The 72,089-nt window shown below is 36.0% G+C and overlaps 3 protein-coding genes and 1 non-coding gene across 4 annotated transcripts; 2 read left to right on the forward strand and 2 right to left on the reverse strand.

Annotated features, from left to right (window-relative positions):
- Nucleotides 1-10,201: 10,201 nt before the first annotated feature.
- TRNAF-GAA (transfer RNA phenylalanine (anticodon GAA)) lies at nt 10,202-10,274 on the reverse strand. The gene has a single exon. It is a non-coding gene; the product is annotated as a tRNA-Phe (tRNA).
- A 2,068-nt stretch (nt 10,275-12,342) lies between these two features.
- On the reverse strand, nt 12,343-17,791 carry LOC141657062 (tobamovirus multiplication protein 1-like). Its single transcript, XM_074464175.1, has 11 exons — nt 17,441-17,791; nt 16,234-16,324; nt 16,088-16,140; nt 15,447-15,539; nt 15,029-15,100; nt 14,159-14,231; nt 14,008-14,053; nt 13,859-13,922; nt 13,177-13,230; nt 12,815-12,892; nt 12,343-12,714 (listed from the first exon to the last, which is right to left on the reverse strand). The coding sequence occupies exons 1-11, from the start codon at nt 17,555-17,557 to the stop codon at nt 12,610-12,612; spliced, it is 846 nt and encodes a 281-aa protein (XP_074320276.1). The 5' UTR covers nt 17,558-17,791; the 3' UTR covers nt 12,343-12,609.
- Nucleotides 17,792-19,335: 1,544 nt separating this feature from the next.
- On the forward strand, nt 19,336-37,271 carry LOC141655065 (uncharacterized). Its single transcript, XM_074462164.1, has 8 exons — nt 19,336-19,464; nt 22,504-22,678; nt 22,806-22,929; nt 23,027-23,156; nt 23,250-23,410; nt 23,513-23,629; nt 23,732-24,062; nt 36,811-37,271. The coding sequence occupies exons 2-8, from the start codon at nt 22,509-22,511 to the stop codon at nt 37,269-37,271; spliced, it is 1,494 nt and encodes a 497-aa protein (XP_074318265.1). The 5' UTR covers nt 19,336-19,464; nt 22,504-22,508.
- Nucleotides 37,272-37,334: 63 nt separating this feature from the next.
- On the forward strand, nt 37,335-38,012 carry LOC141655066 (uncharacterized). Its single transcript, XM_074462165.1, has one exon. It carries the CDS (start codon nt 37,335-37,337, stop codon nt 38,010-38,012), a length of 678 nt encoding a protein of 225 aa, XP_074318266.1.
- The last annotated feature ends 34,077 nt before the right edge of the window (nt 38,013-72,089 follow it).

Raw genomic sequence — 72,089 nt, forward strand, 5'->3', positions numbered from 1 at the left:
CTTTGAGAGATTCAATATATTTGGGGTGATACCTAAGTTCGAAGGATAAATCTTATTTATAATCATGGGATCACCTCACCTTATGATAACCTTCTGACGTGGGACAATTCAACTATTTATACATAGTATATATTTATCACATCTACATTATTTTTCAATGTGAGACGAATAACATATTTAAAAGTACACCATATTTTTTGAACCTAATTCGACATCCAACGCGATTTAATAATTAGCAAATACTATATTATCTATTAATATTCATACGTTTGTTTTCTATTTTTTTTATCATAATTAAAATCTATGCAAATGATACTCTAATAATAGAATTTTTTTTAATACAATTCTAATTATATTATTTAAACGTAGTATATTTACCACACCTACATTATTTTTCAATGTGGGACATATAAAACCTATAGGTAGAAAATAATGATATAAACTTTTAAGAGCTCTCCAAGACAATACTTAACAGATCGAGTCAAAAGATTTTGGGTTATAACTTCTATTTATAATCATAAGATCACCCTGCCTTATGGTAATCTTCCGATGTGAGACAATTCTAATATATATACATAGTATATTCACCACACTTACATTACTTTCAATGTAGGACAAATAACATACTAAGTACACCATTTTTTTTCGCACCTACTTTGACATCAACTCGATTTAATAATGAGAAAATACAATAGAATATACACTCTAATGATAGCATTTGTTTGACACCATCTAATTATTTAATTTTCATACGATATTTTTTTGTCAAATGAAATATAAAGTTTTTATATCAAAATTATAAACATCACTTTAATATAATATAGAAAATGTATATATATGAGACAATTCTATTAATTATACATAATATATTCACCACACCTACCTCATTTTTCAATGTGGGATATATTGTAATACTCCGTATTTATGGTCTTGGGGGTACTCTATCGAGTAGCCCTTACTCTGTCGAGTAAGGGTATGTTGCAGAATAAAATAGTTTCTGACCTGTTGGGCACTCGATCGAGTAGCTCGGGCACTCGATCGAGTAGGGGGGTACTCGATCGAGTACCTTGGGTACTCGATCGAGCGCCCGGTTTTACGGGGGAGTTTTCGCGGGTTTTGTTAATTATGCGATTAGGGTATTTAAACCAATTCGTCTTTGTTTTAAAACACTTTTACCAAAACCTAAAACTTGTTTAAGAGAGAAAGCAGCAGTTCTTCTTCCTAATCGCATCCTTAACGATTCCCGGAGTTCAGACGGTCGATTCTCGTTGTTTTTCGTGTTGTTGGATTCCTTGCGTCGAGGGTAAGCTTCTAGCATAATTTTTATAATGTTTTGCTAGTTTTGGTCAAACCCTAATTTAGCAATTGGGGATTTTATGAGTAGGGATTGAATGGCGGTCTTTATGTGTTATGTATGATAGGAGGAGAGTTCGTAGAGGAGCCGTTTTGAGACAAATTGTTTAGATCGTCTGCGTGTTTGCTTTCCAGGTAGGATTTCCTACTCGGTATTAGTCCCATAATGGGATATTGGTGATGTGCTGTAGTTAGCTGTTTGATTGTGATTGTGATTGTGATTGTGTTGGTGATTGGTTGTGATGGTTCTCGAGATGCGTTCTCGGCTGAGTGAGGTCACTTGCGGGAGTGATCTCACGCCCTAGTTTCGCCCTTCGTGGAACCCGCCACGAAAGGGGATGTGCACATTAATGATACAAGGTTATCGCTCGTACGATGAGCGGGGCTTAGGTGGGAACGGCAGGCTGCGGTCCCCCATCGGCGGTGGTCCGGTCCAGTGGACGATCGGTGATTGAGACGGTTGGTTGGTGTGTGCGTGTGTGTGTGGCGTTCAAATTGTCTATTTGTCTTCTTGTTGTTATGTATATTGATTGTGTGATTAGTACGACCGGTGTTGTTTTGTAAAACTGCGGGGATCCATTCGGGATGGTGAGCGATATTGAGCGGTATAGAGATGGTACTGGATAGTCCGGGGATGGCCACGACATGACGATAGAGTCTTCCGCTGTAGTTTAGTCTTTATTTACATTTCGATTGAGAATGACATGTTTGAATAATGTATTGCACTTTCGATTTGGTTTCGAGGATTGTATTCTTTCATTAAACTATTATAATAAATGTTGTTTCTATTTTGTCTATTTGATTATCATACCTCGGGCAACCGAGATGGTGATGTCTCCATACCCGAGTGGTCCTGGTAAGGCACTTGAGTATGGGGTGTTACAAATGGTATCGAGCGACGATCCCGAAACCCGTAACCAATGAACTTAATGAACATAGGGAGTCAATTAAAATGAACCCGGGGTAAAAGTTGTAGGAGCTAGTGCAAAGGCTTGGGAGACGTCCTAAAGTCGCTGGGGTCGCCCTACAAACTTTGAACCGGTCACATGGGGGAAATGTGTGTTGAGTCATGTGTGTGCTTAGTAACTTGTGCAACAAGGTGATGAAGTATGTTGATTGTTTGGTGTTGAAAATAGGAGGTTGAGCATGTGAAAGAAAATGATTATATGTTGAAACATGTTAATGAGATGATAACATGTTGAATGATTTATGATGTGGCTCTAATAACATGATGATTTGATTTTATTGATAAGTAGAATAGATGCGTAGCATATTGATTATGATATCATGCGGTTTTTATAAAGTTAGCAATGCTAGTATGTGACGTAATATGCGGGTAGCCTTTACGTATTAGTGGTACTTGATCGAGTAAGACTGACTCGATCGGATAGGTTTTTGGCGAAATTGAGTCCAGAATCGCGTTTTGGGGCACTCGATCGAGTAACTAGGGGTACTCGATCGAGTAGGGGGTCACTCGATCGAGTAGCCTAGATACTCGATCGAGTGGGTTAGAGATCAGAAGGTCTGTTTGGTTCTGGAGTTTGGGTACTCGATCGAGTACATAGGGGCACTCGATCGAGTAACCCGTCACTCGATCGAGTGGGTTTGGATACTCGATCGAGTAGGTTCTGGGCAGCGAGTTTTCGTGTTTTGAAGTTTAGTACGCATGTTCATGTTTACCCTTTCTTGTATACGTATAGTTTCAAGATGCCGCCCAAGAAAAATGCCTTGTACGCTAGAGCAGAGCTTATGACTATGGATGACATCGTTAAGATGTTAGAGCACCAGGACGCTCTTCATCGAGACCCCAAGAAAGTGAACGAGGACAAGAATAAGGAAAAGGAGAAGGAAGTTGACCATGCTAAAGTCAGCCTTTATATTGCAAGGTTCAACCCAAAAGAGTACAAGGGAGTTGAGGAGCCTAACCTTCTCGATAGTTGGGTGAGGAGATGGAAAACATACTTTGGACTTAGTCCATTGTCCTGGATGAGATGAGAGTGGATCGGGCTGCATTTTATCCGAGGGAGGCAAATGGTGGCAAGTGGTGGGATTCGGTGAAGGTGAGTGCTAAGGAGTTGTATACCAACCAAGGATTACCCGCTATACCTTGGGAGGAGTTTCGTAGGGTCGCGAGGAAGGAGTTCGTACTAGAACATGTGAGGAGTAAGTTGAGGGAGGAGTTCGACAAGTTTAAGATGACTTCGAGATGTCCGTGGTGAGTACTACGAGGCAGTTCAATGAGAAATCTAGATATGCTGAGGACATGGGTTTGAGTGACGAGAATTTGGCTTTGAGGTTTGAGAGTGGACTAACCACGAAGATTATGGATAAGTTACCCGTGGGAGTCCTCACTGATGTGAAGGAGGCATATGAGAGGGCTGGGAGAGCTGAGAGACTAGTGGAGATGGCTCAGGAGAGGTCTGGTGGTGAGAAGAGGAAGTCGGAGAGCGAGGGTGGTGGCCAATCTAATTACAAGAAAGGCAACCACAATCGGTCCTAAGGGGTTTTCTTCTGGATCCGGGTTTAGTCTTTGGAGCTTCCTTTGGGAGAGGTCGTGGGAGTGTGAGCAACAGGGGGAGTGACTCGCTTTAGTTGTGGTGGCGTAGGCCACAAGAGACATGAGTGCACGAGTGCACCGGATCTTTCCAGAGACCTGCGCAGAGCTTTGCGAGCAACAGACCGGCGGGATCATGGCCAAACCGGGGAAGTCAGAGCTACCAGAGTGGAGGCAACCGCAACGGCGGTAATTCTTATCAGAAGACACCGATGAACAACAACAACAACCAAGGGTCGGGTGCTAAGCCGACCGCATCAGCTAGTACTGTCCAGGGAGGTGGGCAGAAGACCAGTGGCAAGTTGTTCATGATGGAGAAGAAGGCAGCTGAGGAGGATGCGCACGTTATCACCCCAGACATTCCTTGTTAATGGTATTCCTACGTTTGTTTTGTTTGATTCGGGGGCTTCTCAATCGTTTGTGTCTTCGAGTCATGTAAAGCAGTTGGGTTTGAGAGCATATGAGTCTGTTAAAGAGCAAGTATTCATACCTTCGGGTGAGTCTGTATCGTGTGGGAGGTTGTTTAGAGATGTATCTTTAATAGTTGGGCAAGCCGATTTCCCTGTAGACTTGCTAGAGTTTCCTTTTAATGGTTTTGAGATGATAGTTGGGATGGATTGGTTAGGAAGGTATAAGGCTAAGATAGACTGTCATCAAAAGAAAGTGTCCCTAAGAGGTCCTAAGGGTGTAAGTGTGTCTTATCGTGGGTTTCTAGTCAAACCCAAAGTTAAGTTGATTGCAGCTGTCACCTTGAAGTCGTATCTGAGGAAGGGATGTCCTCTGATTTTGTGCCATGTGAGAGATGACCGGATAGAGAGCCCTAGCAGTTGACGAGATACCAAAGGTGGTGGGAGAGTTTGCGATGTTTTTCCGAGGAGATTCCGGGTTGCCACCGAAGAGGGAGATAGATTTCACCGTTGAGTTGAAGCCAGGGACGGGGCCAATCTCTAAGGCACCGTACCGTATGGGTCCTAAGGAAATGGAGGAACTTAGGAAGCAGTTGGATGACTTGATAGAAAAGGGGTACATTAGACCGAGTGTATCGCCTTGGGGAGCACCAGTTCTGTTCGTAAAGAAGAAAGATGGGAGTATGAGGCTGTGCATAGATTATCGGGAGTTGAACCGTGTGACGATAAAGAACAAGTATCCTTTGCCAAGGATAGATGACCTGTTTGATCGGTTGAGTGGTGCAACGGTCTTTTCTAAGATCGATTTGAGGTCGGGGTACCATCAGGTGAAGATTAGAGACGTGGACATACCGAAGACAGCTTTCACGTCGAGGTATGGCCATTATGAGTATGTGGTGATGCCGTTTGGGTTGTCTAATGCGCCGGCAGTGTTTATGGACTTGATGAATAGGATCTTGAGACGCTTCTTGGATCGATTCGTAGTGGTGTTTATAGATGATATCTTAGTCTACTCTAAGACTAAGGAGGAGCATGAGGAGCATCTGAGGATCGTGTTGCAGACCTTGAGAGATCATGAGTTGTATGCTAAGCTGTCTAAGTGTGAGTTTTGGTTGGAGAAAGTTGCTTTTCTAGGGCATGTAATTTCTAAAGATGGAGTAGCTGTGGATCCGGCGAAGATTGAGGCAGTGACAAAATGGGAAGCACCAAAGAATGTTGCGGAGGTTAGAAGTTTCTTGGGTTTAGCCGGATACTACAAAGCGGTTCGTGAAAGATTTCTCCAAGATAGCTAGACCGATGACAGCGTTGATGAGGAAAGAGAACAGGTTTCGTTGGGATGAGGGTTGTGAGACGGCGTTCCAAACATTAAAGGAGCGTTTGACCACGCTCTGTCTTAGCATTACTGAAGGAAGCGAGAATTTTGAGGTTTATACAGATGCCTCGAAGAATGGGTTGGGATGTGTGTTGATGCAGAATGGTAAAGTGATTGCCTATGCTTCTAGGCAGTTGAAGCCTTATGAGGAGAACTACCCTACTCATGACCTGGAGTTGGGTGCGGTGGTGTTTGCTCTCAAGATTTGGAGACATTACCTGTATGGGGCAATCTTTAAGGTATTTTCGGATCACAAGAGTCTCAAGTACATCTTCACGCAGAAGGAGTTGAACATGAGACAGAGGAGGTGGATGGAGTTGATTGGCGACTACGACATGGAAATCATCTACCATGAAGGAAAGGCCAATGTTGTTGCTGATGCTTTGAGTAGGAAGAGTGTACATTCCTTGTGTACAGCTCTATCTTTGATGAGGCTGAGGGATGAGGTAGCGAGCTTTGGGATTCATATGATGCAGAAAGGAGATGCTATGGGAGATATGACAGTGCACATGGAGTTTTATGACGATATTCGAGGTAAACAGGCTTTGGATCCTAAGATAGTTGAGTGGAGAGCTGGAGTAGAAAAAGGGACAGTGTCCCGATTTTCCATTCATACAGATGGTAGTTTGAGGTTTGATGGTAGGTGGTGTGTGCCTAATGATGAGGAGTTGAAAAAGACAATCATGTCAGAAGCGCATTGCACACCATATTCAGTTCATCCGGGTGGAGACAAGCTTTACAAGGATTTGAAGAAAACGTTTTGGTGGCCTGGGATGAAGAAAGAGACAGCTGAGTTTGTGTCCCGTTGTTTGACATGCCAAAGGGTTAAAGGGGAACAGAGAAGACCACAAGGTAAGGTTCAGTCTTTGGAGGTGCCTGAGTGGAAGTGGGAATCCATTTCCATGGATTTCATTGTGGGTTTACCTAAGAGTCAACAAGGTAACAATATGATTTGGGTAATAGTGGATCGGTTGACCAAGTCAGCTCACTTTGTTCCAATGAAAGATACATGGACTAAGGCACAATTGGCTATGGCCTATCGAAAGAACGTCTTAAGTTACATGGAGTCCCTAAGGACATAGTGTCCGACAGAGATGCGAGGTTTATATCGAGGTTTTGGAAGGAGTTGCAGGAGTCGTTGGGAACACTTTGAAGATGAGTACAAAGATTTCATCCTGCGACAGATGGGCGACGAGAGAACAATCAAGACTTTGGAGGACATGTTGAGAGCTTGTGTGATGGATTTTGGTGGTAGCCGGGAGCAGAGGTTGGACTTGATAGAGTTTTCTTACAACAACATTATCACACCAAGATAGGTATGGCACCGTTTGAGGCGTTGTATGGGAGGAGATGTAGGAGTCCGATCTGTTGGGACGATAGTGCTTTGAGGCAAAGGTTTTAGGACCAGAGATGGTACATGAGATGGTAGAACAGATTAAGATGATCGAGAACGGATGAGAGCAGCCCAGATCGCCGAAGAGTTATGCAGATCTACATCGTCGGGACATCGAGTTTCAGGTTGGGGACAAGGTTCTTCTGAAAGTGTCTCCTATGCGCGGAGTTATGAGATTTGGGAAGAAAGGCAAGCTAAGTCAGAAGTTTATAGGGCCGTATGAGATCTTAGAGCGAGTTGGAGAGGTTGCTTATCGTCTGGCTTTACCTGCTGCGTTAGAGAGAGTGCATAATGTGTTTCATGTATCGCAGCTGCGGAAGTATGTGAGTGACCCGTCACATGTGTTAGAGGCAGAGAGCTTAGAGCTGGATGAGTCTTTATCATATCTTGAGGTACCTAAGCAGATCCTAGACCGAAAAGTTAGAAAGACTAGGAGTGGTGAGACAGTTTTGCTTAAGATCCTGTGGTCTAACCACGAGACCGAGGAAGCTACATGGGAGGCCGAGGACATAATGAAAGAGCGCTACCCTTTCCTTTTTGATCAGGTATGTATGGTTACGGGGACGTAACCTTGTTTCTTTTAGGGGGGTAGGAGATGATCGCGAGAGTTTTTAGGAGTTCTATACACCTTTTATATGTTGTGTCGGGATGTTTGGCTTGGGTTTGTATCATGCTTTTGTTTGATGGTTGAGTCGGGAATGTTGAGGGAGTACCTTTGTTTTTGTTGTGGTTTGAACTTCGGGGACGAAGTTCCTTTTAAGGAGGGAAGACCGTAATACTCCGTATTTATATGTCTTGGGGTACTCTATCGAGTAGCCCTTACTCTGTCGAGTAAGGGTATGTTGCGAATAAAATAGTTTCGACTGTTGGGCACTCGATCGAGTAGCTCGGGCACTCGATCGAGTAGGGGGGTACTCGATCGAGTACCTTGGGTACTCGATCGAGCGCCCGGTTTTACGGGGGAGTTTTCGCGGGTTTTGTTAATTATGCGATTAGGGTATTTAAACCAATTCGTCTTTGTTTTAAAACACTTTTACCAAAACCTAAAACTTGTTTAAGAGAGAAAGCAGCAGTTCTTCTTCCTAATCGCATCCTTAACGATTCCGAGTTCGACGGTCGATTCTCGTTGTTTTTCGTGTTGTTGGATTCCTTGCGTCGAGGGTAAGCTTCTAGCATAATTTTTATAATGTTTTGCTAGTTTTGGTCAAACCCTAATTTAGCAATTGGGGATTTTATGAGTAGGGATTGAATGGCGGTCTTTATGTGTTATGTATGATAGGAGGAGAGTTCGTAGAGGAGCCGTTTTGAGACAGCTGTTTAGATCGTCTGCGTGTTTGCTTTCCAGGTAGGATTTCCTACTCGGTATTAGTCCCATAATGGGATATTGGTGATGTGCTGTAGTTAGCTGTTTGATTGTGATTGTGATTGTGATTGTGTTGGTGATTGGTTGTGATGGTTCTCGAGATGCGTTCTCGGCTGAGTGAGGTCACTTGCGGGAGTGATCTCACGCCCTAGTTTCGCCCTTCGTGGAACCCGCCACGAAAGGGGATGTGCACATTAATGATACAGGGTTATCGCTCGTACGATGAGCGGGGCTTAGGTGGGAACGGCTGCGGTCCCCCACTGGCGCGGGCTGGTCCAAAGTGGACGATCGGATTGAGACGGTTGGTTGGTGTGTGCGTGTGTGTGTGGCGGTTCGTGGCATGTCTATTTGTCTTCTTTGTTGTTATGTATATTGATTGTGTGATTAGTACGACCCGGTGTTGTTTTGTAAAACTGCGGGGATCCATTCGGGATGGTGAGCGAGATATTGAGCAGGTATAGAGATGGTACTGGATAGCTGGGGATGGCCACGACATGACGATAGAGTCTTCCGCTGTAGTTTAGTCTTTATTTACATTTCAGTTGAGAACAGACAGTTTGAATAATGTATTGCACTTTCAGTTTGGTTTCGAGGATTGTATTCTTTCATTAAACTATTATAATAAATGTTGTTTCTATTTTGTCTATTTGATTATCATACCTCGGGCAACCGAGATGGTGATGTCTCCATACCTGAGTGGTCCTGGTAAGGCACTTGGAGTATGGGGGTGTTACATATATAACATACTAAAAAGTGCATATCTTTTATATATAAATTTTTTGTGTTAATACCTAAGTTTCAAGAATGTCTCCTATTTAAATTTCACCCTACTAAAAAGTACATATCTTTTATATATTATTTTTTCGATGTGAGATACATAATTTAATTATTTAGACGTAGTATGTTCATCATGCCTACATTATTTTTCAATGTGAAAGATATAACATACCAAGAAGTAAAGGTCTCTTCTTAAAAAAATCATTATTGTATACGTATTATTTGTCTCGATCGACGATCATTAGATAAAGATATCTATACCGTACATATAACGACACATTAACGCTCTATTAGTGCATTCAAGAGACAGCCATTAGTAAAATCTTTAGTTTTGTATTGTGTTAGGAGACAACCATTAGTAAAACTCTTTGTTTTGTATTGCGCTTTAACTTTGTGTATGTTGTAATGTTATTCATTATAGGTTGCCTATGTGACACCAATATTAAGTGATTTTTGCTTCTCTTGTTCATGTTCTTAACTCTTTCCCGAGTAGTTATCATCAATCTCCACTTTAATTTTTATATCATATCGTAGAGATAATAATAGAAAATCTTAAGAGAGCTCTTTAAAACAATATTTATGAGACTCATTAAAATTTGGGTTGATACATAAATTCCAAATATGTCTCCTATTTATAATCATAGGATCACACTACCTTATACTAATCTTTCGATGTGGGACAATTCTACTATTTATATGTAGTATATTCACCACACCTACTTATTTTCCAATGTGGGACAAAACATACTAAAAAGTACACAATTTTACATATTAATAAGTACACCATCTTTAATATGTGCGAATAATATGAAATCTATACTCTAATGATAGCATTTTTTACCACAAAGCTAATTATATTATTTTCATAATTTTTTTAACGATATTTTTTTGCCAAATGAAATGTAAAAGTTTGACATAAAAATTAGAAATATCACTTGAATATAATTTAGGAAATATACATATTATAATAAAAGCTAAAAATTGCGGTGAACGTGGATCGAACACGTGACCTTCAGATCTTCAGTCTGACGCTCTCCCAACTGAGCTATCCCCGCTGATTTAATTACTATGAAACCAGTTAAAATATAAAAATCTAAAACTACGGAGTAATATGGTTTTCGAAAGGAGCATAACAAAATGGCCTTTGCAAATCGGGTTTGGACTTTGGACTGGAAAACATCGTAGTGACTATCCAAATAGCTAAATTACCCCAAGTATCATGTCGACCCGATACAAACCTGGTGCTAATCCACTTTTGAATTGAGGGTGGTATTCGAACCCGTGACCCTTTTGGTCACATTGGCTTGATACCATATTAAGAAACCATCTCAACCAAAAGCTTAAGCTGATGGTTGGAAATCAAGATCGACTCTAACACAAGTATGCATCAATTTCTTGGGATTCTAAGAGCTGTAATTTTGTGAATGCTCGGTTAAAAGTTGTCATACGAAAGAGTCAGAGATGAACCATTAATCCTCATGAAGTTTGTTTCTTCGCCCCTTCGAATCAATAGGGAAGCGCCCCAGCATAAAAAAAATAACCTGCAATTAGAACATACTCGTATAATATATATGATCATTTCTAGATAATACACTTATACTACAAGAATATAATATTCGGGCGACTAAATATGTCGACTGAAAACAGTCGCCAAAACAATATTGGCAACTGGAAATGGTCGCCCAGAATTGTCTTCTAAAATGACTTAGAGTCCGCTGTATAGCAGGAAATCCAAGTGCTGCAATAAAGATTACCACTGCAAAAGGGGAAAAAAATGGTATGATACTATGACGGAGAGACGAAGCTATACCTGGGCCGAATGGTTTCATGGAGAAAGACCAGAAAGTTAGACTGGAAATTAAGGCATTAATTATAAAACAAATCTACACAAAAATGACCCACAAAATTAAGAAGTTGATTCAAAAATCAACCTAAAAATGAACTAAAATCAACTTATAAATAGATGCATTCATAGTTTCATACAATGCCTACTTCTGAAAATATAACAAGCCTAGTAGTTTACATGGATACAATGAAGACAATGTCATTTGGAACTCTCATGCTCCTTCTCGTCCTTAATTATTCAGGTATGATACGTCTTGTTTAAAATCGTCTTAACTTGAAATATTTCACAGTTTCCTTTCATTTCCACTTTTATTTTAATCTGGTGTGTGAGTTGTCATAAGTTAAGACGGTATTAAACCAGAATTGGTCATTCGGGTAATAAGATCATCTTCACTTTTTTTTTCTTTTTTTTTTTCTGCCGGAAATAATCATTTTCGTTTAATATACCAGGTTATACTACAGCCATAAGGAAGTGTCCCATGTCAGTTTTGAAGTATTCATTTTGTACGGCGTCTCCAGCTCCAGCCCCGGAGCCATCGATGCCTAGCGACTACGACTATGAGTTAGAACCCCCTATCGATATAAATTTGACGGATCCAGATCCGGCTCCAGCTCCAGCTCCAGAGCCATCAATGCCATGCTATGAAGAGTCGACAACAGCTCCAGTTCCAACTCCAGAGCCACCGCAGCTCAAAAACAGAGAGCCCGCGCCCCCTAGGCTAAGCAACAAAGAGCCAGCATCCCCAGAGCTGCCTAGGCCTAACAATGAATAAAAATGTCGTCGCTTTGTTTACATTAACTAAATACCAATAAAAATGAATATTATCGAACTTAACATTATGGTTTTTTCAATAAATTAATTACAGATCCGAGCATTATTTTGGTAATGAGAAAAATAATCCGAACTTTTGTTTGATGTCTCGTTGGTCATATTAGTCTTGCACTCTTACAGTCTTAGTCTCCGACATCAGTTAAATGGAGTGTCCGTCAGCATTAAGGCGACGGGGATTCGAAGCGGACTTATTGTCACAATACATCAATCTTAACTATAGAGTCATGGAGACATGCTAGGAAAAACGTAAACACATACGTAACATATACTTCCATGACGTCTATGTTTCAGCGTTATGCGACTAAATGTGCATGAAAAAAACATCGTATTAAAAGATGTTACGTGCCACAAATAATTATGGAAGAATATCAATCAATCTTGCCTTTCATGTTTTCAAATAAATCGATCATGTACTCCCGAGATTTAAATGATAATTGACAACCAAGTGTATAAATCGAGTTTCTGTATAAAATTGACCTAAGCATTTTTACAGTTAGGCGCGCCTTTGATATGTCGAGTACAATCAAACAACCAATCATCAAAACACCTACTAGCAAAAAAGAGGCGACATGCGTACATTAGGAACCGGAGAGGAAGTAGATTCTCGAAAGGGAAGACAGACACTTTGTTGTCGATCTTTGCTTTGCTTCCTGAACTCTGGGATGAAGCTCGGACTGGACAGAGAAACTACTCGTGATAATAGGAGCTTGCACTCAACGAATTGGATGGTACGCAGGCAACTTAGATGATGATACTTGTTTTGGAGGCAGCTTTCGGAGAATAAATAGGACAAGCGCCGAGGGAAGTATCTCAACTAACTGGTGTTCCATCACACAGGGCACAGGAAATCAGAGTTATAACCAATAAATGGAAAAAATAGAAAACTAAAATTGTAGGGGAAGGTTTTGAAAAGATTACCGAGTAATAAATAAAATCCAAAATTGGGTGGTTCAAAACTTTAAGAGATAAGTTAGCATCGAAGGCAGATACTGCAACCTGTCGACACATTTTGGGAGTTAGCAATAAGCAGCTGACGGTAAAATCAACATAAACCTCATGGGAACTGTAAGCATTAATAGAAAATATTGTGCATGCGGTCTCACGGAGTCATGGCACAGATTTAATACCATGTGTGAAACTAAAGAATATAGGATGATGATGAAACGACAACGAAAGTCTTGATAATAAAATGTGGCCACAGAACATTGAAAGTCGGGAAAATAAATTGACGAATAAAGTCAGTGCAGAGCTGGAACGAGTTCTCAGAAGGAGGCACTTACCATGAAGCAACGAATGAGAAAACAAGTGAAACATATCGCTGTAACCCACCCAACCTGCAGTAAATTAGGAGCAAATATTAGCATTATATGTGGCATCTCTAAACTTAACTCCTTTTTAAGGCAACCAATGACCCAAGCTCTAATTTAAGAGCTACGACTCTCTACCTATCGCACATCAATTGCCTAACGGATACTTTTCTACTAGGCGATGTTTTTCAATGGTTTTATGACCGTCATATGGAAACATGTGGCACAAATATTGACAAATATGACACAAACGCATTAATGGAGACAATAACAAACATTGGAGGGAGAAATTTCAGCGGAAAAGGTTAGGGACGCCGATGAGCTATCCAAGAAGATGTGACAGCTATGGTTTGGTTTAGCTAAAATCAGAACGAAACGTTCATTTAAAATAGTGACACTGAAAATCTAGCATCGCCAGTAGACTTAGTAGAATGGCCACTTGGCCAGATAGCTAAAGGGTTACCCGGCTACCCCAAGTTCCTTGTCGACAACAATACAAACATAAATCTTTCAACTGCCAAGACCACGCACAGCTGCCAATAAGGATCGCAGCTCATAGTTACCAAGCAAGCATCAATTTCTTAGGATTCTGGGAACAGTTATTTTGTGAACGTTATGTTAAAGGTTGTCATACGAAAGAATCAAAGAGACAAACCTCATGAAGTTTCTTTCTTCGTCCCTTTGATTCAATAGGGAAGCGTCGCAGCATAAAAAATAACCTGCAATTAAACATTTAATATGATCACTTTCTAGAATCTAGATATACACTTCAGCACTGTTAGGATTTCTTCCAAAATGACTTACCCTCCGCCGTATAGCAGGAATCCAAGTGCTGCAGTAAAAGATACCACTGCAAAAGGGAAAAAATGGTATGATGTAATCCGATTTCCGAAAGCTTTTATGGAGAAAGTTAGACTGGAAAGGTGGCCTTTTCTAAAACAACTTGGTAACTAACCTGCAATAAATACTTGGCTGATAGATTCAACGAAACTGTTCGCATTCGTCCAAAGGTATATCCAGATGAAAACCTGTCATGCTAGATTTTCTTAGCACATTGCATTACAAAAGAAAGAATGTGTATTTAACGTATCACCTTTCTGGCATATTAAGAAATTAATGAGCAGAATTTTTTTGATCTGCTCAGATTAATCAGTACAAAGAGCCACCGACTTATTTTCATTTTTCAGACCCATAACTTAATACTACAAAATAATCACATACGTGACATCCCATAAGCGAGCAAGCTAATCACAGCTACAAGATTTGAGATGCAAAGTCAAAAGTATGCTTTCAAGTTGTTTTCTTTTCTATCCACAATGATAATAAAAGAGAAATCGTAGAAGCATAATTTTAAGAAGTGCCTTTATTCCACATCTTAAGTCATAAACGATCATTTTTCGCGGACTTTCTTGATAATGATTACTTCCCTTTATGAGGTAACTATTACCTTCATTTTCCCATTTCCACCGTTGCTACCTCTACTTTTCTACATTTTCTTCTCACACTGATTAAGCTCTATTACTCGGAACATTTACCTATATCACAGGCAAACCCTTACCACCTTACAGGCGATGGTCTACGTTAAACAAGAATCAAGCCACGGAGAGATGTGGTAGTTGTAGGTGCAAATGTGCAATGCAAATTCAGACGGATTCTTTTGTTTGAGATATGAGTAGGCAGTCCAGGCACCTTATTATTACAGCGATGAACATTAATAATCTTGGATTGGTTATGCACGTGCAAATATAACGTGGATCAACTTTGGGCACTGATGAGACACGTCACCAAGTAAAGAAAGAGATGCTAAAGGGAAAAAAGATCTGACCTGAATGACATATATAACACAATTAACTGAAAGATACCAAGCCCTGAGCCTGTCGGTCGGAAGACTTTTAGCCTGCTCATCAATTACATTCAGACGGTATTAGTCATATGTAAAATTCAAGATCACGTAAAATAACTAACAAACTGCTTTCGACTCCATGTAACCTAAATATTTGATCTCAAACATTCATATCACGACAGAAGAGTAGTCTGAAGTTACAAATTTAAGTTAGAAGAAAGGTGTAACTGTTAGGAAGTCACGTTTGGCAGAATTTATAACCTAAAGTCCTAAACACAAAAACTAATAAAGTGAGACGAAACTTCAAGAACATATATAAACACGAGTGTGGAAATTTCTTTCAACCAAGCTAATGCCTTGATCTTCAAGAGTTTAAGAGATCCGGAGTTCCACTTTGTACCTGATAATATATCTCAGCCCAGAAGAGAACTAATAGTGTGTAGGTTGTAAAGAATAGCAATCCAGGGAGGTCCAGTAAAATCAACGTTAACACCTGTTTCAAGCATTACATCAGATTTAAGAATACCGCCCATAAAAATCAGTGCAGTATGAAAAAGTTGGCATCAAGTTGAAAATTAAGTAATTATAAGACCAAAAGCAAATAACATAAGGATTACACAGTAAGTTTAGTTATGATGAATATGAGACGCACGGTGTGCCTTTTTCTAGCATAAAGGCTCTAGAGTAAAGATAACACCAATACCAGAGAATCTAAAGTCTATAAGTCGAATCTTATGGTTTACTTACTTTCCTAACAACTATTATCGGCAAGATTGACGAAGGCGAGCAGTCTAAAACACCGGATTGAGCTTCACACACTTATAAAGTCACAAGCTAGTAACTTATTAGTTCTACTTGTTCTAAAGTCCTTATTTTTTTTCTTTTTTCTGATACATTGCCGAATACCCTTTCTTGCTATTGGAAGAGACCGACCAGTTTTATAATATGTACATGAAACTAGATGCAGTTAAGAGTATACGATGAAAGCTCGATTGGAAGTGAAGCATCTTGAAACTAAATAAATCAAGCAATGCAACTTACCCTGGGCTTTAAAACGAATACAAGCATGTGAAAGCCAAAAATCGCAGCACGCACTGCAGAATATACAAAGCCCCAGTCTTAGAAACAAGGTAAGCAAAAATAAGCAAGAAAAGGAGATAACCAATCAAGAAGGCAGTCTCAGTCACCTCCATTAACAATAACATTCATAAGATGGAAAACCTTCTGTGTTGTCCAACCGTTTTCAGGCACTCTCCGTTGAATCCTTAAAAGTTGAACCTGCCATAAGAGAACTATATCAAACCCAAGATTCATAAACAGTACGGAGTAGAAGTGTAGAACCTTCTATCAAATTAGCTTAAGAACGACTAAAAATTCGACTCAGATGATAAGTTCAAGACTTCATTTAGGAACTCAAAGTAAAATCAAACTTTGATAACACCCATAAGTATATGAGATCCTCAAAAGATCAAAACTTTATCTTTGGTTGCAGGATACACAAAACCCTTACAAATCACAAAATCAGTTTGGCCGTATTCGTATCATAACTTATATGCTCAAAATTACTCTACAGATATCAACACATTTACGTATGCATCGGGTATTGGGTTTTATGTATTGTGTATTCATACTGAACTAGGCAGCCATGCTTTTACAATCAGTAAATGCAACAACTGCAATAAGCATCAAAAAACAGTTTATACCAGTTCCACCAGCAACACCCAAAACAACCAACTTTATAATTGAAAGAAACAATTCACTGAACTTGACAGCTCCAACTTCGGAGATAGTTATACTATTCCCTCTCCGTCCCAAACATTCGTTTACCTTTGACATGATCCACACAAAACGATTATAATATTCCTGCATAATCCCTTATTTCCTTGTAGGCCTTGCAACAGTTAACAAATCCATTCAACTGCATAATCTACTTTCTCCGCCTCAATTTGTTTACCTTTTATATTCATTTTAACGGGTATTCTAATCAAAGATAAACAAACGATTGAGACAGAGTTTCTCGCTTTCCCTCAATTATAAAATCACAAATTACAACAAAACCAATACCTAATATTCCCAAACAAAAAAAGAAGTCAACTTTTATCATCTTACAAAGTAAATCAAGCAAGCAACAAACCCCAAAAAGATTCAACCTTTATCTTCAACAATTACCAAATACAAACACAAAAAACTTGACCAAATTTACCAACAAAAATAACAGTAAAATCAACCAAAAGCAAAACAGTAAAAACCCAAAAAGATTGAAACTTTATATACACCAATTACCAAATAATAACCCAAATAACATCAGCAAAATTACCAACAAAAAAAACACAGTAAAATAAACCAAAGCAAACAGTAAAAAAAAAAACAAGTTGAAAAAGAGAAGAAAATTACAAGGGCAATAAGAGAAACAAGAGCATAAGCAGCAGAAAGGGTAAAGAAGATATCATCTTGCCACCGAGTTGACTCATTGATTTCATCCCACCACCCTGCCATTAACTCGGCCATCATCTTTATGTTATCAAAATCAATAAAACTAATCAATTAATTGTTGATTAATAGTTCTGATTAATTGATGATGAAGATGATGATTTGGATGATTATTATTGGGGGAATAAATTGGGAAAAAGGTAGAGATTTGTTGTTGGTCGGTCCAAATAATGAAATAATTATTGTATATTATATAGTTTTGTTTGGTTGTTTATATGTCTCCTGAATGTTATGGGAGACAGAAAATTATGTTACATGACATAAATTCTTGATGATTTATATAGTATATGGGTGGATTTTGGATTGACAACTTGTTTGACTTGTAAAACAAAAACAAGGAGGGCATTCTACATTTCTACCTACTATTGGAAATTCGGTTTTGGATGTTGGATAACCGCATTGGAAATTCGATTTTTGTGTAATTTTGTAAGTATAAATTTAAGTTTTACTAGTTTTTTTGCCCGTGCGTTGCACGGATATTAAAATAATATGTGATAAATTTCATAATAAAATGGAATATGTACATATAAGACATGTTAATGTTCTAAGATTTTATGTATCTTTGCGTGACCAACAAATAATTCCCGTTAACATAATATTGAAATAAGAATAAAAGAGTGTTTGATTAATAAAATATTTTTTTTAGGAAAATTAAACCAATATGAAGTTTTTATATATGATACTTGGACTGATAGTTTTAAAAGTTGTTCATTAATACCTGTTTGTTTTTCAATTGGTCAAGGAAAACAATAATATCTACTTTGCATAATCAAGTTAATGATGCAACAAATCTCCTTCTTTCGAATAACAACCATAATTTAATCATTGCTGGATCAAATTGTAATTATGTAAAAACATTTAGAGGTAGTTAGAATGTTATATCTCCCGGTCAAAGTATAGAAGTACGTTTGAATGTGAACCAAATTCCGACGCAATACTACATGTCTAGGGCTGCTTATGACCCCTCCTCTCTATAGCAATAGTCTTGGCCCCCATCTTCTCATTTGAAACAAAATATTTCACACAGACCCCGATTTTTATTCCCTATTCACACACATGATCTAAAACAATTTTATCCCTTAAAAGATCGATCATTATCTCCGAAACTTATCTCATATTTATCCAATCAAGTGAAAAACTAAACTAAACCCCTACTTCTAGAAAAATCCACCATCCAATAGAAACTAACTCTTACTCTCGACAATGTTGTTATTTTTTTAGGAAAATAAAACCAATATGAAGTTTATATATATGATACTTGGGACTGAGAGTTTTTAGATTTTGTTCATTAATACTTGTTTTTTTTCAATTGGTCAAGGAAAACAATAATATCTACTTTGCATAATCAACTCAATAATGCAACAAATATCCTTATTTAGAATAACAACCATAATTTAGTCATTGTTGGGTCAAATGGTATTTACGTAAAAACATTTACAGGTAGTTAAATGTTATATCTCTCGGTCAAACTATAGACGTACCTTTGAATCACTACAAGAAAACAAGACAAAGGCGACAGACATGCTACAGTCGCCAATTTGGCGACAGAAAAAAAAACTCGGGCGACCACTACCCGTCGCCAATTTGGCGACTATACCTTTTTATCCAAAAATCCGTATGAAATCCAAGGGCTGACGAATATTATCAATTTGGCGACATCAAAACGCCAAAATTTGGTGACCATTTCCGTCGCCAAATTGGCGACCAAAAACGGTCGCTAATCCTCTCAGTATATTTTTTTTTTTGCCGCTTTTCACCCCGTCCCCTTCATTCATTCTATCATCAACTTAAAAAAAAAAAAAAATCGTCAAGAAACCCGACGACCCGACGCCACCACCAACTACAACGACCACCGGACGCCACCACTCGCCGCCGCCATCCGCACACTACATCACCACATCACTACCGACCCTTTGTTTTTAATAAAGGTTTGTTTTCGACTCAAATCGATTTAATTACTTCAATCCTTCATATTTTGTTTAAGTTGTGATGCTTATTTAGTATCTAGTTGTAATTTATACATTAGTGATGCTTATTAATGTATGTAGTTGTAATTTAATTAGCATTTTTGTTAATTAATTTGAGTTAGGGTTAGAAATTGGGGTTTTTGTTAAATTAGTAATGTGATTTGATTAGGGGATGTAATTGAAGGTTATCTTGATAATATTAGTATTATTGAAGGTAGTAACTTAGTTTTAGTAATATTGAAGTAGTATTGTTGAAGGTAGTATAGTTTTATGAAGGTAGTATAATGTTAGGATTGTATAAATTTGCCTTATAATTAACCAAATTAAGTTAGAATGAGCATGATGTATAAATTTGTTAAATTAGTAATGTCATTTGATTAGGGGATTGTATAAATTTGCCTTATAATTTTGTTAAATTAGTAATGTCATTTGATTAAGGGATTGTATAAATTTGCCTTATAATTTTGACAACTTGTTTAATATATAATGACCTAGTACTCGTTCAAGAATTACTCATTAGGAGCAATTCTTGAATAGTCCCCATTTTGGGATCGTCTTTGTACGTTCAAGTCACTTAGGTAGTAAACACATAGTTGTGATTTTATTAATGAGAAAAGAATTTGGTTGCAATTTTCTCCAATGTTCTCTGAATACATATGTGGAATATGTATCTTTTCCACATTGTGTATTTGGAGAACTAAGGGAATTGTCGCTGCCGATTTTTTTCTCATTAATAATTCACAAATGTGTGTTTGCTAGTGACTTGAAACGTACATTGATGGGTTTAGGTTGGAGTGATAAGGACCCAATTGAAATCTTGAAATTAGCATAAAATGGAGGATGAGATAACCATTGCTTTTTTTGTTGAAATTAAATATTATTATTTAAAATGGTTAGTTTGCTATATATTGCTTATAGATTAAAATGAAGAGATCCAACGTAGCGGATGTACGAAGAAAGAGTAGATAAGAAGAAACGTCCAATCGCTAGATTTGTAAAGGGAGTTCGTGGATTTATTGAATTTGCTAGATGTCAAGATTCATATGATTTGGAACAACATAAATTTAGGTGTCCTTGTACTAAATGTAAAAACTTAAAATATTTATTTGACATTGAAGTAGAAGAGCATCTTGTTACAAATGGTTTTTTTCCAAACTACTACAATTGGATCTCCCATGGAGAAAAATATTATCCCGAAGAGCCTCAAATCCAACAAAATGAGAACCCATATAGAGAAATGGTACTTGATGCCTTTCGGTCTAATGATTTCATTAATGACGACCGTGTACCAATGATTGATGAAGAACAACCAAACCCAAGAGCAAAAGCCTTTTTTGACATGCTAAGTGCTTCCGAAAAAACCTTATATGAGGGGAGTAGAATGACATTGTTACAAGTTGCATCCAGGATAGTTTCTTTAAAATGTGAGTATAATATGCCATTTAAAGCCGTTGATAGTATTGCTACGTTGGTTGAGGATGTTATACCCGATAATAATGTTATGACCCGAAATTTCTATAATACCAAGAAAGTGGTCAAAGGTCTTCAACTTCCACATGAAAAGATTGATGCATGTCCTAAAGGATGTATGCTTTTTTGGAAAGATGATGCTTTGCTTGACAAATGTAAGAAATGTCAAAGGGATAGATATGAGACAAGTGAAGGAAATATTGTTTTGAAGGGGAAGAAGGGTAATAAAAGGAGTGGAAAGAGAAAGAAACCAATATCAGAAAACACATTAATTTATTTTCCATTAGCTCCTAGACTTCAAAGAATGTATGCCACGAAAAATCTTGCCAACCAAATGAGATGGCACAAAGAAAATCCTCGTACACCAGGAAAGATGTGTCATCCGAGTGACGGGGATGAACTAGACACAAGTATACCCAAGTGTTTCCAAATGCAGGATGAAATAGGGTGTTCATCAGCTGGGGGAACAAGATTTCTGGATGACAAGGAGTATAACCGTGCCCACCTTTATGTGCTATCTAATTGTGAGGTTTTGGAGCCATATGAAGCTCAATTTGTGACAGATTTCATTAAAGAACACCCTAATGTGAACAGAGAGGATGTTTGGCATAAGCATGAGGATCAATTTCCAGCCTGGTTTCGGAAGCATGTATGTAAGCTAAATATTCAAGATGATGTGATAAGAAGCTTGGCTTTGGGTCCTTCTCGAAAGGTTGTGACGTGGAATCGATATTCAATTAATGGGTTTAAGTTTCAAACATTTGACTATGGCAAAAGTAAGGCTAAATGCAACTACGGCGTTACTATTTCTTCTCTTGATGGCAATGAATATTATGGCATATTAGAGGATATCTTTGAGTTGTGCTACAATGGCCGGGATCGGAGTTATAAAACCGTCTTATTCAAGATTAAATGGAGGGATAATTCCGTAGCCGGAACGAGAGTCCATGATCGTTACAAACTCGTGGAAGTGAATCATACTCGAACCTACTCTCAATATGACCCATTTATACTTGCACAACAAGCTCATCAAGTTTATTTTGCATCTCTTCCGAGCACAAGTAATGATAGACAACAAAAGCAATGGTGGGCCGTTTTTAAAACAAAGGCACGATCGTAAGTTGATACATCTTTTTTCCACGAAGAGGTTGTATCGAAAACAGTTTTGTCCCCGATTGATCATGATGAAATTATTTATGCAAATGAGATAGAAGCGGAGGAGGAGTTAGAAGAGGAAGAAGAAGAGAATGATAAGGAGAGGGATGAGATAGAAGAGGGGGAAGAAGAAGAAGAAGAGGAGGAGGAAGAAGAAGAAGAAGAAGAAGAAGAAGAAGAAGAAGAAGAAGAAGAAGAAGATGAGGATGATGATGATGATGAGTAAGAGAAGGTATTGAAAGTATACATATCAAAATTTGGAAACAATTATTAGCGTTTTATTTTTTCTTTTATACCTGTTTATTAGGTTTTATTTTTTTGTATCTTATAATAATTATCCTGTAATATTTGCTAACACTTTTTAATCAATTGTAGTACACATGGCTCGTGGAGGAGGTAGGCAGCGCGGAGGCTATAGTGAGGGAGGTAGTAGCTCCCGAGAGCAGGAGGAGGACGTTGACCGTTCTACTACGGAGGTGAGTGAGGAGGAGGAGGTTGGTGTACCCCGACATACTGACGGCAGGATGATCCTTGATCCGAATGGTCTATGGTAATTTTTTATTCATTCTATTTTGTAATTTTTTTATTTAGTAATAAATGACTTTTTTTAGACATATGTTAATTATACATTATTTTTTATTCCTATATAATTATGTTTTTAACATGTTTGATTTCAGGTTTAGAAGTCAAACAGTTGTTCGTGGTGTGACTAATAGCACCCAAGAGAACATGACACACGGCGTTACTTGTTGGAGTAACGCTAGTGATGAAGATAAGGAGATGTGGTTCAACAACTTCCGGGTATCTATTTATAAAATATATATTATTAAATATAATTTATTTATTCTTTTTACCTTATTATTAATTTGTTTCTCATCTATGTGTTTACTTTTTGTAGCGTGTGTTCTATTGGCCAACCGACCTTGAGCGCCTAGTTTGGCAAAGGTATAATGACATTGGCAAGAAGAGGCTAAGGGACAACATGTATAAGGTGTCTAAGAGGAAGAAGGCGCCATCTTTCATGAAAGGTATTTAGTTTCTTTTAATACCCGTAATTAGTTAAAATTCATTACATATTTTGAAAATATATTAATTAATAATTGTTATTTTATTGATTACAGGTTCGTCATATGAGGAATATACCAAGTACCGGAACAGTCCTGAGTTCAAGGAAGCATCGGCCCTGAACAAGATCAACAGGAAAGGAGGAGATAAGGACGCGGAAGTTGAGCCTACTCATTATGGAGGGTCTCAATCTTTTCATGATCGTGTGGTGTTAGATGTAAGTTATTTGTCTTAGCTTTTAATTTAATAGTCTTCTAATTTAATTAGTCTCATTAATTATCATGTTTGAGTAACAATTTCCTTGTTTTTTTTCCGGAAGACCAAGAAGAATAAGGGTAAGGTACCCACGATTGTTGATCTCTTTGTTGACACTCACGCAAAGAAGACAAGCAAGGGCAAGTTGATCTTCGCGAAGGAAAAAGATCAACAGTTATATGTAAGTGTCAAAAAATAAAAATTTCTTAGCTTTTTAAAGTATATGTTTTATCAATTTTTAGATAAGTAACCTCTAACCATTAATGTTTTATCAATTTTTTAGGAACAATTCCTTGTCCGTAGGAAGAACAACCCGGAAATTGATGACAATGAGCTATGGTTTGATCTTGTTGAGGGGTTCCAAAGAGGAGATGTGTATGGAGCCGGGTCGGCAAAGGAGATTTTCTACCCTCCTACAAGAAGAAGAGGGTCAATTTCCTCCCAACAACAACCTTATACCCCAAGTGTCGTGAGTGTGCTCCAAGCTCAATTAGCCGCCAGGGAGAGGCAGGATGCCGAGAGGGAGAGGCGGGATGCCGAGAGAGATGCTGAAATTCGGAGGATGAAGGAGGAAATGGAACGGATGAACTCCTTCTTCGCCAATTGCAACACTGGTGGCGCCGCAACCAAAGGATCCTAGAGATCCTAATTTTGGAGGTGGTAGTGGAGCGGGAGCAAGTTTCCCTGTTATGTAGTTTTTTAGAGAACATGTTATTCCCGGATAATGTTAGATGACCAAAACTCGTAGAACTCGTAGTTGTGTGTATGGAACATGATTTTCTTTATCAAGTTTGGTTGTGTTGGCTTCCCATGTGTTCTCTGCTGGAAGTGTTGGTTTATTTGCAGGTTTTTACGTATTTGGCTAGGTCAAAAACGATTTTTAGGCTAAAAAAAATGTAAATTTGGCGACGGATACTGGGCATTTGGCGACGGGAAACCGTCGCTAAGTCTCTGATCATGAATTAATTTTAGGGACATTGGCGACGGGAAATAGTGCATTTGGCGACGGAAATCAGTCGCCAAAAATGGCGACCAAAAACAGTCGCCAAAATGGCGACCAAAAACAGTCGCCAATTCTGAATATATGGAGATGACATGGATTGTAAAAAGGCGACTAATGACAGTCGCTAAAAAGGCGACTAATGACAGTCGCCAATTTTGGCGACGAATTTCGGTCGCCCGCTTTAAAAAAATTCAGTCGCCAAAATTGGCGATTTAAGGCTCGCCAAAAAAGCGACCAAACCTAGCTACGAAGTGCGGGCGACGGGCCTTAGTCGCTTTATTCTTAATGGCGACTGTTATCAGTCGCCTTATATGGTCGCCAATTACCTTATCTGTTGTAGTGAATGTGAACCAAATTCCAACGCAATACTACATGCCTGGGTCTGCTTATGACACCCCCCTATAACAATAGTTTTTCCCCCATCTTCTCATTTGAAACAAAAACATTCACGCAGACCCCTCTTTTTCTTCCCTATTCACACACGTGATCTAAAACAATCTGATCTCATCCCTTGAAAGATCAATCTTTGTCTTCGAAATTTCTCTCAAATTTATCCAACCAAGTGAAAAACTAAACCCTTACTTCTAGAAAAATTCACAATCCAATGGAAACTAACCCTTGCTCTAGAAAATATGTTTAGAATTAATAATTAATTTAATTTGGATTGATGGAGTTAAGATTAAATTTATCGGTATGATCTTTTGAGGTTTATTGTTATTATTCATGTTACCTATATGTTTTAATGCAAGCGATATTTTGCGGATAAATAACCTTATTTATTATCACTATCCTCGTTGAACTCACCACCACCCTCCACAAATGCACCCTCCCTCCACCCCACTAATTTACGCGCAAAATAAAACATCAGTCACTGTGATTAGTTCTTAGTACTTGAAACAACCTTCAATCCACTACCACTACCACTATCACTACCTTTCTACCACGTTTTACATCTAAGAAGTCATAAATCATATTCACCTCCATGAAAATATGGATCATCGTCTCCCTTATCAAAAACAATTTATTTCTCCTTCAATAAAGAAAAGTTTAAGAAGCAATCTTCACTCTTATCTCTCTCCTTTTCTCTTCCTAGTCGTTTTCTCGTCCTCTCCCCTACCTCAATTCCAGATACTCAAACAAATTGTTTAGGTACTATGTTTGTAAACTGAATAAGTTTGAATATTGTATATATACACGAACTTTGTTATTTATTTCATATTGCATAATTAAATCTTACTATCTCCATCTCATTTTTATTGTCTTTTTTTATTCAAATTTTATTATCTCGTAATTATTATCCCCTTTCTAGATCTAGTAAGGAAAAACTTTAGTCAACCAACTCGTAGCAATGAACCTCATTCCCACTCGAAACAACCTTTAGCCCACTACTTAATCCCTTCGATTCACACATAAAACGGTCTAACATGCAAAGCTTTCATCTCTCTCTTGAAAAGTCCATCTAACTAACAGAAACCTAATCGCTACTTTATGAACTTCATCATTTTTACATCCCGTAAAGCTTAAGTTGAGCATAAAAAAAAATGCAGAAACTTAGGTTTTGTTTGATAACGACAAATTGAACATTTTTTTTAGCATTTTGAGAGTTTTTGCACTATTTAAATAAAAAATGTGTTGTTTTGAGTGTTGATCATCGATATATTGAAATAGTAGATTGTGGTGTAATTTACTGTTTTACATTATGATCTATAATTAGTACGGAGTATATTATAAGACAATAAAAATTGAATTTTTTTTTATCTCTGAGGAAATTAAAGATGAAACTTTATCTATATCATATTTATAATTAATATTCTTCACTTAAAATATATAAATTTAAGCAAATTCAAATAAGTTAGCTAAAAGCTATAAATCACACATTGTACGAAGCTGTATAATCATTTTTTTTATTAATATGAAATAAATGTCATAAACTTCATGAGAATATTAAGACGGTAGCACTACTACAGATACAGCCTATAACAACGGGTAAAAACCGTTGTAAAATAAAAAAGCGGACGTTGTTAAAGCGGCCGTTGTAGAAGGTATTTACAACGGTTTGCTTATTTAGTGAAACCGTTGTCTAAAGTATTCACCACGGTTAAAAGCCGTTGTTGTTGGGTGTTCTCCGTTGTGGAAAGTGTTTCAAAATTTTGGAGGGAATAATATAACAACGGTTGTCGTATGTATAACCGTTGTTGTAACTTTCCCTCCAAAATTATGAAGTCTTTTGACAACGGGTTTATGTTAAATACCCGTTGTTGAAATTGTTAGTAACAACGGTTCTTTGTTTAATACCCGTTGTTGTAATTTTACCTCCAAAATTGTGAATACTTTTAACAACGGTTCTTTGATTAAAACCTGTTGTTGAATATTATCTTGCGGGTATTTGTAAATGTCATTCACAACGGTGTTATTTTTATTAACCGTTGTGAAAGGTATTCACAACGGTTTTTTTTTTAGTAACCGTTTTTATTACGTACACCTAATGTTCTCAAAAATTAAATTTGTTTCATGCCATTCAAAACCTCGCATATATCAGCAAGACTATATACCAAAGACAAAGATAAATCATAGTGGGTTCATCGAACTCAATAGATTCAATTCAACCACATACAACAATGAAAGATCATATATATATAATTACAAGGAGTTGAATTTACATGAACTAATTAATCATTCCCTAACTTCAACAAAAAAATTACTAATAAGTTGATCTAAACTGTGAGTATAGTATCATGCATTTCTATCTATATATATTCTAAGACGTAGTTGCCCCACATGTCTCTTACCTCGTCTATATCTATACTTGAGTATTGCTCAATCTGTTGTGACTGGTTGATTATTATATCTGCGGAAAAAAAAGAGAATACATTATGGTATATATAGCAGCAAGCAAGACAACATTAGCAACATCATGGTATATATAGCAAAGAAATTGCAAGACAACATTAGCTCTAATTTAAAAAAAGTAATAAACACATGTTTAAATTATTACTAACCCTTTCTGGAATAACGAGATATCTTCGCCTAATAATCTCCAACATGAACCGACAAGCGTAGTATCCACATTATATGCTATCCGGTTTGGGCGAGGGCCTATTATTACATAAAAAAAAACAGACGAGAGAAGGCTCACATCAGAATCTTGAACTTTAGGTATTGTATTAGTATTAAACACAGATTTTGCACTTAATGTTATTGTATTTGAGCACGTACCCCTGTTATCGTAAAAAAATCAGGGCCAACATCAGAATCGTTCGTGGGTTGATCCTCCTCGTTTGCTCTTTTCTTTTAGGGGCAAAAATATGAACGAGCTTTTTTCTATAAATAAAAATTGAAAATGTTATTATAAATAAATCAGTATTATAAACTTACATTTTAATCAAGTGCTTAAAAGTCTCGCTTGGTTGATGATGTAAAGAGTCCAACCGTAAAACTTTTTCTTTGTCGGCATGATGGCTGCTAGCACCCAATGAGTCCTACATCAAGAGACATCATCATTATTAACAAGTACATATATTAGTTATGAAAATGCAATTGTAGGGGGAAACGTAATATTAATTTGTTTATTACCCTTTTTCATTATAAACGCCAAAAATCAGCTTCTTGGTTGTCGCCAATTGCTGAGCAATATAATCTACCCGTTGTTCGAACGAGAAATCCGGAATAAATAAAGATAAAACATAGGGGCACATGAATCCGTATTGATCGGATGGAATATTCTTCTCGGGATCACTCTCGGTTTGCAATATCCTACATTATTACGGTATTAATTCCGGTATTTAAAACACTATCTACCTATACTAGTAGTCGAATATTAGACTATGAAATTATTTATTAAGAAACTTACTTCATCCAAACAAATATGTGTGCTATATCAATCTGGTCTAGTCCAGCCCATACGGCTAGCAGATCCCATGATATGCATGCTTGGCGCTCACCCCTAGAATATCCTCCTCGAGCGGAATAATTATCGATTGCTCGGAGGCTATGCGATGGCCAACCTCCTCATACAGTCTCATCATCGTCCCCGTTCTTACTTTTTGCATGTAATCCTTCCCTTTATATTTTGTGGAGTTTATACTCCTAACTTTCACTACCGGAAAGAATGAGTCTTTGATGTGGTGCTACTACCACCAGCCTACACATGTAGTATAGATAATTAAAATAATAAAAAATCCAAAGGTAACATATCCTAGTTGGAGTAATAAAAATAAAAGCGTACTTAATTAAATACCTCGTCAACTGCTCTTTCAATGATGAGGTAGTAGTAGCGTAAGATCGGGGATTTAGGCTTATCGGTCTTTTTTGTCCCCTACACAAAATTACCATGCTTTTTATAAATACAGAAAAATATAAATAAAGGGGCGAGGTTAATTTTTAAAAAAATGGAGAAGTTAATTAAATACATACCTCATCAAGTTGTTGTGAAGTCGAGGTTGTTGGCATGTCTGTGGACTTAGGCTTATCCGCCAAAGCCGCCTTTTTTGTTCCCTACAAAAAAAAATAACATATAAATTTAACATATAAAAACATTCAACAATTAAAAATGTAACACATATATATATATATAAAGGTATTTCTTCTAACCCCAATCGCTTTCCATTGCTCGGGCGAGGCGGAGACATCTTCGCCAAGTAGATGTGAGTATTAGGCCATTGGATGAAACTTCCAAGCGCATCTCCCGAGAATGGTAATGTCGTCACGAATCGGGACAGAAAGTGGAAAGTTTTCATGGCCTGGAAAGACTGTAGTTATCTCTACTATTGTATGATTCGGCAAAAGTTTTTCGCCATGAATAACTACGATTTCATTGCTGCAGATTTGTTTTCTACGAGACCCCCGCCAACACGCACATGTGGCTTTTCGATTCTATTAGGGTCGAAAGAATAACTCGCCTATTGTTTACGGCCTGAAGAATATACACATACATATACATTATTATATATATCTTTGCAAAAACGCTTCAAAGATTCAAAGATTTTGCAAAAACGCTTTCGTCTCGGCCGATTTTTGCACAAACTTCAAAGATTCATATAAATTTAACTAATTAAACACTTCATGCATACCTTATCGAAAACAGGAACCGACTTGAAGGGGATGTATCTTTATTTTCCATCACCGTCTTCTCATCAAGTTGCATCTCCTTTTCAGACCCATTATTTACCTAATAAAATTAACCAATTCAATGGCACCATGTCGAAGTTGGCGGTGAACACACCCCCTGATCTTACCCAAAAAAAAAAAAAAAAAAGAAAAATAAGGAAGTATATTAGGTACCTGATCGGCTTTAGTTGTTACAACTTCAGAAGCATTATTAGGTACCCGATCTTTCTGAATCTCGTTGACCGATACTTCCTTCTCATGTATTGCCAAGGTAGTAGCGGCCTCTTCACCAATCTGTTGTACCTTATTATTACCCCCTTTAGAAATGACATCCTCCATCATCTTCACTTCTTCTTCGAAAGCTTACCTCCAAAGATTCACTTTAGTAGTACGGATGCCATTAATCAAGTCGCTTGCCAAGAATGTAATGTGTCCGCAATTTTTATCCCAACAATAACATGTGAATTGAACTTAAATGAAAATAATAGAATAAATGTTACCATGTCGGCGTTCTCGGACTTAGTCTTCCTTTTCTTCTTTATCCGGGCGCTTTTCCCATAATATTTCGTTACTCCAACCTCGTAACGGACGCCCCTCAAACGACCTGGATGTTCTGGTCGGCCGATCGCTCTAGCAAGAACGTCATTACGACCATTGGGAGTGAATTTCCCTTCTTCTACCTCTTTCAATACGTTATCCTATAATATATTAAATAAACTTCAAATTATATTTGTGACTAAAATAATAAAGTTAGTAATGAACTCGTCTTAATAAAATAATGCTTACTATGTTGGCCAAAACTTCCACATCGTATTTGTCATGCGACGACCGAGATCCTTTAGGCGTGTGCCCATGTTTATAAGTTACATGCCGATCCACCTCTTTCACTCCCTTTGCCACCTACACATTAACATGGTAACATTTATACACGTAAATGTGTATCAATGCAAGTCCAAGTGTGATTAAAAAAATAAAGTCTCACATGGCAATAATGCATGCTACTTACGAGGTCCTCTTCTATCTTTCTCAGAACCGCCTCGAGAACCATAGAATTTCCCCTTCTTGCATGAAATGTTAGCACGATTTCTTTTGCTAACGGCCTTCAAATAATTATATAAAAGCGCAAGTAGATGAGATAATAAAAAGATTATATAAAGGACTCATTAATTAAAAAAATGATAGGTAAATCGTTAAAAGGCGAGGATATTTAACCTGAAACTTCTCAGTAGTTCTCATCTTTTTGAAAAGATCCCATTCTTCCTGCTTGATGGTGGGACACTTGTTTTCCGGTGGGCTCTTACGCATCTCCCCGTTGCCTTGTCCACATACAACCAATCCCTAGCAACGCCACACTTCCACCGCTGTGGACATCACCGCCTTATGCATTAAATACTCATCATGACTTTCATCGGGTATAATAAAGCCTTCCTTTATACGAGCCAAGTATAACTCCGCCAATTTTGGATTCAAACTTTTAACATCCTCTAAATGGATAGGCACAAACTGTCTTGTGCAAGCACCAATCCAACTGAGAAAAGACCCGCATTTGGACCAAAGAGGAAACCCTTCTCACTCCATGTTATTTCGAACTACTGTTTAGCGGCTATAGTCAGTAAGGACTTTCTTGCACTTCGTAGCATCCCTCTCACCAGGCTTATTATCACCAGGCTCATTATTCTTTTGACTTCTTTTACGTTTTTCACCCATGATAATCCTAAAAACCAAATATGAATGATATAGCTGGATATGAACAACTTAACAACGTACATGCAGAGTATTATCTAAAACCCTAAACCCTAATAGGAATGAAAACTTAAAACAACAGATTGAGCTTCTAAAATCCTAAACCCCGATAAGAGGAGTAAAGTAGATGATGCGGGATGATAAAGATAACAAAGAAGACGAAAAACAAACAAATGCATGAAAAAAGAAACAAGATGATCGTCTTAAAACCCTAATGACGAAACACAAAATTAAAGTGAACATACCTGTTGATGATGATGATAAAGAGAACGAGCAGGATGATAAGGGAAGGCAACGGATTCTGGGTTTCGGAATCAAGGCGACGAGAATGTAAAAAGCGAGGAAGAGAGAAGGATTAACACAGGATACCAACGGTTGGAGTAATAATGTTGTGTGTGTTAGTTTGTGTATGGCATCTTTGGATGGGTTTCTATATTAGTTTTTTATTAAGACAAACTATTAACAACGGGTGCTCAAATAAGAACCGTTGTTATATGTTAATAACAACGGGTCAATAAAAGTCAACCGTTGTCAAAAGTTTATTACAACGGGTAACATATACCCGTTGTAATATATTTTCACCAAATTTGCGCCAAAATGAAATACGTCAAAAAAATAATTGACAACGGGTAGAGGTACTACACCCGTTGTTGAAAATATTAACAACGGGTAATTTAAATATAACCGTTGTTATTGTTGAACCTCTTTTTTTTTTAAAAAATTATCAGTAATTCCATTACGGTCCAAACTGTAACAATACATTATTCAAAGAATTTCAACACCAAAGATCCACATCTAATAATAAGATCAAGAAAATAAGACAACTTACACCAAAGCATGCATGCATATCTTTGTATGTGTCCGATGAACTATCTCGGGATCGGGGCGTTTCTTGGATGTCATAGTTTCTTCGTTAACCCAAATACCTTCACCATGGTCATCACGCATATAGATGCTTTCGGTGTCCTCATGATCAGTGTCAACATCGTCGAAATAAGATACGGTGGTAGACTGATCCATTCCCTCAAAAACGACATCCCGATCATCATCATCATTATCGGATGGACTACTCCTTCTTTTCCTTATAGACAAGACAACGGACCACTTCTTATCCATAGGATCGGTGACATAGAACACTTGTTTAGCTTGGGATGCCATTATGAAAGGATCATCCTTATTATTGCCAACCTTACCCATATTGACCAACGTAAATCCCATCTTATCCTTTCGGACACAATGGATGTTGTTATCAACCCAGTTACATCGAAACAAAGGCATTGTGAAATCAATGTAATCTAGTACCAATATTTCTTGAATAACACCATAATAAAGGCATTTTCCCCAAATAGGCTTTTTATCTTTTGAAGTAGCAAAGTGCATTGCCTCAAATTCAGAACTCACACCACTATTTTGCATTGTGCTCACCTCATCTTGCTCGCGGGTGTAAAAAGTATATCCATTAATGGCAAAATTATTGTAAAAGGTGACCCTGGCATTTGGACCTAAACCAAGACGTAGTAACCTAGGAGAGATGTCATCACCGGTTTGATCAAGACACTTTGTAAGACAATATTCCTAAACCACACTGGAAACGTCTTCGTATGCTCGTTCGCAATCCACTTCTCGGTCTTGTTTTGGTGATCGTATTTGAGCTCATCTTTGTGTTGTTGAATATAAGGTTGCACCTCATCTTCGTTGTTTAGCACATACATGTGTGCTAAATGCAACATTTCACGTGTCACAATTTTTTCAACCCGACCCCTAATACCTTTTCCGGTCATCCAGTCACTATGACGATTCTTAGGAACGCCAATCAACTCCTCAGGGGAGAGATGAGCGTAACAATATGAAAGAGCTTCGTCTAAAATAGCGCGTTCAGTAATACAACCTTCCGGACGATACCGATTAGATGTATAGTCCTTGTAGACTTTCATCAATCTTTCGAAAGGATACTGGTATCTCAAGTACACGGGCCCAAGGTACAAAATCTCCCTAACCAAGTGAATGGTCAGATGAATCATGATAGTGAAGAAAGAGGGTGGAAAATACATTTCCAACTGACAAAGAGAGGTTACAACGAGGTCCTGCAATGAATCCGCGTCATCGGGATCGATGACTTTCTCGCATATGGACTGGAAGAAGAGACAGAATCTAGTTATAGCATATCTTACCTTTTTCAGGTAAAATGGAACGAATAGCCACCGGTAGTAATTGTTGCATCAAAGTGTGACAATCATGTGACTTTAACCCGGTGAGTTTTAGGTCTTGCATCGACACTAGGCTTTTGATGTTCGACGAATAACCATGTGGCACTTTAATTCCATTCAAGCATGCACATAACTCTTTTCTCTCATTCCGTGAAAGGGTAAAAGATGCTGGCGGTAAAAATGTACGATTACCTCTCTTCTGTGGTGCCAACTCTAGCCTAATACCCATCATTTTCATATCTTCCCTAGGTGCGGCGTTATCCTTTGTTTTACCAGGAACATTCAGAAGGGTATTGATAATATTATCACGTAGACATTTTCTCAATGTGCATGAAATCGAGGCAATGCACGACCTCCAGTCGGCCAATATGGAAGTTTATCAAAAAATATGGATCTTTTCTTATACCCACGAGTAGACAATTTAGAGCCGCTCTTCTTCCCATAATCTATCTCAATATGCTTTACTTTCCGATAAACTTCATGCCCACTCAAAATTCTAGGAGGTTGACGAAGTTCTTGTCTTCCATTGAATGCTTTCTGCATCTTGCGATAACAATGGTCATGAGACAAGAACCTCCTATTTCCCATATACACATACTTACGAGAAGACTTCAAGTATTCGGACTCGATATCCTCCCCACACAATGGACAAGCCTCTTTCCCATGAACTGTGTGCCCGAGAAAGGTCGCCATAAGCCGGATAGTCGGTTATTGTACACAATAACATCGCTCTCAAATTGAAAGTTTCGTTCTTATATGCATCAAATACTTCTATCCCACTATCCCACAACAATCGCAAATCATCTAGAAGAGGTTCCAAATATACATCTATATCATTTCCAGGTTGTTTAGGGCCGGAAATTAACAACGACAACATCAAATACTTTCTTTTCATGCACACATATGGAGGTAAGTTATAAATAGCCAACACTACGGCCAAGTACTATCTTGGCTACTCATGTTTCCGTGTGGGTTCATTCCATCAGTGGACAGCGCTAGACGTAAGTTTCTAGGTTCATTTCCGAACTCGGGATACTTAGCGTCGAACGATTTCCATTGCTTACCATCATCTGCCGGGTGTCTTAGCTTTCCATCATTTATTCTTCCTGTTTCATGCCAAGTTAACATTTTTGCATCATCGGGATTCGCATAAATCCTTATGACTCTTGGTATCAATGGAAAATACCACAACACCTTAGCCGGGATCCCTTCCTTATCCTTATAACGCCACTCCAAACATTTAGGGCAATTGGTTAAGTTTTGATATAATTTCCGATACAATATGCAATCATTTGGACATGCATGTATTTTCTCATATTTCATACCCACTCCTCTTATTAGTTTTTTCGCCTCATATGTCTTAACGGGTAGAACATTACCATCTGGAAGCAACTCCTTTATCAAGGCTAAAAACTAGTGAAACACGTGTCACTCACCCCATTTGCCCCTTGATATTATACAACTTCACCACAGCTGACATTTTTGTGAACTTACAACCAGGATACAGAGGTGCTTCGGACTCACACAACTTCTCATACATGTTGTTAAGGTCATCCCAATTACTAGTGTCATCACCTACATCTTCAAAAGCAATGGACTCATCATCATTCTCTTCATTATCTATAGACCCAACATTCAACTTCTCTACTTCCAACTCTTCCAACTCAAAAACTCGGCAAACTCGGGATCATCGGTTAGCCTTTTCGTGTACATCAACATCATCTTCTTCAGAGTTATTCTCTTCCTCTAATGATTCCCCATGAAAAATCCAAAGTGTATAGGATCGACTAAATCTCCACTTTTCTAGGTGTATTTTAACGTCAGGAAAAGCCATATAGCTAATATTACCACATCTTTCACAAGGACATGCAATACTAGAAGAACCATTCAAATTGTTCGAAACGAATTCATAAAATTCAACTAAACCATCCTTGTAGGTGCGGTCACTCATATTTGCATCAATCATCCAAGTTCGAGTCATTATTCTACATTCGTAATAATAGGCAACTAATTCAAAAAATACAATAATAGGCAAACAAATAAACGAAATTCAGGAAAGCAATTAAGCTAAATTATCAACAAATTAGATAATAACCCAAAAAATCCTATATCTAGTTATAATAAGCGTTGCTAAGAAACATATATATACCTGATTGATAAACACGCGCGATGAGGGAGAGAAGACGTGACAACAGTGACGGAGATGAAGACAGAGAGACGATCAGGGAGGAATGGAGGATGATATAGTAGCAGTATTAGCTTGTGTTTGTGTTTGTAGCGTATAGCAGAATAAAGCAATATGTTGTTCTTAAGATTTTCATAATATTAATAACAACGGTTATTGAGATTACAACCGTTGTTAAAAAGTATTAAAAACGGGTTCTAATATAACCGTTGTGATTACTTTTCACTAATTTGGCGCCAAACCATTAACAACGGTTAAAATTTAACCGTTGTTATTAGTTTTTTCATTAACAACGGTTGTTTAAGTATGACCCGTTGTTAAAACAAATAACAACGGCTAACAACACATAACCGTTGTAATTAAGTTTGGTAAAATTCGCGAAATAAATTCTACAACGTGTTTTGATGATTTTCGTGAATAAGCGTTGTTAAAGGGCCGTTGTGGTTGCCTGTATTTGTAGTAGTGTAGAGAAGTATAGAAGAGTTGGCAAGTACGTGACCGCCTTTTAGGTTTAATTTTTCATTTATTTTTATATTTTTGCCTAAAGGTGGTTAAAGCATTGTATTATGTATGACGAATATGTCTCACCCTTCCCAATTTGTATCTCTCCCTAAATTATACTAATTATGTGCTCAATTTAAAAAAAAAAAAAAAAAAATATAGCGTCAACAATAATTAGTTTGCTCCATATAATTGAATAATACCGTTTTTTTATGCATGTAAATTTGTCAGAAGAAAAGTTTGAGAGAAACGGTCTTCACTATATTAGGGAAAGACTACACTTACCCTTTTATGTTTTTTTCATGACTTTTTTTTTTCATGTATCTGATAATTTGAATCATAACCTTATACTATTTCTATAATAAGTGTATCTAATTTACCTCAACCCTCATTCAAATCTATTTTATTACTCGTGGTACCATTTTTACTTTAAATTGTAAAACAATCGCACAATAAAGTTTTTCAAAACATTTACTCATTTGTCATAATATGATATTTCGATTTGCAAATTAGCAGCAACTTTCTTTATCTTTTAATACTCCTTGAAAAATAGATATCGAACTTTTTACTTATCAATAATTTGTGAATATCTTATATTTAAATTTTGATTAATATAGTTTTTGGTGGTGTTTCTGACACTGTCAAAACTCAGATCCTTCAGAGTACTGGGTTTACTGAAGGGGCTTTCCCCTTTCGATATTTAGGAGTGCCCCTCAACTCTGCTAAGAATAGCACTGAAGTTTATGGTACACTGCTTACTAAGCTTCAGAATGCTCTACTTCATTGGTCCAATAACTTCTTATCCTATGCTGGCAGAATCCAAATCCTGAATTCTGTTATTTTTGGCATTGCTAACTTTTGGTGCTCTAGTGCCTTACTTCCTAAGAGCATTATGAAGAAAATCAACAAGATTTGTAAGGACTATTTCTGGAACACTGGGAATGGGAGTAACAGGATGGTCTTTAAGTCTTGGCAACATATTTGTAGACCTTCTCAGGAAGGGGGTTTCAATATTAAGGAGTTGCTTTCCTGGAATAGAGCATTACTAGCTAAATGGATTTGGTCATTGCCTGGGTAATGATGGAGGGATCTCGGCGCTTGGCATCGAGCTTATGTTTTCCCTATTGTTTCCATCTGGCAAATGTCTCTGAAAGATAGATTCTCTGAAAGTTTGTGCAGCATTATTAAGGTTAAGGATGCAATCCTTGCCAATGTGGGCACTCCTGAGGCTGGCGCTTCCCTGGTTCAGAGCTGGGTCAGGAAAGGGAAATTCCAGGTCCACCTGGCTTATGACTGGTTTAGAACTAAAGGAAATGCTAGTTGTTGGACTAAGGCTCTTCAAGGAAGATCTGTCATTCCTAAGCACTGGGTTACTGCTAGTCTTGCTGCCACTAAAAGCCTTCCAACTGTGGACCTTCTCTGCACTAGGGGGATTTCCATTGTCAATAGGTGTGTGTTATGCAGGGCTCATGCTGAAACTCATAGGCATCTTTTCTTCAGATGCTCTTATTCTCAGGAGCTGTGGACTGGTTTACTTAATTGGATGCACATTGCAGGGAGGAGTAATGATCTGAGTACTGAACTTCATTGGATTGCTAATTCTAAAGGGCGTAGGCATTGGAAGCATGAATGGAGGAAGGGTCAGATAGTCTATTTCTTTGTATACTATATATGGCAAGAGAGAAACAAACGGATTTTCCTTGGCAAGGATACTGCTGCTGAGCTTATTATTGGCCATATCAAATTTGTTATTAGGTCCAGGCTTCAAAATTGTATGAATACTAGTTCCCCTCTCTTTGAGGCTAGGTTGCATACCTAATCTGTTTTCCTTTCCCCTAGTGGTTAGTATTGTAAGTTTTTATCCTCTTTTTCCCCTTGTGGATGAATAAAAAAGAGGTATATCTTCTTGCAAAAAAATGATAAATGAATGTAAATAATATAATAAAAAATTATCGATAGAAGTTGAAGTGTATTGTGAGAGAAATAACTTTAAAATTAGTAGGAGAAATACATATGACATTTGAAAAATAAACTTCGTATTATGTATAACTAAATATGACATTAGCAGACGTAGGAGCATATTTCAGCGTTCATTTTACTCTTTACATGAGTAAATTCCATGTAGTACGTATTATGCATTCATACTTGTCACAACTTAGTTCGGCCTAGAGCCTTTTAGCCTCATAATACCTCATTTTTTTTATCGAAATTTGTTATAAAATTGGATATTATAAATATATCAGTGTTTTTTTGGCCTTCTAATTCAATAAAAAGTGGATAAATATTAATGAATAATTTTTTAATTTTAATAAATTGTAGATAATTAATTTATTTTTTGTTTCAAATAATAAAATTGTAAAATTAATTAATTCTCATTTCTAATAGGAAAATCATATTCCTAATTATAATAGAAAATTTTAAATAATTATTATCTCCTAATTCTAATAGTATAATTAGGAAACATAAGCCTTAATAAATTGTTAATTTATTTCCTATTTCTAATAGGAAAATTCTAAAATAATTAATTAATTCTCATTTCTAATAGGAAAATTATATTCTTAAGTATAATAGAAAAATTGTAAATAATTAACTATCTCCTAATTCTAATGCTAATAGTATAATTAGAAAAAAAAAGCCTCCTTTAGTTATATATATTGATTGATTGATTGATTGATTGATTGATTCTTTTGCACTTAATTTCAGTTCATTTAAATTTAGTTTTGAGTAAATTATCAATTACACCCACGTCAAATGCACTTTTTTACATTTACTCCCACGTCAAATTTTTTTAATAAATTACACCCAAGTTAATAGCTCAGTTTATAAATTGCACCCAATATCGGATTCCGACCACATTTCCGTCAAATTTCAAATTTTTTTTGTTTAAAACATTAAATTTATGACGATTTTGCCCTTGTTCTTTTATTAAATAGGTTACCTCTCTTATAATTTTTTTTTTTCATACTCCAAACTAAGTAAACCCACCTTCTTCTCCTTTACTCTACTTTACCTCTCAAAAACACCATTAACGATCTTTATCAGAGCTGGTGATTTCGATTAAATCCAGTACCCATCTTTTTTCATGCGCCATTGATTACTAAATCACATTGAACATCTACAAGTCCAAACACACATATATAGCCAAATTATTAAAAACCAATACATTTGCCAAATAAATACCTCTAAATCACATGTTCTACAAAATGGAGTTTGATTTTTACGATTGCCATTAATTTCAATTATTATTCTCATGTTCTACAAAAAAAAAAAATCTACAAAATAAAGTATAGCCATTACCCATTCTTGCCATTGATTACAAATCTACAAAGTGGAGGATAGTTTTGATTTTTATAGTTTTTTGGTGTGCAGATTCAATAAAGACGGGAATTAGGCCCTGTTCTCTTGATCAAAATGAATCGATCTGAATCGAATCGAACTTATAGGATCTCGAATCGAATCGAATCGAACTTATAGGATCTGAACTGAACTGAACTTATAGGATCTGAACTGAACTTATAGGATCTGAACTTATAAGATCTGAACTTTTCTGAACTGAACTTATAAGAGCCGAATTTAACTTTATTTTATTTTATTTTATTTTATTTAATTTAACTATTATTATTATTATTATTATTATTATTATTATTATTATTATTATTATTATTATTATTATTATTATTATTATTATTATTATTATTATTATTATTATTATTATTATTATTATTATTATTATTATTATTATTATTACTTGCCAAGAGAGAACATTGATAAAAAAAAAAATATAGTCTAAAACACAAGGTAAAATAATAAAAATCATATATTATTATTATTATTACTTGTTCATACATTATACTACGATTACATTACGATAACAAATAAATCATATATTATATCTTTTTTTCTAACCATTTATTTCCATATTATCATAATCCTCATCACTTTCATCTTCACTATCACTCTCAACAACTGATCTATTGCCTCGCCAAATATTTTTGACTATGTTGTTTCGTACCTAATACATGGCCTTATTCCGTTTTTTATCAAACATGCCCAAATCTATTGTGACGCTGAAATTATTAATGAGAGGAGTGATTTTTTTTAAATAATAATGTATGTATCGAATAATTAATGTCAAATGTTTTTGTATCGGTCTTTAAAAATAATACTCCGTATATAGCTTTTCTGAACTAAATTTATAGGATCTGAATTTTTCTGAACTGAGTTTATAGAATCTGAACTGAACTTATAGGATCTGAACTGAACTTATTGGATCTAAACTGAACTGAACTTATAGTATCTGAACTGAACTGAACTTATAGGATCTGAATTGAACTGAACTGAACTGAACTGAACTTATATGATCTGAAGTGAACTGAAATTAAGTGACTTTAAGTCCAAAAGAATAGGGCCTTAATGGAAAGAAGGGTACTTTCAATAAGGGGAAATAATTAGAAGTAAATTGGAGGAGATATTAATTAAGGTTGGATCAATGCTTATTGGTTTAATTTGTGTATGGAGTATAGGTGTTTGGATTTTTTATTTATTTGGTGAGGAAAAAATGATTGAAACCGGGGAAGGCTTTATGGTTATTGTTGTAATGGAGGAGGAAGATGAAGTTGTAATGGAGGAGAAAGATGAAGCTCAAAGGTGGGACCCGCCCTGGCTTAGAGGGAAAATTAGGTTGAGAGGAGGAAATAGGGGAAGTAACTCAAAAGTCACACAAAATCAGACTAATAGACTCGGGGGCAAAATTGTCATTTCATATTTTTTTCGCCGGAAAATGGGGTTGGGTGCAATTTATAACCTGATATATTAATCTGGGTGTAATTTAAAAAAAAAAAAATTGACGTGGGAGTAAATGTAAAAAAGTGCATTTGACGTGGGTGTAATTGATAATTTACTCTTTAGTTTAGTTTAATTAAGTTCAGCTTCATTCAGTTTATCTCTTCACAAATCTGTTACTTCAATTCAGTTCAGTTTAATTCAGCTCCATTAAAATTGCCTATAATTGATTATCTATAAATGATTGAGCAACAAAAAAATTATGCAAACTCGACATTTCGAAAGTGTAGTAGGGCAGGGTAAATAAAAGATCTACAATATGTCAATATATGGAGTTGTAAGCGGTAGACTTAACACAAACAAGGAAGAATTTTACCGTCTTGGTGATCCTATCCGACTAGAATTTGGACTAAGTTGAATGGTTTACACCAAAAATAATAGGTGCTTTAATCAATCCAACCGAAAATGGTCGAACCCAAATTAACTTGACTCGGGCACTCGTCCCCAACCTAATTGCAAACCCGAACAACTAGAATCCGATTGGCCGACCTAATTGACCAGCTTGCCATGTCTAACTAACATAAAGATCGTTCCTTATTTACAATCAATCACTCATTGATCTCGTAATAATATTCTCTATAATTGTTGGAGTATGCTCCCAGTATATAATACCGAGTATAGTCTAATTCCTAGTTGTAGAAAGATTGAAATTTCATGGTAGTATTGTGATTGTTTTCTTCTAATAGTGTCACTAGTATGGATCCCGCGCATACATGCGCGGTATTCATAGATTTTTACTTATTTTATAATGTATTATTTAAGATTTAAAATTGACGTATTATTAATTTTTCATATTTTAATGTGAGGATAAAAAATTAAAATGGAAAATTAATTAAAAGAATTAAGTAAATTCATGAAATGTATATTTTAATGAAATTTTTCATCACAAAACTAATGATTTCAATTTTTAAATTATCTCAAATAATTTTAAAGTTTTTTTTTGTCAAGAAATTAATAATATAAGTTCATAATTTTTTTTATATGAACTAAATACTCGTACTTGGTAAAAAAAATTATGCGAAACTAATAATATCAAATTTTTCGGTTTTTCATATACGAATTTTAGATTTATACCAGTTTTGTTTTATTTTTAAATTAAAAGATTATAATTTAATTAAATTTTTTCATAATGATTAAAGATTATATCTTAACTAAAAGATAATAATTTAATAAAAATAGAGTTTTGTTTCCTTATTTAGCCAACTTCTTTTTGGAGGGAAAACTATTGAAATTTTTTATTCTGTTAGTAGTAAATAAAGGGGAATGCAAGTTGAAAAAATATTATCCCCTTTTTAAATGTCATAGAATTATTTATTGTATGAAATAAATCAGTATGCCTAGTCAAAGATAGGATATAATGAAGCCCAAAGCTCAATATAGACCAACTCATTTAGGCGGGAAAACTTGATAATCTCTTATTCTTTTAGTTTAAGGGGGATGATAGTCCAACTCGACATCATGTAAATGTTATTTCTATTTTAATCATTTGTTTACCTTTAATTAAAATACTCCTTATAAACAATATAAAACATAAATAAATAATTGGAACATTTGAGTTTCATATCTTTACATTCAAAATCTACAAATATATGAGGAACAAAGTGAATTCAAGAATGTATAACTCATACAATATCATCCAAAATATTTTATTCTCATTATTTGTGCACAATCTGACCATTCTTATATAACCTAGGCTTATTAGTAACATAAAATGTACTTATTTCGTATATATAATTTCATGTCACAAATCACAATACAATCTTTATTATGCCTTCGAAATTTGCTTTATCCAACAACAACATTCTGTGGGCAACTCACAATAACTTTCGATAAAGTCGGGATATCGTTGAGCGCACGATTCCCGGCACCCATTCGGGTCACATTGATGTCCTAGAGGAACACAATCAAGTGCGTAACCGGGTTTCGGTCCAGGGTCTCCAGCATTGGCAATCCCTGTTTAATTTAACAGTGAATTACGTGAAGCTAAGACAGAACATCGTAACAAAATAAAATCAAATCAAATCAAATGTGAAATAATTAGTGAAGATACACGTACCAACAACAAGAAAAAGAGCTATCATCCCAGATAGGAAAAATTGTGGAGACTTCATTGTTTTTCTTTAAAATGTATGACTAAATGAAAGGGACCAACTCGGTTTTTATATCGAAAAAATGAGATCTGAGATCTTTCATTTTGAGTATACTTATAGAAATTTATAAATGTGACTGTTTTTCTTAAACTGTTTATAATTTATTTGGTTTACACTAAAAAATAATTAAAATAAAATAAAATAGCTCACTATTAGTATTTTGCATGTAGGTTTTGGTATTGGTATTGGTTGTAAGCAAGACTCACTGTGTTCGTAATCTGATATGATTTTTATACTGTATATATTTGTAATAATAATAGAAACATATTGTGAGTAATTACAAAAACGATTTTTCTAATGTGTGTCCTAAAAATGCATAATAATTGATGATAAGCCATATGAGGCAGTATATTTAAGATTACTTCTCAAAAATGGTAATTTAAGAATGAGTATATCTTTCTATTTCTCAGGATTGAATCTTAAATATATTTCTTTAAATGACTTCTTACTATGTACTCCCTCCATTTTTTTTATATATGTCGTTTTAGATTTTTGCACATGAATTAAGAATAATTTATGAAAACTAAAAGCATTGATTATGTATAATTAATAACCTTAGAAATCTTGAAAATAAAATTTTATTATCCTAAACACTACCTCTTATTGGTTAATTCTCTTCACAACTAATTAATTAAATGCATAAGAAAGAAGTGAATGTGTATGGAAAACGCAAAAGTGCATTGGAAAAGGAAAACAAGCTCTTAAACGACATATAAACTAAAAAAAGTTGATTTATCTAAAACGACATATATTAAAAAATGGAGGGAGTACTTAGGCAAAACCGTTACAAAAAAAATCTTACTCCCTCCATACCAGACCAATGGTAACATTGAGAATCTTGCCACTATTCATAATCGTAAGGAATCTTCGATATTATTCTTAATCTATAAGAGAAAATATAGTCATGTGAGATCTTGTTTAATTTATCGTCATGAATGCTATAGGAATATCAAATTTTTATAATTTTTAATAATGTGTAACTAAAGATATTCACATTGTAAAATGTGTCTCGATAAATGTGAAAAAATCAATGTTACAATTGGTGTGATATGGAGGGAGTGTATTTGATTATGATATATTAAAGGAAGAATTTCGTATAGTTGACCTCAAATTCTTCAAATGCACTTCAATTCAAATATCATGTTGATTCGCTTTGCACCCATATTTATGGTCTTCGTGTAAGGTATTTTTATTTTCACTTGTGACAAATAAATAATTCTTACTTTGTAAAGAGTATTATATCGTAAGACCGCTAATTCATCTGCTTTTTAATATAGAGATTTGTATATGTTAATGATATAAAGTCTAGACACTATAAAAAATAGGGTAATGATAAATACAATCCACTGGGTTGTATTTAAGAAACCAAAAGAGGAAATAAATTCTTGATATATGAATTAAATGTATTGGTTAATGTGTAATTTAGTTCTTAATTCCTAACTTAATATCCAATTAGAAGGTATTTAATGTTTAAATACAACTCAGTACATTACCCTAAAAAATAATGTCCGCCCTTCAAGTTAGAAGTCAACGTTGTATTGCGATGAGATTCGAGAATTTTCTAGATGATTATTGAGAATTGGTGAGTTATTAATGTGATTAGGTTATTCATATGCAATTTGTGCATATTTATAGTCACCGATTCTCACGTCTAAGTTATTAATTACACAAATTCTCATTGAAGACATGACATATCCGTCACAAGCTGAAGACGGATACCATTTTACCTCACAATGTACCCACTTTTTCTCTCTCTGCAACACTATTTATGTGGTCCCCTTTCTCCACTAACCCATTTTGTTACCATTTTATCTCACAAAATATCCGTCACAAATGGTAACCCGTCACAAGGGAGACCAATTGTATTAATTATTAATGTGATTAGAATTCTCCTCAGCTTAGGGGTCACCAATTTCACCATCCACAATCCTTAACAGATACAAATCATACAATTCACCTAACACCCGCTAAAATTTATCAATAGATAAGTATCCCTCCCACCTGAAAAACTTCTGCGGTTAACATGGTGTGTTACATATTGTTGGGAAATTAACGTCAATTTCCCACGCGCAACGGAAGCAACCAATCGACAAGTAAACCGTAAAAGTAAATAAATGTAAGAAATATTACGATGAGACAATATTTTAGGGTCAAACCCAGGGCAAAACCTTCCAAACCGGAAGTAAAACCCACTAGCCAAATCGACTAGAATCCACTATAATAATATAGTACCAGTACAACGTAACCGTCCCGTATTAATACGAGTTCGAAATCCACAATAATATAAGATAACAATCTCTAGCCCTCCATTACTATTAGTCAATGCCACTAATATCGCCCCTAGAGTAACCTCCTAAATTATTGTATTATAACACCCGTTATATTGCCTCTCACCCTCAAACCCGACTTACTATTTTCTACCAAGCTAAGTCACCTTGTTTGATATTTGTTGTAAAATATTGTTGTGTTGTTTTCCAAATGAAAACCATCCTTTATATAGGAAAGCTAGCCTATGGAACAAATTCCATGTACTAACATCTTCATAAAGACATTAGTCTCCCTTGTTCATAGCTAATATAATGAATCAAATATAATTCATTGAACTCCACCATGTACATTGTAACTTTGTAATGTATGTACATGTAACATCTTGTAACATTGAACAAAACTTGTGTTGGACAATTGGGTGTTACCCAACAAATCTCCCCCTTCAACACAAGAGACAACCACCGAGGATTTCAACCAGGCCTTTTGAAATTACCAGCTGCACACCCGAGTTAGTATCCGGTCTCCACTCCTAACTCAATATCACAGCCAATGCACCGTGTACAGCCTAAACTCAGTCAATGACATTACTTGACTCTAGAAAGAAACCTCTTGCTCTCCACCTTTCTACCAGTAGGAATTTTACCTTTGCGCCCGTCTGCAACCTGGAAACAATCTACCCTCGTTGCTTCTTCTGCAAACGAAACACGTGCACGACTTTTCCGTTTCCAGCTATCCTTTGAGGTTTTTTCTGCATATGCATCCAGACAGTATAAACCACGACGTAGCTCCCCCTTCATGAGGACCATAGAACCCTTAGTCACTTTCAAAACTCCCTTATGAGTTTTATACCCATAACCTTCGGAGTCCAATTGACTAAGTGAAATTAAATTCTGCCGTAATTTTGGAACATAGGCAACCTTGTCCAAAGTCTGCACCACCCCATTTGACATTTTGATTTTTACCACCACAACACCCATGACATTAACTATTCAGTTGAGTCAAAGTTAGAGGAGATCCCTGTGGTTAAGGAGTTTCCCGATGTTTTTCCTGAGGATCTACCTGGTATTCCTCCTGAGCGAGATGTAGAGTTCTCGATTGAGTTGCTACCTGGAACTGGTCCCATTTCGAAGGCTCCTTATCGTATGGCACCAGCTGAGTTACAAGAACTTAAGAAACAACTTGAGGAGATGATCGATAAGGGTTTTATCCGACCGAGTGCTTCGCCGTGGGGTGCTCCTGTTTTGTTCGTCAAGAAGAAAGATGGTAGTATGCGGTTGTGCATTGACTACCGTGAGCTGAACAAGGTTACTATCAAGAATAAGTATCCTTTGCCGAGGATCGAGGATCTGTTTGATCAGCTCCGTGGCGCGAGTGTGTTCTCGAAGATCGACCTGAGGTCTGGTTACCATCAGATTCCAGTTAGGAATGAGGATATTCCTAAGACTGCCTTTCGTTCGAGGTATGGCCACTATGAGTTCGTGGTGATGCCATTTGGGTTGACGAATGCACCTGCCGTTTTCATGGATCAGATGAACCGCACTTTCAGCGAGTATTTGGATAAGTGTGTCGTGGTGTTCATAGACGACATACTGATCTACTCGAGAGATGAGGCTGAACACGAGAATCACCTTCGTGTTATCTTGAAGACTCTGCGTAAGCAGAGGTGGTATGCTAAGTTCTCGAAGTGCGAGTTTTGGTTAAAGGAAGTTACCTTCTTGGGTCATGTGATATCTGGCGATGGAGTTATGGTTGATCCGTCGAAGATTCGAGCCGTGGTCGATTGGGAAAGTCCAAGGAATGTGAACGAGGTTCGGAGTTTTCTTGGATTAGCTGGGTATTATCGTCGGTTTGTACATGATTTCTCTAAGATCGCAAGACCGATGACTCAGTTAATGAAGAAGGAATCCAAGTTCATTTGGACTGAGGCTTGTGAAGCTGCTTTTCAGGAGTTGAAGACGAGGTTGACTACCGCTCCTGTGTTGACTCTACCAGAAGAGGGCGTTGAGTTCGATGTCTTTTGTGATGCGTCGAAGTTTGGGTTGGGTTGTGTCTTGATGCAGAAGGGTAAGGTTGTGGCTTATGCTTCCCGACAGTTGAAAGTTCACGAGACGAACTATCCGACTCACGATCTTGAGTTAGCAGCAGTGGTGTTTGCACTTAAGCTGTGGCGACACTACTTGTATGGAGTCTCTTGCAACTTTTATACGGATCATAAGAGCTTGAAGTATATCTTCACTCAGAGAGATCTTAACATGAGGCAGAGACGTTGGTTGGAGCTTCTTAACGACTACAAGATTGAGCTACAGTATCATGAGGGTAAGGCAAACGTGGTTGCCGACGCTTTGAGTCGTAAGGTGTGTCACGCTATGAGATCTGTGTTACCTGATGACTTAAGTCGAGAGTTCCAGAAGATGAGCCTTGAGGTAGTTCTTCCTGGTACTTTAGATTTGAATGCGATGGTTGCTGAACCCGAGATCCTCCATGAGATCCGAGTTAAGCAAAGAGAGGATGAATACTTAGAAGGAGTTCGAGTTGCTATAAGCGAAGGGCGCGCCAAAGACTTCGACGTTGGGCCTGATGATGGTCTACGATTCCATGGTTGTTGGTGTGTGCCTAGCTGTGAGGTCTTAAAATGTAAGATTCTCAAAGAGGCTCATAGTACTCCCTATTCGGTTCATCCTGGTGGTGATAAGATCTATAAGGATCTGAAGCTAAAGTTTTGGTGGCCGGGTATGAAGAAAGAGATCACCGAGTTTGTGAGCCGTTGCTTGGTTTGTCAGAAGGTTAAGTTCGAACATCAGAGACCTGGTGGTCTACTACAACCTTTGGAGATTCCCACATGGAAATGGGATTCGATTTCGATGGACTTCGTTATGGGTTTGTCGAGGTCGCCGAGAGGAATGAATCCGATGAGGGAGACTTGGAGTCTCGAGGAACTAGCGAATGCTTATCAACGAGAGATCATTCGTCTTCATGGGGTTCCTAAGGATATCATCTCTGACCGTGATCCGAGGTTTTGTTCTCAGTTTTGGAAGAAGCTTCAGTTGGCTTTGGGTAGTGAGCTTAAGATGAGTACGGCTTTTCACGCCACAACCGATGGGCAGACTGAGCGTACGATTCAGACGCTTGAGGATATGTTGCGAGCTTGTGCTTTGGAGTTTCATGTTAGTTGGGAGAAGAGTTTACCGCTGTGGAGTTCTCCTATAACAACAGTTATCAAGCTAGTATTCAGATGGCTCCGTTTGAGGCACTTTATGGAAGGAAGTGTCGTAGTCCTTTGTGTTGGGACGATTCTAGTGAGGCTGTCGTTCTTGGTCCAGAGTTGGTTCAGGAATTGATTGAGCAAGTGAGGTTGATCCGCGAGAAGCTTAAGGCAGCCCAGGATCGACAGAAGACGTATGCAGACTCGCGGCGTAGGCCGATTGAGTTTGAGGTTGGCGATAAGGTTTTTCTTAAGGTTTCGCCGATGAAAGGTGTTAAGGGGTTTGGGCTTAAGGGCAAGCTTAGTCCTAAGTATATTGGACCGTATGAGGTGCTCGAGAGAGTTGGCGAGGTAGCCTATAGGTTGGCTTTACCTCCGAACTTGTCGAAGGTTCATGATGTGTTCCATGTGTCGCAGTTGCATCGTTATCGCAGTGATCCTTCTCATGTTCTACAGGCTGATGTTATCGAGGTTGAGCCTAACCTGACTTATGAGGAACGTCCTGTTCGCATTTTGGAACGTCAGGAGAAGAGGTTAAGGAATAAGGTTGTACCTTTGGTTCGAGTTTTGTGGAGGAGTCAGAAGTTCGAGCAAGAGACTTGGGAAACCGAAGCGTCTATGCGAGAGAAGCATCCACATCTTTTCGAGTGAGGTAGTTCTCTTATCGAGTTTCGAGGACGAAACTTCTTTTTAGGGGGTTGGATTGTAACACCCCTAATTTCCATAATATAATTCTATAATTTTATTTTCCCATATTTTATATTTTATTTTCGGGAAAATATCCGTTGGTCGTCTTTTGGGCTCGTTGGGCTCGAAAAACGGAGAAGATCCGTTTCCTCCTTGGGTCTCACGTGAATCTTAGTGTTGATGGGTGAGTTTTGGGCCTAAACCTAGAATAAACCCATGAGCTTCTCTATATATATGAAGGGAAACCAAACCCTTGCTCTTCTTTTCTCATAATCTCACAAAACCCTAAACCTAATTCTCTCCTTCTCTCTTCCTCCTTGTGCCGCGCGCCACCCTGCCTAGGGTTTCGTGCTATCCTCTTTTCTTCTTCGTTCTTCATCGTTCTTTCGTGCTTAGATCGATCCTACTTCTTGGATTTATCTATCTTCTTCGTAAGTTTTACGTTTTCGCATAGTTTTATAGTTTTTATAGTTTATACATATAGTTAGTATATTTATTAGATTCGTTATCTTTGGCACGTGGATGATTCATAAAGGCGTGGAAGTTGCTCCTGGAGAAGACGTTTATATCGTTGAAGACGATCTCTACGGTTTATTTGCTTAATAAGGTAACTAGGTGTTTTCTTTTAATTGTGTTTATGACAATTGATGTAATTAATATGATTTAATGAATGTTTTGTATGATTAGTACATGTTTGATTGTTTATTATCATGTTAATTATGTTTTCACGCGTTTGTATATGTTTTAATGTATTAATTATATGTCGTATGTTGTTTATGTGTTTATTATGGGTGTCATGAGCGTAATTAGGGTTTCCGAATCAAACCCTAGTGGCGGCATGATAAACGGCCAAGGGTGCTCCCCAAAGTTATAGCTAAAGCTAGTATAACATTGATGATGATTCAAGTGTTATAGCTAAAGTTAATACAACTTTGGGTAGTTACTCTAGTTATGGCTGAGGCAACTATAACATTGAAGTACGAGATAAGGTTATAGCTGGAACTAATATATCCTGAGATTTATGGCTCAAGGTTATGGTTGGAACTAGTATAACTTTGTGTTTCGTGTCAAGGTTATAGTTGAGGTAAGTGTAACTTCCAGTCGTATATGTTGAAGTTATAGTCGAGGTTACTATAGCCTCGCATCCAGAGTTCATGTTATGGTTAGGTTACTATAACATTAAATGATTAAATACTAAAGTTATAGTTGGAGTTACTATAACATGGGTTGTTTATACTTGTTTCACTTGTTATGTGATGTTCAGTTGTTATTATATAATTGTTGCATATGTATTTGGTTACTCTTATTCATATGATAAGTAGGATGGTCAGTTATACTATCCTATGGGTTGAGTCGTGATGTTGTTCACGCATGTTAGTACAGTCAGTTATATTGTGCCTTTGTTTGTTGGCTGGTTTGAATAGATGACGGTAGTATCAGTTATATACTATCGGAATGAACTAACGCCACCCGTTGATGCGGGATTTATTTTGGTCTATGTTCGGGGGTGGCCAGATTCGTTAATTATACGTTCTGGGTCCCGAGTGTCGTTCGGTGTACAGTTATTGCATCGAGAGGTCTGGCCGGGTCTTAGGCATATAGGCAGTGGTGATACGCTATACATAGTACCGTGGAGGCAGTGGTGATACGCTCCACACCGATGGAGGCAGTGGTGATACGCTCTGTCAGTCAGAGGCAGTGGTGATACGCTCTGACAAGTTAGAGGCAGTGGTGATACGCTCTAATGGGCGTTCGCTCTATTCGCTATGCTTTGTTGCTAGCTTTGTGCCTTCTGTTGCTGTGGATTGTGTGTTACCGTATTCGCTATGCTTTGATGCTAGCATTGTGCCTTAAGTCGTTAGGGGTCGTGTCCTACAATGGTTATTAGGGTACATGGTCTAGTTCTTGCATATGGTTTAGGTTTGCGTGATTCCGTCTAAGATTGATAAGTCACGGTAAGCTTTGTTGGGTTTTCATGAGTATAGATGATCTCACATGTTTACTGGTTTTACATTTCATTTATTGATGATTGTTGATTATATTCAATTGTTGTAAACATGACTGGGAGAGCATCTAGTTACTCCCGACTGATTGTCGACACCCCCTTCTCAGGTTGTTCAGTTTGATGCTGTTTGGTTGATGCTTGCTTGGGGATGTGCGAAGCGAGCTTAATAATAAATAGGAGTTGCTTTTAAGTTTTAAGAACCTTGAACAATGTATTAGTTTGTTTGGATTTTAGTAGCGAACCGGATTGGTCAGGTGTTTCCGCCACCTTGACCCTTTTATCAGTATCGTACTCTGATATTCTCTTTATATAAGTTTTTCCTTTGTTTTATAATCCGGGTTGTTACAAGCCCTGCCAGTGGGGGACCGCAGCCGTTCCCACCTAAGCCCCGCTCATCATACCGAGCGATAACCCTGTCCCATTAATGTGCACATCCCCTTCCGTGGCGGGTTCCACGAAGGGCGAAACTAGGGCGTGAAGCCACTCCCGCAAGTGACTCCACTCAGCCGAGAACGCATCTCGAGAACCACAGACAAACAATCACAATCACAATATCAACAATCGTCTGAACCAAGCAATCACACTAATTACAACACAATCACCACACATTATGTAGGTAATACTGAGTAGGGAAACCCTACCTGGAAAGCACAACAATCAGACGATCTCACAGCTGGTATCAAAAAGCTTCCTCTACGAATCCTCCTCCTAACATACAAACACATAATCACTACCATGCATATAACACAACAGAACCCCCAATTCCCAAAATTAGGGTTTAACGAAACTTAATGGAATACTATAAAAATGGTATACAGGTCTTACCCTCGACGCAAGGATCACTATGATGCAAAGAACAAGATGATCCGACACTCCTAGCCTTGGGGATTTGCCAACAACGCGACGGGAGAGAACTACGTAACTCCTTTTCTTTTGAAGGGTTTAGAAAGGTTAAAAGAAATGACGAAATAAACTGACGGAAACCTTTTATATCAAACTCGCGTTATTAGCAAAACCCGTCAAATCATTCCCCGTAAACCGGCTACTCGATCGAGTAGCTAAGGTACTCGATCGAGTGCCCCCTTACTCGATCGAGTATCTACGTTACTCGATCGAGTACCCAACAGGTCAGAAACTATTTTAAAACGCAACTCTCCCTTACTCGACAGAGTAAGGCCTACTCGATAGAGTACCCAGAGACTTATAAATACGGAGTATTACAGTCTTCCCTCCTTAAAAAGAACTTCGTCCCCGAAGTTCAACCCATACATAAAAACAATCATACTAACTCGACCAAGACACAACAACATAACTAAGAACTCAAGAACTCGACCAAACATAAAACATGAACTTTTAACACCCACTCCACCAACTATGTTTACTTACCTAACATGACTCACGATATCGTATCCACCACATATATATCTCTCACGACACCAACTCCATACATAACCAACTACCATCCTCTAACGCTGCTAGCTCCATAATATCATCCACTATCAAATCCAAAATCAAGACACTCATAGACATCAAACGGAATGTTACATTCTACCACCCTTAAAAGGAACTTCGTCCTCGAAGTTTACTCACACTCATAACCTCATCATCCAACTGTCAACACTAGCTGTTACAAGCACGGCCATGACCTTTAATGAAACAGTCCGTTATGCTACACCAACACTCCACTTCCAAACATACTACCATATGTACAACCATCAAAATCTCTTTTATCGCATCCTACTCCTCTTAAGATAAATGTTACGTCCTCGTAACCTACTAATACTATATCCTTAGTTATATCTTCTCATTATTCTCATCATCATCACATGTCATAGATAACCACCTATACTCTAAACACTCGCCATGCATGTATCCAAGGCTCTCTTACTTAAACAATTCTCATACTTCAATTCACTCGTCACACCACCTAACCTATACCTTAAAATCTTTAGCTTAACCCAAAACTTCAACTTTTCCACATTACCGCAACATGACATACCTCTCTATATAAACTATATAAAACTCCCATCATCAAAAGCATAACTCACGATCCACACTTGTTACGTACACTCATTCCAGATCCTCAAGTTCTTTTCTTTCATCACTGCAAAACTCATACATGACTTAACATGACAGTAAAACCAAACACCCTACCCTCACTGTCCCAACAAAAGTTAATGAACCACCTGCAACTTTCAGATCATTACCACACATGTTCTACGAATCACTTGTCATTACCATGTCTACTAAAGCCTTATCTAGAACAAGATCAAAATTACTGTAACAACCTCTCACAACCGTGTCCCATCAATAGAACATCACTATACCATGACAACAACGAAAACATATACGACTCTATTTCATATCATACTCTACCCTCATTCCAAAACTTAACTGATAAGAAACATAAACAAACAAAACGACGGTCTATCTGTCCAAACTGAAACTCACTGGAAACAACAAAAAAATAAAACAACAATCTATGTATAACTGGTATATACTTTCGAAACTCGAATCATAATCATCCCGCCTACTCCACCATAACCGGTGACGGCATCGCAACACCGCCACCAACAGCCACACCGCAGTGCGAAAATACCCGCATCACAACACTAAATACCGTGCCCGGATCACCACCCGAGGCACCACAACCACATCGATAGTCATCACAACTTACACAATTTTATAAGCATTGTCTCAACATAACTTCTCGGACAAGAAAAACTTACTCAAATCCACTTTACCAAATCACAAAGCAACATATTATATGAATTAAACAGATAACTCATGAATATCATCCCCTTACCATATCATAGATTAATATGTATCGCGAATATATACAAGCATAACTAGTCATGCCAAAACAGTCAAATTATTACCTTTTTAAACATCATTCCATTACGCTATCGTATCCAACATGTATTACAGAACATTTAGATAACAACTTTATAATTATTACATCATACCACTTCTTGTGAGGTCAGAACCTCACACAAACATTTATATATAACATAGACCCATAATCACATCCAAATGGTCAGTCCTGATCACGTAAGTTACCACTCAACATAGGTTACCTGTCGCCCGAGTTTAACTCATATGCCCCTCATAACATATTCCCCCATTCGCACAACCATCACTTCCTGCCCAATATAATCATACCATTACTATTCAACTATTAGCATCCGCCTCATCTAACCAGATCTTATACCCTCTCACAACCATACATATCAATCTGGTCTCTACAGAATTAACCTCTTTAGAATTGCTACCTTTCTAATATACCATCACCCTTAACCACTAGTCACAAACCATAACACTACCGCTGTCCGGACATCAAACCTCTTACACTCATCGCTAAACATCACGGTTTCTTTCCTATCTTTGGTTAACATTCCAAATAACGAACATCAAATCCACCAACAAAATTTACCTTAACATTCTTTCTAATACTATCCCGAACTGTATCGTCATCTAACTCTCCACCAAAATCTCATAGAGTGCAGATACTAAATCACCCTCTTACTCCCTTAATTCCTCAAAACTCATGACTAACCATGTTGTCTTGAAACTTCTGTATGACCGTTAACTCACTTACTCCTGGTAGTATCATACATCCCGATGATTCCTTACTTTTATATCACATACTTCCGGTGAACATTTTTTTTTTTTCAGCTTACTTTTATCCTTCTTTTCTCTTTATACTCAACAATTCCATTTAATGTCTCAACTCCTTACTACTTCTACCTAACCCTTTAGTGCTCCAATTACCCTCTCATCGCTCCAAAACTCGAATCTCATTATTTCATATCGATATCATCTCACTCTTTGTTACCATGGATCTTCTCTTACTACGCTATCACTCACACTTACTACTAATCTATCCATCAAATCAACGTTCACTGTACAAACAATTGCATCTGCTTCGTACATCTCTAGAAATCCAAATTTATTTCATACCGTTAAATGCCCAAAAAAATCACATGTAGTTCCACCTCTGAATAAACCAAATCTTTCAAACTCATTCACTGTCTACAAACCCACCTCGCAACATGTCTCCACAAAGTTCACTATATACCGCTCTTCTCAACCCCTTTAAAACGAACTTTCAGTACATATATTCTTGACCCACAAGACTCCTAACCATCTCCCTCCATAATTCTTTACACATCTCAAGCTGCCACTATCCACATCCTTACTTTCAATCTTTTCATTCTCACGTTCCTTAAACTTACATCACTCTTGCCCACATTCATTTACTTTTACATTACTCAACATACAAACATATCGCTCATCTCATCTCACAAAACATGCTCTATGTCTCAATAATCCATACCAATCTTCCTTTTCTTTTTCCACTATCTATCACAACACATATAACTTATGTCCTCCCACCGAACTCCTACTCCCCACAAAAAGCCACTCACTTCACCATAAGATTGGGTAACTTACGTATCAAGACCAACATACATGTAAAACAATGCATAAATAAGTAAAATAACATCTTTGAATTAAACATAATATGCAACGAATTCAAAAGATAAGCATATGACCCGAAATAGGGGTCACTAGATCGAGTACAGGACACTCGATCGAGTAAGGGACTTACTCGATCGAGTAGGTGAAGGTCAGAAGCACGAAAAATAAATCACCAGGGCTACTCGATCGAGTAACTGTCGTACTCGATCGAGTTCCCCCCTACTCGATCGAGTACCAAGGCTGCTCGATCGAGTACCTACGCATTTCTCAGCACTGTCCAGTTTTCATAAAACAGTCATAACTCACTCATTTCTTGGTCGTTTTGGGCGTGTGACCTATCGTTAGAATCATAAAAGAACAAGCTATCACCTCCAATTGGAATCACATTAAAATCATTTATGCATCTCAAGTTATAACAGTTTAAAGACAACTTTGCTGTAATCAGACGACATAACTATTCGATTTTCTCTTTCAAACAACTTAAACGACAACAATGGTAAACAAAAACAACTCAATACTCACAAAACCAGTATTCCTAATCACATGTTACTATCTCCAAAAGCAAAACAACAACATTCATCATGCACATAGATTATTTAACTTGTCAATCATGATTTACCCACATCCTTTTATTCTATACCTTTATGTACAACAATAATATAATATACGACATAAAATCCCCCTATTCACATGTTACTAACATAGAAAAAGTAGAAAATCCACTTCCATAACATAAACATGTTCTCCACATGAATTTCATATTCTCATGCAATTCCTTAACTCATCTTTTCAACCAAATCATAGATCACATTCATACCCGTATTCATACAACTTATTCATCCGATCATATGCATGCAATCATATGCATATACACAATAGTAACCAGTAGTAATTCCCATCACAATTCATGTTATCATAGAAAAAAATTACCTTCATCTTTTCCACCACACATCCATTCAACTATATAACACTCATCCATCCAACACACGCAATATAGCATTAGTAAACACATAGCGATCCCGACTCATATCCCATGGTGACCGGTTTAAAATTGTAGGGCGAGTTCGCGACTTTAGGACGTCTCCCAAGCCTTTGCATTAGCTCCTACAACTTTTACCCCGGGTTCATTTTAATTAGACTCCCTAGGTTCATTGAATTCATTGGTTACAGGTTTCAGGATCGTCGCTCTGATACCATTTTGTAACACCCCCATACTCCAAGTGCCTTACCAGGACCACTTAAGGCATGGAAATGCTACCATCTCGGTTACCCGAGGCAATGATTATCATAAGACAATAAAGAAACATATTTAAATAGTAATTAACGTTTAATGTGATTACATGCCAAACCAAACTGATAAAGAGATACAAGTTCTCCAAAACTATCTACTATCAAAAGACTATAAAACTATCAAACACAAATGGAAGACTTCTAAATCGCATCGTGGTGACTCCTCCCGATTATCCCATACGCATCACCATACCGCTCAATAACTCGCTCACCACCCCGAATGGATCACCACGAGTTTTAAAACATTTAAACCGGGTCGAGTACTATTTACACAAGTTATATAATCAACGATCAACCAACACAAACTCAAGCAATCATACACAATCGTGCACTCCACTCCATCTCCGTCACCGATCGTCCACCGGATCGCCCACGCCAGTGGGGGACCGCAGCCGTTCCCACCTAAGCCCCGCTCATCATACCGAGCGATAACCCTGTCCCATTAATGTGCACATCCCCTTCCGTGGCGGGTTCCACGAAGGGCGAAACTAGGGCGTGAAACCACTCCCGCAAGTGACTCCACTCAGCCGAGAACGCATCTCGAGAACCACAGACAAACAATCACAATCACAATATCAACAATCGTCTGAACCAAGCAATCACACTAATTACAGCACAATCACCACACATTATGTAGGTAATACTGAGTAGGGAAACCCTACCTGGAAAGCACAACAATCAGACGATCTCACAGCTGGTATCAAAAAGCTTCCTCTACGAATCCTCCTCCTAACATACAAACACATAATCACTACCATGCATATAACACAACAGAACCCCCAATTCCCAAAATTAGGGTTTAACGAAACTTAATGGAATACTATAAAAATGGTATACAGGTCTTACCCTCGACGCAAGGATCACTATGATGCAAAGAACAAGATGATCCGACACTCCTAGCCTTGAGGATTTGCCAACAACGCGACGGGAGAGAACTACGTAACTCCTTTTCTTTTGAAGGGTTTAGAAAGGTTAAAAGAAATGACGAAATAAAATGACGGAAACCTTTTATATCAAACTCGCGTTATTAGCAAAACCCGTCAAATCATTCCCCGTAAACCGGCTACTCGATCGAGTAGCTAAGGTACTCGATCGAGTGCCCCCTTACTCGATCGAGTATCTACGTTACTCGATCGAGTACCCAACAGGTCAGAAACTATTTTAAAACGCAACTCTCCCTTACTCGACAGAGTAAGGCCTACTCGATAGAGTACCCAGAGACTTATAAATACGGAGTATTACAGCAAATGTGGTTGACACAACCAGAATCTAATATCCATTCTTCCTTGGAACACACGTCATTCACATCCGTGACCGCAAATATGTCATTACCATCGGTAAGGAAACAACCACTACTTCCTTCACGGGCAACCAAGTTGGTGTCGCCCTTGTTTAATTTTCTTCATTCCCGCATTTCTTAGGACAGAACTGCCTAATATGCCCAAGGTCACCACACTTGAAACACTTCACATCATTATTCCTAGAAGCGTTCCTGGACCGAGACTTGCCATGCTTCGATCCATCCTCCCTGTTAAACGATCGACCTCTCCCATCTCGAGCAACTGGAACTGTACCTGTACTGTCACTCCGTACCCCAACCTTATCCTTCTTCCTCGCATCAAAGGACAATAAAGTTGTTGCAGTATTTTTGATCTTGTTGTAGATGAGGCATTGGTGCACATAGTCATGGCAAGTGAGTCGTAGAACATGTGTGGTAATGATCTGAAAGCTGCAGGTGGTTCATAATCGTTCGTTGAGACAGTGAGTGTAGGGTGTTGGGTATTAGTGTCATGTTAAGTTGTGTATGAGTTTTGCGGTGATGAAAGAAAAGAACTTGAGGATCTAGTGTGAGTGTATGTAATAATTGTGGATCGTGAGTTATGAGTATGGAGATAGGTGCAGGTATAGAGGATTATCTCGTTTTGGCAGTAATAGGGAACAATTGAAGTTTTGATTAAGCTAAAGATTTTGAGGTATAGGTTAGGTGGCGTGACGAGTGAATTGAAGTATGAGAATTGTTTAAGTAAGAGAGCCTTAGATTTATGCATGGCGAGTGTTAAGATTATAGGTGGTTATTGTTGGAGCTGGTGTCCTCCACAAATTAGTGTGATAACATTTGTAAATCTCTTACAGGTTCACAAGGGTATACTTCGTATATTTAATCAGTTGATTAACGTTTACCTAATAACGATTGGCTTGCTAGAAAGTTTGACGTTATTATCATACAGATGGCGGTGATCAACTGGTCCCTAAAGGTCACACCTATAGGACGTGTTTGAGAAATGTGGTTATAGAAATATAATTACATTGATGCCCAAAATGACTAAAAAGTTAGTCAATGTGTTGATGAGATAATTATTTAATGAAAATTAAATAATATTAAGTTGAGACGAATTACCTGTCAATTCGTAAATTAAATATAATAAGTTATATTTAATTAAATATATATGAGGTTAGTTTGGACGAATTAATCTGTTAATTCGTAATTAAATATAATCAGTTGTATTTAATATCAACAAGTTGAATGTGTCATAGTGGTAATAGTGAGGGTACACATACCAAGAGGTCATGGGTTCGATCCTCACTAGATGACAATTCAACACATATTATATATTTTTGAAAAGACCAAAAATAAGGAAATTTTATTCCTTATTTCGGTCAACATTGGCCGGAAATTAGGGGAGTAATATCTTTCCTAATTAATTTGGTAATTCAGTCTATATAAAAGAAAGGGAGAGAATTATTTCTACCCTAATGCTTTTTCCTGACCTTGCCTCCTCTTCCTCATCACAAGAACACAAAGACAGTAAAATTTTACAGAAAATTTTAGATTGATTTCTAGCATAATCAAAGGGCATATCTTAGATCGTCTTGGGTGCAACTAATAGGCGAATATCAATTTTGATATTGTTCTTAGGCCATATTTGCTAGGACCGAAGGTTATTTCTGAATCTTTTACTTTTGTTTATGTATTTTATTTTATGACCTTAGATCATCTTTGTTAAATCGTTATAATCCTTCTAAATTAAGGGAAGTATACAGATTATTTCCCACAAGTGGTATCAGAGCACAAGGCCACGATTTTAATTTTGATGATTTTCATAAAATTGTATGTAAACTACAACCTAATTTTCGAGTATAAAAATTAGGGTTCCGTTTTTTTGGGTTAAATTTTTTTTTGGCCGAGACTTTTTTTCTTTTGAACTGTTTTTTTTTTTTGTTTTTTTCTTTTGTTTGATGATTTATATCCAATTTCTTTTGATCATATTATTGTTTTAATCGGTTAAAATTGTCATATGAAGAATTGACAAATTTTGATTTAATGCTGATTAAGTTAGAATAGATATAGTATCATCATGTCATTGATACAAGAACTTGTTTTTGCTATATAGTTTTAGCATATAAGATTAATCATGCTTGTTAATTCATTTGCTAAACCATGTTCTATTAGCAACTGTAAACTTTGTTCTTCATCAATTTTGTTTTAGGGCTTTATGCCGCAAAAGGAAATTTTTGACGGCTCAAAAAAAAAAAAAAAATTTTGGTTTCCGTGAAAAAAAAAACGATTTTAGGTTTTTTTTTACCGAATCAGAAAAAGAAAAGAAGGAAAGTTTTGTTTTTCCCTAAAAGAAAAATTATGGAAAGTTTTTTTCCTCTTTTCAAATTGCCGAATAAAAAAATAAAGGGGAAGGGGCTGTTTTTTTCAGCCGTGTAATGGCTGTCAATTATATAAAAAAAAAAATTATTTTATTTTTTTTCAGCCGAACCAATTTGTAATTGGTTTTTGTTTTTTTTTTTTAATTTTGGCCAATTAGTTATTGTGAATCGGTTCACAATTTAATGATACCGAGTTATTTTAAAGCGGTTTAAAATTTTGACGGATAGAATTCATATGACAAGTTTAATATGGATTGAAATGAAATTAATGTGATTAAATTGCGGAATTGTCACTTAATTTAATTTAAATAGGTGGTTTGGATAAATTAATCAACATAATTAATGAATTGTATTATGTATGTTTAATTTATTTTAGTTGATGCTTTTAATTATGTTGAATGAATCGAATGAATGATTTTTATTTACGTATTTAATTTTGCAATCGGTTGTAATTTGTAATACTTAGTGTGGCCTTAGTCAATTATGTTTTCGTAATGAAGGAAACATGATTTTTATGTAATTATGAGATCTCGAATCTCCTTTATTTTAGTTTTGGGTTTTGAAATTAGAACTAGGTTTGTGACCCGTGAAATTCACGGGTTTATCTGTTTTAGTTTTGATATTTTTATCGTATTGTTAATATTTATTCGAGCAATTAGTTGTTGATCCATTTAAAAATATACAGTCTTGAAATACATAGAAATTGGTTAGTTAATATCTTATTTCTTTGACAACTTTGGTTTATTTTTTAAAATCGAATCCTGCAAGTGACAATGTGGTAGCTACTAATTTTGAGAAACTTGACAACGGATCAATGACAAAGACGACTCATTATATTTATACGTGTGTTTTACTCCGCAATATAATAAAGTGAGTTTTTTTTAAATATTAAAAGTTGAAACCATCTGTATATAATAAATTCCGCATGGAAAAATCTTCAATGACGCCTTATCAATACTATATATTAATTCCAGAAACCAAGGGACTTCAATGTAATTAAAGAAATCTATACAAATTAATTATACTATATAGTTTTAAATCGATAGCACCGTGTGATGGACCTGATAAAGGGATCTAAATGTAAATATTATATAGTTTTGGTTAAAAGTATAATATAAAGATGCCTTGATGAAGAATATTTATGGAAATTACATTAAATCAAAGTAATTAAATTTAGAAAACACAAGAATATAGTGATTTTCCTTAAAATTAACATGCCCGACTTATGGAATTAATTAGTATCATCATAGAATTATACATTAAATTAAATGTAGTAAAAGTAATAGTAACAGTAACGAGATTAATAAAATTAACGGTATTAATGTGGGAGTAGTAACAATTATAATAATGATAGTGGGAGTAGTGAAAGTAACTATGAATGTAGTGAAAGTAACAGTGGTAACAATGAGAAAAAGTATGAACAATTAAATAACCAATCGACTCAAGAAAATATTTTATTTATTTAAATATAGGCCGGATAAAATTAACGGGAATAATGAATTTAGCAGGAAAAAATAGAGGAATTAGTAAAAGAAACAATAGTAACCACGGGAGTAGTGAACGTAATGATATTAAGAAAGAATGTCGTGAAAGTAATAATATTAATAGCGGGGTAGTGAGCGTGTCTCATAATTTGAAAATAAATTTTACATTTCATCATAATTACAAGATATGCCGTACAAAAATATATTAAAAATAGTAAACGTGTGAGTTAGACAACTCCAACATAGTTTATTTCATTGAAAATAAAATTTAATGGAAAATAGAGGTAGCCGGGCGAAGCCGGGTACCAAACCTAGTAAGGTTGTAAACTCAATACCCCAGTATAGTCATCTCCAAATTATTTACAGACCTCTCCATCAACCCTCCCATAGAAATATCTTTGAAGTCTTATCACCACTTGCATGCTTCAAATATTATTTACATCCGAAAAACATTTATTATATCGATAGAAAAATATTAGATACAATTCGATGGTATGGTCGGTATCTACTCCATGCATTACGAATTAAATTTTCATTTCAATTGCTCAATAATCTAAAAAGCTATATTCCCTAAATCCGAATTCCAAAAGGTTCATAAAATTTTTTAAGTTCCTTATTACTATTTCAAGAATTTAATCCATCTCTTGTTATACTTATGTCCACGATCCTATATAAAAATAAAAATAGTATTAAAGACTATAAAATAATCTATTCCGGTTTTGAAAAAAAAACACATAAACTTAAAAATATACGGATTAGAATTTAGAAACCATGCTATTTAATATTTATCTGAAGGTTCACTTTCGCTTCCTTTTAGTACACTTCCTTTTAATACATGCCTTGATAATAGTTCATATGAAATGAAAAGAAAAAATATATGTTAGAGATGATTCTACTTATGAATACAAAAATACAAATTCAAATAGTAAAATTACACAACAATATACGCTTAATAACAAATTTGAATAAATATTATAAGATCTCCATTTGATATCAACGATCATCTTATAACGGTTAAAAAAGCATAAACCATTTAAAAAAGTAAAGTAAATTTTATAGAAAAATAATCAAAAGGTGGGAGTTGGAGAAGACTTAAATTGGAAGAGGAAATGACATAACTAAAATGGTTAGTAATTGTCATGATGGTTCAAAAAAGTAAATTGTGAAATTTTAAAGATTTTTCATTCAATTATTTGTATTTATTTATTTACCATTAATTATGAGAGTAGTTTTTTTAAGGAAATTATGAGAGTAAGTTTTATGTATTATTCCTGTTTTGACAAAAAAAACACATAAACTTAAAAACATGCGAAGTAGAACTTAGAAATCACACTATTTAATATTTACCCGAAGGTTCACTTTCGCTTCCTTTTATTACATGCCTTGATAATAGTTCATATAAAATGAAAAAGAAAAATATATGTTAGAGACGATTATACTTGTGAATACAAAAATAAAAATTCAAATAGGTTGATCAGGAAAGTATAATAGTAAAATTACACCACAATATACGTTTAATAACAAAATAAAAGAAATATTATAAGACTTCTATTTTGAGATCAACAATCATCAATTACTTATCAGTTTATACCTTACGTTTTTTTACCTTTAATTTTACCTCAGTTTCGTGCCTTTTGTATTTCTTCCCTCTTCAGATTACCCACGTGATGGTTTGCCTTATCTGCATTCACATACGTTTCATGGTGCTTTAAAGTTATATAAAAAATACATTGACCAAAAGATAAAACATCAACCTGGCAAAAACTTGACAAACGAATCAAAACAATGTCACATGTAAGTCACTTAAATTAAACCAACTGGAAAACATGAATTCAAATATAAAGCAAATGATTCATAAAACCAACAACATAACAAATTAAAATATACTTTATGGGACACAACAACAACAACAACAACAACAACAACAACAACAACAACAACAACAACAACAACAACAACAACAACAACAACAACAACAACAACAACAACAACAACAACAACAACAACAACAACAACAACAACAACAACAACAACAACAACAACAACAACAACAACAACAACAACAACAACAACAACAACAACAACAACAACAACAACAACAACAACAACAACAACAACAACAACAACAACAACAACAACAACAACAACAACAACAACAACAACAACAACAACAACAACAACAACAACAACAACAACAACAACAACAACAACAACAACAACAACAACAACAACAAACAACAACAACAACAACAACAACAACAACAACAACAACAACAACAACAACAACAACAACAACAACAACAACAACAACAACAACAACAACAACAACAACAACAACAACAACAACAACAACAACAACAACAACAACAACAACAACAACAACAACAACAATAATATTCGACAATAATACTCAATATACTCAATGTAATCAATATAATCAAATAAATAAATTAAACGATAAAATATAATCCACAACTTAGAAATTCATGACAAATGGGCATATTTTAAATAAATAAAGTGAATAGAAACTATTATAGGTATTGTAGGTTTTATAGTCATTACACAATCATAAATTTCCATATTTTAATTTACTTTGTGGTATTATTAAATTCGATACTTGATTACTGAGGACCTCAAGAGATTAATTAAATAGGACAAAATGTTAATGAAAATTATGGGTGTTGAGTAATATAAGGAGTTTTAATAAAATTATTAACATATTATGTTAAAAAAATTAATTAAATAGGAAAAACTTTTAATTAATTTGGTGTGTGTTAAGTATTATGAAGAGTTTTAATCAATTTATTACCATGTTTAATTAAAAAAAATTAAATAGGAAAATGTTAATAATGGTGGATTTTCAGTAATATGAAGAGGTTTAATTAATTTATTAACAGGTTTTATTACAAAAAATTTAGAAACAATGAATTAAATAGGAAAATGTTAATAATGGTGAGTGTTTAGTAATATGAAGAGGTTTAATTAATTCCTTAACATGTTTTATTACAAAAATTCCAGTTAAAATTTCAATTTCAATTTTAATTATAAATTATGAAATTTATTTACATGTTTTATTACAAAAATTTCAATTAAAATGTCAATATTAATTATAAATTATGAAATTTGATGTAAATTTGTAAGGGTTATATAAATTTTGGAAGACAATATATTTAATATACAAAATTAATTTAAGAATAATGATAATATCCTTTAATATTATAGATATAAGTGAATTAAACTAATTTATAGACAAATGATTTAAATTAATGTCATGTAATAATAAATTGATAATCCATGTCACATTAATTCGCCATGTCACATTAAAAATATGCAACATCACATTTAAATATGCCACGTCACATTAAATTTTAATCTAGGTGGCTTTTTGGATCCTACGTGGTTTTGTTTAGGTGGCGTTTGTTTGTCATTTTAGGGTAGCCTTTTAATTATATTTTATAGATTGTATAGATTTATTTATAGATGAGTGAATGAAATCAATGTCATGAAACTATAAATTGATAATCCACGTCACATTAAAATTTCCATGTTACATTTAGATTTGTCATTTTAAATACCCCTTTAATTAGATTGTATAGATTATAGATGGAGTTTTAGGGCCGCTGCATGAAACTTTATAGTGAAAAGAGTTGCATATTCAACTAATAAAAAGTTGCTTAAGGTAATATTTTTAAATTATGTGAGTATGTATCATCATCCTGCAATTTGAAAACACAAAAATAATAAAAAATAAGATTCTAATTAATTCAATATACAATAAAGAAAAAAAGTAAAAAAATATTCTAGTTATCTATGTAAACTTTACATACCAATTTTTCGAATAAAATGGAAATTTTGATTGTTATATAATGGTGAGGGAAAAGCAAAAATATCATCATTAAATAAAAGTAATAAAGTTAAATAAATAGGGTAAATTGATGACTAAAGTTATGAGGGGGAGATAAAAAGTTTGAATCAATTTTTTTTAATTTATTTTGTATGTTTGAGACTTTATATTTTTTAATTTTTTTTTTTTACTAATAAGCATGTGACACATGATAATAAAAAAAATAATTTTTTTTTATGACACATGGCTTAGTGAGATGACTTAGTGAAATATTTAATCTTGCCTTTTTATAATATTGTACTTTACATACCAATATTTTGAATAACATGGAAATTATGATTATTGTTATATAATAGTGAGGGAAAAGCAAAAAGATCATCATTAAGAAGATAATAAAGTTAAATAAATAGGGTAAATTGATAACCAAAGTTATGGGAGAGAGTTAAAAGGTTTGCATCATTTTTTTTTTTTTTTGTTGTTGTGTTTGCAACTTATATTTTTTAATTTTTAAATTTTTTTTTGAATGAGGTGAAATATAAGGTTTTTTTGTCATGTTGAACTCAAAGCTGGTAAGAATAGAAACTATACATATATGAAATTAAAGGGTTAAACAAATAAAAAAATGAAAAAATAAAACAATAGGCGAAAGTAGTAACTTACAACATAACAATAAAGCGTTCACATCAAAGAAGATCATGACATTGAATCCTATAAAACACAACAAAATAAAGAGTTTAGACTTAATTAACTAATAGAAATGTTAAAAAAAACCATAAAAAAAATCAATACCAAGATATACACAAAAGATATGTAATTTCACTTAAAGAGATGAAGTATATATATATATATATATATATAGTGTAAAGATCAAGAGAGTCCACCTCTTACATTTGAGTTCATAAGTCCTCCTTAGGGCCATTGGATGAGGAAGTTGAAGGGCTGAGATTGAAAGCAAAAAAGAGGAAATTAATGTCTAATTAAACACTTCCCCTCTCTACTTTACTAATCCACCTTAATTAAATATTAATAAACTATATAACCATTTTTTTCACACACACTTCTCACTCATCCCTCACAATATCATCCTCTCCCCCTCTCTAAAATCCCAAATAAATCAAAATCCTCCAAAAAAAAACCCACTGCTCCCCACTTCCAAAACCAAAAAAAACCCAAAACAAAAATCTCATCATCACCACCTTCCACCGTGCCACCCCACCACTGGCCACACCACCGCCACCACCACACCACGCACCTCCCCCACCCCGACGTCTGCCACCAACCTTTTCTCCTTACCTCTCATTCCTCTCTCAGACCGCCACCTCATCTGCCCCACCACCACCACCCGCCGACCTCCCTCACGATCCCCACCACCCTACCCGCACACCCACTGACCCACTGACCCACCACTCTGACGCCGCCCTCCCTCCCGATCCCCACCACCACCTCTCCTCCTCCCGACATCCACCGCCTCTCCTCTCTCCCGACCCCCACCACATTCCCCTGCCGTGGTGGCCTTCTTCTCCTCCTTTTTCGTTCCAGATCTGCGTCTTTATTTTTTTTTATTTTTTTATTTTTTTTTTCTTTTTTTTTTTCATTTGGTGTGGTGTGGTGTGGTGTGTTGTATTATTGTTTTTTTCGATTTTCAGATCTATAGTTACATGCATTCTTTTCTTTTGTTTTTTTCGATTTTGTTTAAATTCTTTGTTAAATGGGTAATGTTTTAACAAAGACGTGTATGTTCAATTTTATTTTATTTTTTTATTTTTTTTTAAGATCTCCCTTTTTTTGAATTTAGATCTCATTTCTTTGTTAAATGTGTAATGTTTTATAACTAGGTTTTGTTTTTCATATTTCGTATTTAAAATATCGTCTTATTTTTTTTTCGGGTTTTAGTATGACATTAGATATATTTTTGAAATTTTAGATCTAGGTTTCGAAAAACAAATAAAAACAAAGTCGATGATTTTAGTATTGTTGTGTCTTGTTTTGTTTTTCTTTACTTGTTTTGTGTTTGCTTTTTTTTTCATTGTTTCGTTTTTTTTTTTTTTTTTTTTTTTTAACTTTAGTTGTGATTGTTGGCTTCTCATTATTTTTTAAATTTTAGATCTAGGTTTTTTCTTCAATTGTTGTTATATTAAATCGTTTTCTTTTAGTCTTAGATCTAATAATTACAATTACTCTTTATTAAAATTACACTTTTTTCTATTAAAATTAAACTTTTTTCTGTTAAAATTACACTTTCTTCCGTTAAAATTACACTTTTCTCCATTAAAATTATACCTTTTTTTTGTTAAAATTACACTTTTCTCCATTAAAATTGCACTTTTTTCTGTTAAAATTACACTTTTTTGTTTTTGTTAGAATTACATTTTTTTCTGTTAAAATTACACTTTTCTTCATTAAAATTACACTTTTTTCTGTTAGAATTATACTTTTTTCTACTAGAATAACACTTTTTTCGACTAAAATTACACTTTTTCTGCTAAAATTACACTTTTTGTTGTTGTTAGAATTACACCTTTGTCTGTTAAAATCACACTTTCCTCCATTAAAATTACTCTTTTTTCTGTTAAAATTATACTTTTTTTTTGCTAGAATAACACTTTTTTCGCCTAAAATTACACTTTTAGTTGTTAGAATTACACCTTTTTCTGTTAAAATTACACTTTTTTTTTGCTAGAATAACATTTTTTTTCGGCTAAAATTACACTTTTTGTTGTTAGAATTACACTTTTTTCTGTTAAAATTATACTTTTTTTTTTGCTAGAATAACACTTTTTTCGGCTAAAATTACACTTTTTGTTGTTAGAATTACACTTTTTGTTGTTAGAATTACACTATTTTCTGTTAGAATTACACTTTTTGTTGTTAGAATTACACTATTTTCTGTTAGAATTACACTTAGCTCTATTGGACTAATGTTACACTCTCATTGGACTTGGTCATATTCTCATATTCTCATTGGACTAATATTACATTCTCAATGGACTAAAATTACATTCTCAGTGGACTGAAATTATACTTTTCTGGACTAAAATTACACTTCTCTGGACTAAAATTACATTCTCCTTGACTAAAAATAACAATCTCATTGGACTGAAATTACACTTACCTGGACTAAAATAACACTTTTTGTCATTAAAATAACACTCGTAAAATGCTAAATTACAATAACTTGTGATAAAATGACAAAAATTCAAAATATTATTCGTTAAAATCACTCGGAAAAGATTGAAGTTAAACTTGTAAAACGCTAAATTCTCGAAAATATTCCTTAAAATTACACTTTTTACTGTTAGAATTACACTCGTAAAATCCTAAAATGTCGAAAACTTGTCTCGAAAAAAAAAAACGAAAAAAACGAAAAACAAATCGAAAACTTGTCTCGAAAAAAAAAAACGAAAAAAACCGAAACAGAAAAATGTTAACAAAATTTTCATAAACTTTGAAGTATAAGACAAAATATGGTGTTAATTGTGTATGATAATGAATTAGTGAATGTATTATTAAAACTAGAGAGAGAAGTGAATTAATTAGTGTTAAGTGTGTTTTTTGCTTTCAATCTCAACCTTCCACCATGCATGATCCAAGGGTTGTGGGAGGGACTTATGGACTCAAAAAAAAAAGGGACTTAGAAGAACTTTGCTATATATATATATATATATATATATATATATATATATATATATATATATATATATATATATATATATATATATATATATATATATATATATTTAGATAGATAGATTTAGGATCCGGTGAGAACGGTGAAAACGACCATATATAATTAAAATTGTAAAAGGCAATAATAAAAAAAAAATTAATTACAATACCAAACTCCTCCTGACTCAGTCCGATTTCCCCAAACATTTCAATTTAATCCATCACCTCCCTCGTCTTTATCGATCACCGTCGACTACCTCGTCGGAGCATAGGTTCACCTCGTCGGAGCACAACGCCACCGACGCATTTCCAGTGAACATCGTCTCGGTCCATTCAATTCGACGCTCATCTACCAGCGAACTTTTGCGCAGCCGCCACTGCCGCCTTGTTCGCCGACCACCGAGAATACGACGACCCTAACTTCTCTTTATCTCCCTTTCTTCATCCCTATTTCCATCGAACTCTTTGTGTTGTTGTCAACTTGGGTCGTTTTTTTACATCTTCAATAACTCCCCATCGAATACGCATACCGACGATTGTAGCACCGACCAATTGCACCTTCGCGCCACCATAGACGACCACCATCAAGAATATACCGCGGATAAATGAAGTTCAACTCTCTCTGGTATCCCTTTCTTACTTTAATTACTGGTTCAATTTTCATATCCATATTTGCAATACCGATGAAGATGGTCGAAGTGGCTGTAGTGTCGACCAAGGTCGGGCTATCACCATCGTCCGAGGTTAATGAAATCTCACTGGAGTCGTCTGTTGCGTTGAGGTGGTTGTTGTAACCTTTCACCGACATCTTCACCAATCAATTTGAGTTACACGAAATTAGTGTACCTAGGTTCTATATTGATGTATCTCAAACCAACTTTTATGTACCTAGTAATTAATTTTGTGTATCTATGTTAGATACATTAAAACAATGGTTAGATACATAAAATAATTGTGTAGATGCATTGCAATAGATGGGAAATCAACGATTGGGAGGAGAGGTAGGTGTCGCCGGTACGATGGTTCTTGAGTTGGCCTCGGGCTGGTGATATGATGGGATGTCCTTATAAGATACTCCGACACTTCCAGATTTGAAGAGGGTGCACGAGGTCGCCACCGTTGTCGTCGAAGGGGCGCATAAGTGCGTCCTCTGGTGGTTGTTGTGTGGCCGGAATGTGAGATATCAGTGGTGGTGATCGTTAATAACGATGAGGGAGTGGAAAATTATAAAAGGATAAGGATGAGGGGAGAGAATGTAAGTTTGATTATGGGGCAGTACAATTCGTGAGTTTTCAATAAATTGGTACAGTTAGTTCGTTCTCACCGTTCTCACTGAATGGTCGTTCTCACCAGATCCTACCTCTATATATATATATATATAGAGGCGGGATCTCGTGAGTTGGGTTCTTACGGTGAGTTGTGAGTTGGGAAAATCTCAGCCACTAGATCAAAGAAAATCAAGGGCTGAGATAAAATTAAAAATCAAACACGACCCCACGGACAAATTAAAAACAAACAATACTCCCTGTCAAAACCCATTGAAAAATCATCTTCAACCCCTCTCTCTCTCTCCATAAATTACCATCATCGAATTCTACACTTCAATATCTTATCAACAACATTCTTTTTTATTAAATATAAAATCCAATCAATATGAATTCCAAATATAACAAATTTGATTTGGACTTAGGCATCAGATCAAACAAGCGTTCATCGAAATCTCCAAATCATTCATTCAAATTGTTGATATGAATTCCAAATCATATAAACTGCATTCTCGTTTATTAAATAATTGTTGATATGAATTCCAATTGTAAAAAATTCGATTTCGAGTTAGGCGTCGGATCAAATAATCATTCATTCAAATCTCTAAATCAACCCAAAAAAATCGGAAATTGAAAACTGTCTTCATCCCGAATGAAGGCGCGAAAGAGGCAAAGGGAGATGGACGACGGAGATGGTGAGATGGAGGGTGGAGGATGGAGAATCGAACTGAGTTAAGGAAGGTGTATCGGTGAGTCAGATCGAAGGCGAGTCGTCGAGTCCGTTGAGGTCGTCGTCGCCAAAGCCTTCGACGTGTTGGGGGGTTGCGGTGGAGAGACTGAGGAGAGGACATTAGCAGGTTGCTCGTCGTAACTAGCTGCGCGTCGGAGATCGAATTTGGGTTGCTCGTACCAGCTTACATCTCCGACTCAGTCGATCGTCTGCTTTATGCTTGTGTTTTCGCCATTTTTGTAGATCGTCTTTCTATTCTTGATCTTTGCTTGTTTACTTAAGCGAAGAGGATTAGAGGAGGCCGCCGTGATGTATGCGTGACAGAGT

Source organism: Silene latifolia, chromosome 5 (genome assembly GCF_048544455.1).
Source record: "Silene latifolia isolate original U9 population chromosome 5, ASM4854445v1, whole genome shotgun sequence".
Taxonomy (NCBI): domain Eukaryota; kingdom Viridiplantae; phylum Streptophyta; class Magnoliopsida; order Caryophyllales; family Caryophyllaceae; genus Silene; species Silene latifolia.

Bases quoted from the DNA above. Each gene is read 5' to 3' on its own strand.
- LOC141655066 (XM_074462165.1), top strand. From the start codon at position 37,335: ATGTCTCTGAAAGATAGATTCTCTGAAAGTTTGTGCAGCATTATTAAG.
- LOC141657062 (XM_074464175.1), bottom strand. From the start codon at position 17,557: ATGATGGCCGAGTTAATGGCAGGGTGGTGGGATGAAATCAATGAGTCA. The intron at 15,101-15,446 runs GTACAAAGTGGA...ATTGATGAGCAG, and splicing joins GGGCTGAGATATATTATCAG to GCTAAAAGTCTTCCGACCGA. The intron at 14,232-15,028 runs GTCAGATCTTTT...CTAGCATGACAG, and splicing joins GTGTTATATATGTCATTCAG to GTTTTCATCTGGATATACCT.
- LOC141655065 (XM_074462164.1), top strand. From the start codon at position 22,509: ATGGCTCGTGGAGGAGGTAGGCAGCGCGGAGGCTATAGTGAGGGAGGT. The intron at 22,679-22,805 runs GTAATTTTTTAT...GTTTGATTTCAG, and splicing joins CTTGATCCGAATGGTCTATG to GTTTAGAAGTCAAACAGTTG. The intron at 23,630-23,731 runs GTAAGTGTCAAA...TCAATTTTTTAG, and splicing joins AAAAAGATCAACAGTTATAT to GAACAATTCCTTGTCCGTAG.